General features: G+C 38.4%; 4 protein-coding genes and 1 long non-coding RNA gene across 6 annotated transcripts; 1 reads left to right on the forward strand and 4 right to left on the reverse strand.

Annotated features, from left to right (window-relative positions):
• Positions 1–11,878: 11,878 nt before the first annotated feature.
• On the reverse strand, positions 11,879–13,184 carry LOC103700616 (uncharacterized). Its single transcript, XM_088719870.2, has one exon. It carries the CDS (start codon positions 13,127–13,129, stop codon positions 12,719–12,721), a length of 411 nt encoding a protein of 136 aa, XP_088575996.2. The 5' UTR covers positions 13,130–13,184; the 3' UTR covers positions 11,879–12,718.
• A 9,218-nt stretch (positions 13,185–22,402) lies between these two features.
• Positions 22,403–47,613, forward strand: LOC103717567 (pachytene checkpoint-like protein). 2 transcript variants are annotated; one of them, XM_008806009.6, is made up of 14 exons: positions 22,403–22,839; positions 22,930–22,993; positions 25,334–25,440; positions 25,546–25,613; positions 26,284–26,387; positions 26,470–26,574; positions 32,837–32,926; positions 33,024–33,099; positions 35,833–35,902; positions 39,300–39,370; positions 39,503–39,593; positions 45,683–45,810; positions 46,853–46,981; positions 47,085–47,613. In XM_008806009.6, the coding sequence occupies exons 1-14, from the start codon at positions 22,713–22,715 to the stop codon at positions 47,223–47,225; spliced, it is 1,371 nt and encodes a 456-aa protein (XP_008804231.4). In that variant the 5' UTR covers positions 22,403–22,712; the 3' UTR covers positions 47,226–47,613. The 2 variants fall into 2 exon arrangements, 1 of the variants encoding a protein (XP_008804231.4); XR_005514940.3 differs by having other exon boundaries at positions 22,413–22,839; positions 45,676–45,810.
• LOC148714072 (uncharacterized) lies at positions 46,641–47,167 on the reverse strand. Its single transcript, XR_015977167.2, has 2 exons — positions 47,047–47,167; positions 46,641–46,964 (listed from the first exon to the last, which is right to left on the reverse strand). It is a non-coding gene; the product is annotated as an uncharacterized LOC148714072 (long non-coding RNA).
• A 1,042-nt stretch (positions 47,614–48,655) lies between the features above and the next one.
• LOC103717573 (putative E3 ubiquitin-protein ligase XERICO) lies at positions 48,656–49,051 on the reverse strand. Its single transcript, XM_008806013.4, has one exon. It carries the CDS (start codon positions 49,049–49,051, stop codon positions 48,656–48,658), a length of 396 nt encoding a protein of 131 aa, XP_008804235.4.
• An 8,745-nt stretch (positions 49,052–57,796) lies between these two features.
• On the reverse strand, positions 57,797–60,051 carry LOC103717565 (pentatricopeptide repeat-containing protein At3g48250, chloroplastic). Its single transcript, XM_008806008.6, has one exon. The coding sequence runs from the start codon at positions 59,920–59,922 to the stop codon at positions 58,027–58,029; it is 1,896 nt and encodes a 631-aa protein (XP_008804230.5). The 5' UTR covers positions 59,923–60,051; the 3' UTR covers positions 57,797–58,026.
• Between the last annotated feature and the right edge of the window lie 12,038 nt (positions 60,052–72,089).

Genomic DNA, 72,089 nt, shown 5'->3' on the forward strand with positions numbered 1-72,089 from the left:
TAAATTGCTTTCATGTTGCTAAAATACTTAATATATTGGGCAAAAGATCTTAAATGAACAAGCTTTCATACTTATTATTGAAGAGAGGTTAGATTTCCATTCGTGCTTTCCTTGAATATCATTTGTGGTACTTCTTGAATTAACTTAAGAAAGATTCCACTTACACTTGAGTTGAAAACTATCCTTGGAATCACATTCGATGTGCTCTCATCATAATTTGCTCTGAAATTATCCTAATTGGCTCTGATCTATGCTCATTAATCTTTTTCTAACATTAATGCCTTGAGTTATATGATTCATATTCTTGCAATAATTTGACATGCAAATCAGAGTACAATAAGAAAAAGAAATATTTGAGTATTCTTATCTTTGTGCTTAATGTTTCACTATCTTTTTGATGTTGTCAAAAAGGGGGAGAAATATCTAAGTATATGCTCATAATGCTTTATGTGTTGATTATGTTAAGTTGATTAAATCTAAAGCATTATCATGAAGTATATTTTAAAAATACATATTTTCTACTTCATACAACTTAGCTATGCATTACTTCTAGAACACAATATATTTTATATTGCATATACTCCAAGTTTTGTCATCATCAAAAAGGGGGAGATTGATGACCCAAAAATTGATTTAAAGATTAATTTTGATGATCACAAAATCTTGAAGTATAATTACTAATGCGTGTGTTGCAAGAAGAAAGATAATTTGTTTTGCAAGGAACATATCAAGTTGGAAAAATACAAGAAGGCTTCGAAAGCTCTCAAGAAAAGTTGGAAGAAAGCTACACTTCATTGGCCCAAGTTTCAAGTTCAAAGGATTCAAGTTGAAGGAGCAAATTCAAAAAAAGATTCAAAAGAATAGTCCTCGAGTCGACTCCGGGAAGTTTAGAGTCGACTCTGGCACTCTAGAGTCTCAAGAAACAGTGCTCGAGTCGACTCCAATACTCTACGAGTCGACTCCGACTGAGAACAAACAAAAAGACAGAGAGTTGATTTTCAGCGCTACAGTGATCTCGAGTCGACTCCAACTTCAGCGCTACAGTGCGAAGTCGACTCCCAGCTACAGTACCGGCAGACTACTATTCACAGGTCGACTCCTGTTTCAGCCGAGTCGATTCGAGCACGCTGGGAGGCATAACGGCTAGTTTTTTCTTGATTCCAACGGCTCTATTTTTGTCTCTAACGGCTAGATTTTTGTTTCCACTCCTTCTAAAGCTATAAAATCAAGAGGAGAGCTAGGAAAGAAGGTATGGAAGTGGGAGAGAACATTTAGGGAAGAGATTTCAAAGAGATTACAAGGAAAATCTCCCATAAGCACAAAAGGGCCATTTAAAGTAAAATAGAGAGAAGAAGAGCATCCAAGTGAATCCCAAAGCTTTCTCTCCATCCGTGTGCTGCCTCGGTGATCCTCTACTTCGTGCCCAATCAGAAGAGGGTCAAGTAAAGAAGAAGCCGAGTTTCTTCATCTTCAAAATTCGTTTGAGAGCTTCTCTTTACTCCATTTGTTTATATTTGCTATATTTGCTTAGTTAAGAAGCTTGTATTTGCTTTAAATTCTTTATCTAATATCTTAACTTGATTCAATAAAGGGATTGAATCAAGGGGTTAAGGTTTGTTGGTGAGCCGAAGGAAAAACCAACGGTGTTAAGGTTTGTTGGTGAGCCAAAGGGAAAACTAACGTTGTAAGGTTGTGGTTGGTGAGCCTTTGGGGGAAAACCAACTGGGTTGGATTGTGAGCCCGTGAAAACAATCGGTAGGTTCTAGTCGGTGAGCCTGTGAAAACCGACCGAGTTCGTTGTGATCTCGCAAAACAACAAGTTGGGTTGTGAGCTTGTAAAACAACCGGCTGTAATATGAGGAATTATAGTGAAATTCCCAAGAGGTCTTGGGGAGTGGATGTAGGTGTTGGGATGCACCGAACCACTATACTTTTGTTGTGTTTGTGATGCTCTTTGTTGTCTGACTTCCTCACTCACTTACTTACTTAGATACTATGCTTCCTTAACTCTTCTCCGTGCATCCTTTAGTTGCAAGCATATTCAATTTACTTAATCAAGTCTCATTCAATTGAATTGCATACTTGGGCAAACTTAGACTAATCTTTTATTGAGTCCGCTGCTTAATAGTTGATTAGATTAGAATCATACTCTTGCTAAGTTTAAATTCTACTAAGCATCCATACAACTTAGCTTAATTAACTCTAAAAGATTAGAAGTAGTTGAAAAGTTTTTAAAAGACCCAATTCACCCCCCCCCCCCCTCTTGGGTTGTCACCTTGGGCAACAGAAAGCAATGTGTGCACTGATCGAATCGATCACCGTCCTCGTGATGATCCATTGATCAGGAGCATTCAGAAATTAATCACCAATTATGCATGGCTCAAATTCTTAACTATTAAGAATATGCATCATCATCTTATTAATTTTTGGATGATTCATAGACACATAAACAATATGAATAAAAAGATGCCTTTTATTTATTCAATAATAAATAGTCAAGTACAAAATTATGTCCCTAGAATTAACAATGTGTCAGCCAGATTGGCTTCTAGGGCATACATCTAACAAAAATGTCATTTACCGATGCATTATCCAAAGTCATGCAATACAATTTCTTTTTAATCCACCAATCAATCAACAAACCATAAATTGTTTCGCATAAAGATCGATATGTCATTATGTGGAGGAGGCATGAAACATAAGTTGAGAACTTTCTTTTGTAACACCCATTCTTCATCAATAAAGTGGGTAGTTAAACACAAATATCCATTGGTAGTAATAGAGGTCCACAAATCCGAAGTCAAGCTTATCCTAGAAGGAATTGAATGTAGCCACAACACTAATTTTTCCTTTTCTTTTTTATACAATTTCAACAAATCAGCGTTTATTGTATTCCTTTTGACATCCTCACAAACATAAGCAAAAAAAGATCTAATGCCTTTATAATCAACAAATTGAAATAATAGATCATGCTTAATAATTTAAAATATTAGCAATTCCCAAAATTTTTCGAGATCGCATTTAGTAGAACACATTGATATAGATCCTTCAAATTGTGATAAGATCATATGTCCTATGTCACAGTTCTTTCTACAACTCTCTAAATGACATTTTAGATTTTTGGTCCCAACCGTACCACCAAATGGATATTCCACACCATACTTTATGCACTTGCATCTTTGGGTTGCTTCATTTACATGAAAAAATTTATAAACAGGTGAAGTTAGCTTTATTTTACGTCTGCCATGTATCGAGTCACCTACCACAATTGTATTAGAACCCAAAGGAGTTGATTTATTTTCCCAATCATCATCACTCTCTAATCTGTATTCACGGCAAACTGTTTATCTATCTATATCATATAATTTAAAACTATATTAGAAGGAAAATCTAGAAAGAAAGTGATTGGCTTTGAGAAGGAAAAGTATATAATTCACTCTTCTATTAGAATCACAAAATGTTAGATATAAATCAAAATAAATCATGCTAAAGAAATTAAAGAGACATTTAAGAAACCAATTTACATAACCACCAAACATTTAAAAAGAAAAAAAGAGAAGAGGAAGAGGAGGTTCAGATTCATCATTTATTTTGCAGCTAAATCAAAATGGCTATAATCGGTTGCTTGCAGAAGCAAGCCATCCAAGATTGATTGCCCTTAGAAATAACTGATTCTTACTTCAGGAATCAGCAAAATCTCATCCAAGAATCACCCCAGCCTCTTTATACAAACCTAAAAGAAATTTCATTTATACAAACTATCCTACATAATCGTCCCAGATCTAGTAGAAAATAATAGAAAATATAATAGACAATTCCAAAATAATTTTACAACAATAATTTATACAAATATCATAATTTTATAATAGTAAAATGAAGCAGTCGCAGACTTGTAGTTACATATAAGGGTCTAAAATATAAGTGCAACCAGATCAAGAAATAAGCAGTGATAAAAACTCTTAATGCTTGGATTGAGCCTTATTAATATATAAACCTATTGCCTCCAAATGTAGTAATCTTAAGATAAGGGTCAAGTTTTGTGCAGAATCTTATACTCATGCCAAGAGAATCTTAAGATAAGCATGACGATTAGTTGGTCATCGCAATTGAGGAGTAAGGAGTGAGGACTATAATTTCTTACTTTCTTTGTAGTTTTCTTCCCTTTCCTTCCCTTCCTCTTGGCTCTTGCTCTTGGCCGATTGAGTGCCTTGTGTGATTGTGCCCCCTTACGCCTTTCCTCATCGATCGAGTGGCGAGTCAGCGACCTCTCTTGCCTCTCAGTCTCTGGCTCTCTGTTGAGTCCTGATTTGACTAACTCTCCTCCCACATCGCGTTTAGCCATTTAGAATAAACACCCTAAATGGATTAGGGTTTCTCACCCCTATTCCGCCAACAAGCAACCCCTTTCCTCTTGCAATCTTGCTTCTAGAGGATTGAATCCATTCTTTCTCTAGAATCTAGATCTAATCTTTCATCGCAAACTCTAACTCTCTCAAAACCTTCATCATCTTCCTCAAACCTCAACTCCTTTTTTATTTTCTCTTTTGTCGCTCATTTATAGTTTGCTTAATCTATTGCAGTGTTGTCCCTTTGTGAAATTGGAGATCAAGATTGAAGATACCTTCAATCTTCAACGTGAGGAGCTATTCTACAATACTAGGTCTGCTTTTTTATTTATATATTTTTTTTAATTTTGTTATTAAAATATTCTTCTATTAGATCTGTGTTGGACTGTTGGTTACTTGGCTGTGTAGATGAATAATTTTAATAGGTTGTCTTTGTTAGATACTTAGATATGTGTTGATTTTTAGCATTTAATTTCGTACATTTGGTCCTTTGTTAGACACTTAAGATATGTGGTATGTGTATCTCTATTTTTATCTCTATGAAAATTCAACTATTGCTTAACTGTTTCCTCCTTAAAAAATGATGTGGTCCTTAAGTAGTCTTGTAGATTATTTTGGTATGTATATCTCTATTTTTATGTCTAAAAATTCAAGCCATGCTCAATTGTTTCCTCCTTGAACGCTGAAATGGTGGTCCTATTTTTCATCTGAAAGTAATGAGACATCATTATTTCCTGGTGAAGACATGGACAATGCTTTTATAGATTGAGACATCATTAACAAATAATAGGATAGAAAAGTACAAGAGATTGATACTCTGCTCCACCAGTAGGGCAAGAGGGGACATGCTAAGGCCACATTTGTCATGCTGATACCAAAGCGCCAGGATGCGTCCGAGCCAAGTCACGTTAGACCGATCAGTTTGTGCACTACCTTATACAAAGTTGTGGCAAGAATCCTGATGGATCGCATGAAGCCCTTTCTCTCTGGCATTATCTGTCAAGAGCAAGGTGCTTTTGTGGGAGGCAGGAGTATTTCCGATAACGTTATGGTGGCCCAAGAGATGATGTGGGATCTTCGACGGGCCTCGAAGCGACGGAGCCTGATGGCTATCAAACTGGATATGGAGCGAGCGTACGATAGAATCAGGTGGAGTTTTCTTAGGCTAGCCTTGGCGAGTCTGGGTTTCCATGACACCTGGATTTTGGGTTATGGGGTGTGTCCGGGGTCCAAGGTTTTCTATCTTGGTCAACGGCTCACTGTCCCCTTTCTTTAGATCTACTATAGGACTTCGGCAGGGATGCCCGTTATCCCCGTACCTGTTCATCATCTGTTCTGATGTCCTGTCTTGGTCATTGCGGGCTGCGTGCACCGCCAGAGAGCTGGAGGCTTACGTCCCAGCTCCAAGGGCCCAGCCGATATCACATTTACTCTTTGCCGATGACTGCCTCCTCCTGACGCATGCCTGCATAGCGGATGCTCAGGCTATCCGGCAGGTTTTGGCCACCTAGTGCCATGCATCTGGTCAGAGAGTGAATGCCCAGAAATCCACCATCTCCTTCAGCCCGAGTACGCCACCTGAGATTCGACGGGGGGTTCGGAGGATTCTGGAGATGCCCGAGCAGGATAGGACATGGACCTATCTGGGTGTTCCGATCACAGGTAGGAGACTGCGTGTATCTGAGTGCACCGGGATGGTGCAACGGGTCCAGAGTAGGCTAGAGGGTTGGAGGGCAGCGTCCCTATCTATGATGGGTAGAGTAACATTGATTAGATCTGTACTGGGCTCCATGCCCATTTATCTCATGGCAAACACGGTGGTACCAAGATCAGTCCTTCTGAAGATCGAGCGACTTCTTCGGGGCTTCCTATGGGGCTCGCTTGGCGGGGGCCGTGGGGTGCACCTGGTGGCATGGGAGAGTGTCTGCCTCCCTCTTAAGGAAGGTGGTTTAGGGGTGTTGTCTCTCCTGGAGAGACGAGAGCTGCTCCTCGCCCGGCATGCCTCCCGCTTCATCATGGAGCCGCAGGGGTTTTGGAGCCGGATCATGATTGCACGCTATGGGAGGGCAGGCCCGGAGGGCTGGGCCTGAGGAGGGCGGAGTTGTTCCTTTCTATGGCGTGAGATAGCGAGGTATGTGCCCATGGTGTCGGATCATACCCGATGGTTGATAGGCGACGGGCGCAGTATCGATGTGACCGGTGACCCATGGGTTGATGGCCTTCCCCTGCGCCTTTGGCCAACAACAGTTAGTGTCGATGCTGAGGAGGGTCTGCATGTCTGTGATCTCATGTCCCCCGGGGAGGCCGGCTGGGATGAGATTCGATTGGCCCGCTTCTTCGGGGAGCATCTGGCGGAGAGGGTCCGTTCTCTCTCCCTACCTCGGAGTGGTGGACCAGATGTACGAGTGTGGAGCTCCTCGACCAGTCCTAGAGTCCGGATGGGTGATCTTTCCCGCATTCTTAGGCAGGAGTATGAGCCTAGTCTTGATTGCGCCTGGATTTGGCGATTGGGCCTCCTCCCGAGGGTCGCGTTGTTCCTCTGGAAGGTGGTTTGGGACCGGCTCCCTACGAGAGCTGTACTTGGTGGACGGGGAGTGAGGATCCCATTGGAGTGTGGGGTGTGCGGTGCGGTCGAGACGGTAGATCATGTCCTGTTTCGGTGCACATGGGCGAGGGATACTTGGCGCCTGGCAGGAGTCCCACAGTTGGTTTGGAGCTGTAGGGACCAGTTCTTACAGTCCATGCGTCAGGGCTCGGAGTCCCCGACGCTTAGTCAGGTGGTCGTTCGAGCGAGCTATACCGCCTACCAGATCTGGTTGGCCAGGAATGCTCGTACATTCGGCGAACGACATATGTCGCCAAGATTTGTGGTCGAGAGTGCCCGCTGTCAGGCGGCAGAGCTGTGTCACATCACCCCCGTTGGAAGGACCTTGACAGCTCGGGACATCTGGAGCTCCCACTTTGCTTCGGCAGCTTCCCGCACGGTATTTTTCACCTGGGAGCCCCCACCCCCGAGTTTCCTCAATGTCAACTTTGATGGGTCAGTCTTGGATGGTGGCACTAGGGGAGGCGTGGGTTTCATTATTCAGGACCCGTCTGCTAGGGTTGTGGCTGCTGGGGGTAGTCAGCTATTTGACACCTCGGTACCGAGTGCGGAGCTGAGAGCTGCCTGAGAGGGCTTTTGTCACGCCCGGTGTGTGTTACAGGCCAGGTCTATCATCCTGGAGGGTGATTCTGCTACCGTTATCAGTTGGATCCAGGGGGGACCTAGGGGTGACGGTAGCGACCATCCCTTGCTATAGGACATTTGGGCTATGGTGAGGGATGGAGGGGCCTTTCAGGCCAAGCATATTTATCGTGAAGCCAATGGTGCGGCGGAATGGATGGATGCGTATGTAGCTAGTCATTCCGGAGGCACTTTGTGGACTGTAGATGAGGAGCTGCCTTTGGCACTCCGAGGTATCCTATTTTTTGACTTTATTGGGTGTATCCGTACCCGTCAGGTATGATCCACCCGTATTAGCGGAAAAAAAAAAAGAGGGGACATGCCACAAAAGTGAGCTAGTGACCATGTGGCGTGAGGCGAGAATAAATTTTAATGGTAAACCGGTAAATAGGTTATCCGACCCGACCTGATTTGGATATTAAATGGATTCAACAGGTTAAATGGGTCAGGCCTCTAAAATCTGAATATAAACTGAATATTAAATAAATTAAATGAGTTAACCTATTTACGACTCGAATCTGTTTAGCCTAAATCTAAATCTTCCTATGGCGGGTTGAATATGGGTTGGGTCATATTTTGCCCGCCCTAATCAAAACTCCTCACTTCAAGTTGGGGATTAGCCTACGGTTGCCTAAGCTTGGTTCCAAGCATCATCGGCCACCACCGCAATCAAACGTCACTAGAGAGTACGTAAAGATCCCCTCGTCTTTTAATTAGTTTTGCTTCCTATCTTCATCAACCTTAGGATCAAAGATTTCGTTCGCCTATTGCCGAATTTTCATCGAGGAAAGTAATGCCTTATTTCTCTATTTTCTTTAGACTTCCAGCCTGATTCTGGTCATTCCCGTCATTGGCATTCAGCATTGAGGCCCTCAGCCTCTCCCTAGCACCAGTCTTCAACCTTCAATGAAGCCCCAGCTGCCGGCGACTGGACTACGACTGAAAAATCAGCCAGGCCTAGACATCTCTTCCTTTATTTTATTTTCTTGTTCTGTTTCCATCGTCGGCCATTTCCCGCTCGACCATCTGTTGTAGGACCTCCGGCGGCATCCCCGTGGCAGGCACCACTGCCAGCCGTAGCGCCCGCCAGCTGTAAGGCCCTCCTTTATTTTAGAGAAGGAACGGGCATGAGTCCCCTGTTCCACCAAGAAGCCAACAAGAGGATGGAAGAAGGAAAAGAAAAAAGAAAAAGAGAGAGAGAGAGAGAGAGAGGGAGAGAGAGAGAGAATGTAGTTTCTCTCCTCTCATTCTCTTTTTCTCTCTTCCCCACTCTCTCTTGTTCTCTCTTATTTCTCTCTACAAAGGTTCTCTCTCTATTCTCAATTGGATAGTTTTGTGTATTTTTCAATTTAGAACATAAAATTGACTTATTGAAAAAGAGTTTTTAATTTAAAATGGTTTTGCAGCCTGACTATGTATCAATACCCCACCAATGAGGGTTATGCGCTGGTACATCGGCACCCCGTAAGTGAGAGTTAAACATTGGTACATCGATACCTTGCTGGTAGGGGTTATACGTTGGCATATCGATATCCTGCCAGTACAAAATATATGTTGACACTTAGATTATTATTGAGCTCATATTCTGGCCTAGTCATAGGGTATAAATGTGGCAATAGTTCATAACTATCGAAATGAACTTATTGCTTTAAAAAAAATAATTTATGAAGGAAATTCAAATTTTAAAATGACCGGATCCACATGCATATTGTTTCTAATAGTATTGTATATTTAGATTTGGTTTTAATTTGATGTACTTTGCATGTTTATCTTTAGGATATAATTATTCATCTTATTGCTCGATTTATCTGGCTAAAATATTTATTAATTGATTTATCTAGCTAAAATATTCATTTTTTATCGGGTTGTCTAGCTCATTATTCTATGTTCTACTATTTTTATTGATTCAGAGACCTAGCTTGACCCCGGGTTGCATTATGGAAGAGCGACTAGAGATAGAAATTTTGGCCTCTTTAGTTTATATTAAGGTTTAATTAAAGTTGATGCGAGATTTTAAAATATTATTCGTTTTGTGAAACATTTAATTACGATTTAGTTATTTAAGTTAAAATTTGAATATTAATTATTTAAATTTATTCCACTGCTTGTTTATAATATTATGTTGAAATGCCTTATATGCTTATGAAAAGAGTTTCCTATAAGTATGCGGCAAATCGATGTGACCCATAGCTCACGATCTTGGGTTGAGGGCGTGGCATCCTATATATACAAAAGGATTATATGTGCTATGATAAAATAAACATGTCTTTTGTATTAGAAATCTTCTAACTACAGCAAGGGTGTGACTGTGCTACTTAGATTTAGTGGAGATTATCTTGTGATTCCCGTTCCTAATCCCATCCTAGGGGTGCAAATGGGTCGGGTCGGACCGGGTCCTGAGTGACCCCGATCCAACCCGATTTCTCGTTTGAGTCCTAATTTTGGACCCAGACTCGACTCGATAGAAAATTGGATCGGGTGAGGTTAGATCCACGGCAGACCTAATGGGTCATTCGGGTCAGGTCGGGTCCCTTGCCTCAGTCCTTTTTCTTGCCACCCTCTCCAAAGCCCGATCCGGCCACCGCCACCACTGGGGCTGGAATCGTCGGGGTTGACAATATTGTACTTGTCGACGGCCATGGAGTGGAGCTTGATTGGAGGTTGAAGCGGAGGGATCGGGTGAGCGAGGCAAAAAGAGAGGCCACCGTTAGGGCCAGCGCCAAGTGAAGACCCCATCTCGTCCTAATTCACAGAAGTACAAAAAGAAAAAGATTGGACGCTCTCCTTTCTTTTCTTTTCTACTTCTCCACTCTTGTGGTTGGATGGGATCGGGATGCGGTGGGTATGGAGTCGAGGAGATCGGAGAGGAGATGCAAAAATCATTTGAAGATTGCAACGCTGCTGGCTCCTGCGACGTGAAACCATGCATGATGGGCTAGGTCAGCTAGCTAGCCGCTAGCTATCTTTGAGAGGCCTGGGTTTATGTCTCTCTCTACCCATAGCCATAAATGCTTTGGCTGATCTACCTCACAAAGTGAAATGGGCATTTAATGTAATATTACGTGGCCGGTTGATCTACCTCACAAATCAAATGGGCATTTAATATGACATTACGTATGGAAAACCAGCACAGAGTCGCAAGGAGATTTTTGGCCAATTTATTTATTATTTATAGTAATACTTTAATATTTTATATATGGATTGCTTGAGTCGGGTCTGAATTCGGTAAACCTAGATCTGATCTGAAAATAGAACTGGTCTAATTTTAGGATTCGACCCGGCCCTGCGAGTCCTCCAATTTGGATCCAGATTGGGTCTAAATGGGTCGGATCGGGTCACTAGTCAATCCGACCCATTTGCACCCTTATCTCATCCTCATCACGTTTCTTTTTTTTTCCCCTTTTTCTGGTTTGGTAAGACCCCATCTCATATTGATCGGTCAAACTTGGTTCGATTACCAAACTTTTACCAACTTGATAAGCTGACACCTTTAGAGACTTTGGTCCATATTCCAATAATGGCAGCAAGTTCAATAAAGCATCTAGAATTCCAACCAAAAAATATCCATATTCAACAAAAATAAGTTACGCAACGTATATGACATGTGTTATATCTATCCTGTCTCATCGTATTCATATTTTTAAATATAACTAGTTAATGATCGTGAGATTCCTCTTTCGGGTGCATTTGTGCATCTGCTTTTCTTTTGGTGAAATTTTGTACAGCTATTTTTAGTAGTATAATAAAATTAACAAATTCGAGCCTACTTGTTAGGTTGCTCACATATTACCAAATAATGGACCTTGTGCCTTCTTGTGTCATTCCTATGCATGAACTATTCTGTCTCTATTCTTCTAACAATATCAATTTCATATGAACATTTTTGTCCCTAGCTTTATACTTAAATGGACCTTTAAGTCTTTAACCCATGCCCCTCCACCTAGAGGCCAAGTTAAGGGCATTTCAGTCCTTCTGCAAGCTTGGTTAACTCTAACCATGGTTCAATCAACAAGCAGAAAGATTTATACGGACATAGAAATTTATAGAAATTTTTATATAAGTATAAAAAGATAAAAATTAATATTTAAATATGGAAGCTTCAAATTGATGCCGCATTTAAACGAATCTTTCAGTCCAAGCATGCCTATAGAAAGATTAACAGGGCTGCAAATTGGGTGGTCTCGTATGTAGCTAACTATTTCAGAAAAGCTTCCTCAAGAGGTGAAAAAAAGTTGTCTAGGACGTTCCGAGATTTATTATTTTTTATTTTTTTTAAAATATATTTATATTAAAAATATACGAATCTGTTGCAGAAAAATAAAAATAAAAAATAAAGGAATCTCAGAAAGCAAAGTAGGCTTTCCGCAGTCTTGGAAAGATAAATATGCCTTCAAAGTTTCATCACCGAAAAGCTTATTCTAAAGAGCATCAAACCTATACCATGCCTCATTCAGTGGAGATAATTTCTAGAAGAAAACTGGTGCCCGACACCAAGTAAAGGAGAATAAGATGCGACCTTATCATTTAGGAACAATCTCTTGCTCGTCCTATAAAAGGAGTTGGAAACAAATGAACTCACAAAATCATATCATTCTAGCAATAGCCATTGGAGATCAGGTTAGAGCTCAAACAAAAATGGCTTCCAGATCCCATAAAACGAGCCACCGCCGCGTCAAGTTCTACAACGATAGCCAGGCCTCCGTCGATGCCGACCGCACTTATGTTTCGAAGATGGAGACACCGATGAGGCCTTACGAAGGGCCTCGCTTCCCTGGCCTTCAGTCCCTGTTCAAGCACAAGACAGCACAAACCTTCAATGAGGAGATTGAGAGGCCTGACGAGTATCGCCAAGAAGAGAACATCGACGAAGAGGCTAGTGAATTCATCAAGCGCAAACACCGTATCATGGAGCTTCAGAAGTTCAACTCTTCGAAGGTGTCATAAACGATGCAAGAACCACGACTACCATCAATACCTATATATGTATACAGCTATGTTCGTGGATACTACGTTTACTCGCTTGCTTTAGCTCAATGAAGGTGTCATAAATAATTAGCTATCTGTATTGAATAAATGAAACTGGAGAATATATATTTGTAGTTTGACTACTGAATAAATGAAAGTGGAGAATATATTTACAGTTTGGCTACATTTGCTGTCTTGGTTCAACATCTCTACTAAATCTTTTGGAGGAGATTCTTTGGAGCAAATTCCTTAAGCTGTATTTGCTCTCCCTTGCTCTCTTGCCGGCACGACTGGATTCCGGGGGGCTCGGCAAGGGCTGGTCCAAGGCGAGGTTGGCGTCCAGCTTCTTGGAGAGGGTGACGATCTCGTAGGAATCCCAGAGAGACTGGGAGAAGTCCCAGTTGGATTGGGATGCCTCGGAAGCCATGGTGATGGCCTCCAGCTTGAAGCGGGAGGGCTTGCGTTTGAAGTGGTTCTTCTGGGCGTCCGACTCCTTGGTGGGTCTGGGGTTGCCGCTCTGGGCGTGCCAGGCTTGGGCCACGGCTTTGAGGAGTTCGAGGTCTTGGTCATCAACATGCTCTGGTTTTCTCATGGCCTCCGGTTTGGTGGATGGAAGAGATTTTTGCGTGAAAGGAGGAGAGAGGGAGGCTTTTTTTTCACCAAAAAAAAAAAAAAAAAAAAAAAAAAGGGAACCTCACGTTTCTTGGGTTTGGGGGATAAGGCCTTTTGCATGCGTAAAAAGGAAAAAAAAAATAAAAAGGTTGGTTCCTCTATGGTTTGGTCCGGTCCAAAATGTGAACCACTATTACATGGTGAGAAAGATGATATGGCTCGTTGTGTATTTAATGTTGCTAATTGGATTGGGCATCGGAATTTTAACAGGGAGGATGAAAAATAGAAATGTGGAAATGAAGAAATACCATGAGAATGGACAATATTAGGTTGCACCCACCAATAATGTGTGCGGGGCTGGTAATTGATCATGTCCCTATTTGATTAGACTTAGCCAAATCCAATTCTTTAGACTCATGGAAATATGACTTGCCAAAAAAATCAGATTGGATTTGGAATTATAAATAATATATTTTGCTATACCAAACTGACCTGACTTGACTCATGGATTAATCCGGTTTGTAAAATAGGTCAAATACTAGACGATCTAACCTAGTTAGGCACGGTCCGATTAATCCAAAATGTCCAAAAAATTGAAATCTTAACCTCTTCATCGCCCACTAAAGGTGAATACTTTCGCTATCAAGGTTTACTATTTATAGGTGGAAGATTCAATTACGATTGAATTGCATCTAATTCTAAATGACGTTCGTGGTGCCATTCCATATATAGGATCACCCCCAAGTTTGTCTACTCGTTATAATCTCATTACACATTTTTCTTATTGACACAACAAATAGTGGACTTTTCTTTAATTGGACTGAAAAAACCTACACCCAACTCAAATGCATTGAGTTGGAGGTCATGCTTGAATTTAGATCCCATCCGGCCCCAATGACTTGATAGGGTCTCAAATATTTTTTATGGACTTAATCTAGTTTAACCAGATTAGTCAATAGATCGGGTCGGAAGCTAAATTCATGACCCAAAAGAGAATCAGGTTAAGCATGAATCCTGATGGTATTGGTCTAAATGCAATCTAATTGTAAGCATGGTCGCGAGGCATACTCAGAAGTGTCCAATGGCCCCATGTCAATAAGTGCCTCGATCTACAAGTGATACCTAGAGGGGCATGATTCACAAAGTCAATTGTGCAACCATAGGTATGCGATGTGTTGCTGGAAATTGGACCCGGGGGCGGCCGCGAACCGAGGAGGAGGAGGAGTTCTGGTGGGAGAATCGGCGGACGGCGGTTCGTCGTCTGGCGGCGTCCTCCGGGGGGGTCTGTGAGCGAGAACGGTGGGCGGTGGATCGTCGGCGTGCGGCTCCTTCCGAGGGAACCTGCAAGAAGCCGGTGGCCGGGCTTTCCGGCGCCGGCCCTCCGATGCCTAAGTCAGAGGGGGGCCAATGTGTTCTTGGAGGAAATAGTATGAATCAGAGTTTTTTATCTGCCTACCAGCCAGCCCCCCCTCTAAAATGGAGTGGTTCTCCTTTTATAGAGAGGTGCTGGATTACCTGTGAGATGATGGAACGAGGTCGTCGTACAGTTTGAGCATGCTGCACGATCAGGCGAATTAATGCTGTAGTGGGAGACCACGTCGGAGTTAGAGAATTGTCCCGGCTGATTGAACACTGCCGTGCTGATTTGCCGTGGAGAACTGGAGATCCGTAGGCAGTAGGCGACGTGCGCATTAATTGTGGAGTAAGTTGGAGGTCTGGAGAGGCCACGCGTGATGATTGTTGGCGGTCGTAGCAGGGTATGGTCCCTGGTTGATATGCCATGGCGTGGCCGACAAGCAAAGCATGGTGCGGTAAGGCTGCTGCAGGGCATGGCCGCAGCATGTGGACGAGGTCGGCCTTTTGAGGTCAGCTCGGCCTTCTATGATTAGCCTTCTGTGCTCGGCAGCCTTCTGGATGAGCTCGACAGCTTCTGTGCTCGGCCTTCTGGACCTTAGCCTTCTGAGCTCGGCAGCCTGGATGAGCTCGGCAGCTTCTGTGCTCGGCAGCCTTCTGGATGAGCTCGGCAACTTCTGTGCTCGGCCTTCTGGACCTTAGCCTTCTGAGCTCGGCAGCCTGGATGAGCTCGGCCTGGATGAGCTCGGCAGCTTCTGTGCTCGACCTTCTGGCCTTAGTCTTCTGAGCTCGGCCTGGATGAGCTCGGCAGCTTCTGTGCTCGGTCTTCTGGCCTTAGTCTTCTGAGCTCGGCAGCCTGGATGAGCTCGGCAGCCTGGATGAGCTCGGCAGCCTTCTGTGCTCGGTGGCCTGGATGAGCTCGGCCTGGATGAGCTCGGCAGCTTCTGTGCTCCGCCTTCTGGCCTTAGTCTTCTGAGCTCGGCAGCCTTCTGGGCTCGGCTCGGCCTATGAGCTCGGCCTGGATGGGCTCGACAGCTTCTGTGCTCGGCCTTCTGGCCTTAGCCTTCGGAGCTCGGCGGCCTGGATGAGCTCGACAGCCTTCTGTGCTCGGCGGCCTGGATGAGCTCGGCAGCTTCTGTGCTCGGCCTTCTGAGCTCGGCGGCCTGGATGAGCTTGGCAGCCTTCTGTGCTCGGCGGCCTGGATGAGCTCGGCAGCTTCTGTGCTCGGCCTTCTGGCCTTAGTCTTCTGAGCTCGGCAGCCTGGATGAGCTCAGCCTGGATGAGCTCGGCAGCTTCTGTGCTCGGCCTTCTGGCCTTAGTCTTCTGAGCTCGGCGGCCTTCTGGATGAGCTCGGCAGCCTTCTGTCGTAATCTGTCAGTCCCTTCTAGAGGGCAGTCTAGTGGGCTTCTCCTGTTGTGGAAGTCCCACATTGATCTTTGTATCCTTAGGACTCATCCCCGTTTGTGCTCGGCGGCCTGGATGAGCTCGGCCTGGATGAGCTCGGCAGCTTCTGTGCTCGGCCTTCTGGCCTTAGTCTTCTGAGCTCGGCAGCCTGGATGAGCTCGGCAGCCTTCTGGATGAGCTCGGCAGCCTTCTGTGCTCGGCGGCCTGGATGAGCTCGGCCTGGATGAGCTCGGCAGCTTCTGTGCTCGGCCTTCTGGCCTTAGTCTTCTGAGCTCGGCAGCCTGGATGAGCTCGGCAGCCTTCTGAGCTCGGCTCGGCCTATGAGCTCGGCCTAGATGGGCTCGACAGATTCTGTGCTCGGCCTTCTGGCCTTAGCGTTCTAAGCTCGACGACCTGGATGAACTCGGCAGCCTTCTGTGCTCGGCGGCCTGGATGAGCTCGGCCTGGATGAGCTCGGCAGCTTCGGTGCTCGGCCTTCTGGCCTTAGTCTTCTGAGCTCGGCAGTCTGGATGAGCTTGGCCTGGATGAGCTCGGCCTTAGCCTTCTGAGCTCGGCGGCCTGGATGAGCTCGGCAGCCTTCTGTGCTCGGCGGCCTGGATGAGCTCGGCAGCTTCGGTGCTCGGCCTTCTGGCCTTAGTCTTCTGAGCTCGACAGCCTGGATGAGCTCGGCAGCTTCTGTGCTCGGCCTTCTGGCCTTAGCCTTCTGAGCTTGGCAGCCTTCTGTGCTCGGCGGCCTGGATGAGCTCGGCCTGGATGAGCTCGGCAGCTTCTGTGCTCGGCCTTCTGGCCTTAGTCTTCTGAGCTCGACTCGGCCTATGAGCTCGGCTCAGCCTTATGAGCTCGGCAGCCTTTGTGCTCGGATCTGGGTGCCTTAATTGTATTTGTGGGGTGGTCTATTTTTCCCCCCAACACGATGTGTTGTGCAATTCAGCTGTTTATGATTTCAGAGAGTTAAAAATCTGAAGTCTGAACTATATGTGAAGAGAATATTGTTAAATTGGGAGCTAGATTGGGATCATAAAGACGACATAATTGTATCGAGTCCCACTTTAGTTCAACAGAAGTACATGCTCTTAAACTTGACCCGAGAGGACAAAAAAATCATACCATATGAGCTTGCTATAGAGAGCATTACAGTGATGTAATGTTTGTGTGATCTGTATGGAAAATTTTTTGTCCTGCTAGCACCGATTTTTTGCACCTCTTAATTAGTCCAGGCTAAGGTAACTCACAAATTTTAGAAAAAAGATAAACCCAAGGGAGATTTGAAATTGTAGAATGGGGTAGATGGGAAAGGATGTCCTAAGGGAAGTACGAGTATCTTTGCTTTTTAAGAAGTCACTCTTCAAAAAAGAAAAGCAATCAATTTCAAAAATTATATTCATTTGTGTTTTTAAACAAAAGATTTTTTTGGTATAATTGTTTCTTAGTGATTATATGTTGTAAAATTATCTTTTATGGATGAGCTTATTATATTTAAAGATAAGGAGCAATCTCAAAGTGAGAAGCTAGGGTATAACTTCTATTTTTTGAAAAGTTCTTTGTATAAAAGAAGCCAAAAGTGTATAACCTCTATGGGTTTAAATTAACATGCAAACATGGTGGGATAGATGAGAGGAGATGGGAGAGAGATGTAATAAGCATATGATAGTATTCATTTATTAAAAATTCACTCTACATAGGTTGCGTATAAACCCAATATCTTGGTACTTGATTGAAAGTTGATACTATCATACCCCAAATCTAGAGCATGACATGGCCATGCTACTGAGGGGTACAACCCACAATAACACGAAGCCAAACATTACATCTTAGCTTCTAAATCTATCACAAACAAAATAGAATAAATAGGAGTCCAATTTCATTATCCATTAAATGAAACTAATACTGGTTCAGAGCGTCTAAATTCAAACATAAATACTAAACCTATAATTCTTAATATTCAGAAAATCATTAACTACAAATTCATAGTCTATTTAAAATACTAAATTTTTTCTACAAAATTGTTAAGCTTGCGCTTGCTAGTGCAAACTCGATGCATGGACCATTCTTCGTTCCTATTGATCCTATTCGTCTGAAGAGAAAAAAATAAAAAATAGAAATATATGAGCGACACAGCTCAGTAAGTAAATCTTACTCTATCTTACCAAATCAAGCATAAGTTTTTTCATACCAATGCATCATTTAAAAAAATAACAAATATTAGAAAATAAAGTATTTTATGGTATAGTATATTAAAACAAGTCATAAAGATAATTATGCATGCATAAATCATCCATCTTTTATAAACATGTTTAAGTTTATATTGCAAGTAAATTCGTAAATCATTCTTCATATCATTTAACCCTTTTATGGATTAAAATATCGCTCATAGATATTCATGCCATAGTCACTTTATACTTATGACAGGGTCATAATCAACTGTATGTCACAATTTGCCAACTATTATACCCACTGGCGAGGCCGTATATAACATCTAAGAGCCTTTCAAATACTTATATCTTTTTTCTTAAAACATATACATAAATAGATGAAAAATACTAATGCTATGTTCACATTCGTATTTCATAATAAAGTTATTTTATTTAAACATTCATAAAACTATCTTTTATAATAAAGCATGATTTTTAGAACACAAATGTTGATCTCTAATTTAAGAGAAATATGATATTTCCACAAGCAAATCGTAAGCAGAAAAAATGTGATAATTTGAAAAATAATAAAGAGTGCGAGATCTACTTACTTTTTTTTGTCTTAGAATATCAGACTTCGCTAGACTTCACTAGGCAACTCTGCTAAGCCTATCTAAAATATTAACAACAAAATTAATTTCTAATTGATGACTTTAATAAAATAATATGAAAAGATTTGACCAAACGTATGGTGGTTTCGCGTGGGCTAGGTCTAGACGATCGATGAATCGAAATTAATCAGGGCCAAGATTAATCAACATGGTTCATCAATGAAGGTTTCAGGAATATTCAACAAGGCCAGGGTGATCAGTCCAATAGGCAGCCTAGGCACCAAGGCATCTCAAGGCCTTTTTTTAGGGGTCAACTCGGATCCGTAGGTCTCCTGGAGAGAAAAAGTAGAGAGAAGAGAAAGAGAGAAAGCAGAGAATAGGAAAAAAAAATTTCCATCTTTCTTCTTTCTTCCCCCTCGCCGGTAATAGGTGGCAGTAGCATGGCCCAGCTGCCCACTTGACGGCGGCCTCAAACGGTCACAACCTCGGCGAAACCTAATGGCCGGCGACTGAAAAAGGAAGAAAATGATCAAAAATAGGAGCAGAACAGAGGCATTCTTGGATCGGTGGATTCGTGTCCTAGCCCACTCACTGCCAACTATGGCTCCAACCCACTTACCAAAGGACGACGCACGGGAAAGGCTAGGAGTTGCGGTGGTAAGGGATGACGGTGGACATGACCGGATAAAGGGAGAGAAGAAAAAATCAAAGGCGGAATAGGGAAGGAGTTTCATGGTGATTTTCGATCGATTCCTTGGTGAAATCCGACCAGCAATGGATCAATAGAGAAAGAAAAGGTTGGAGAAGGAGGACTCAGGGTTCTTATTGGGTCCGAAGATCATTGCAGCCTCGATTTCCTACAAACACGAAGACAAGCAACCATGAGTTCAAGGAGAACAAAGAGAGAGGAGAGAGCTCAATGATTGTCGGTGGAGGACCCAAAGAGGTTGAGAGGTGTTTATATAGAGAAGCCTAGAGGTCCGATGGTCCTAGGTCTCCAACTCCTAGTCGAAGTCACCGTAGAGGAACAAGACTTTCAGAGGGAGCGATGGACTGGGCCGATCAAGTGGATCGTGTCTGGATCAGGCCTTCATAGATACCCTTTCAATACCTTTTATCCAGCTTCACAAGGTAATCTTTTTGAAGACATACTACTACTCATTTTATACCGGATTGCAATTTGAAACCTGTTGTTGATTGCTCTAGAGATCGCAACCATCAGATGTGGTTAAACACCCTATATTTATTCTAGTAAGGTCACAGTTAAAAAGGGAACAAGAGATCACTTGCAGGGGGGAGAGAGCATTTTAATCTACATCATACTAAGAACGCAACCATGGCTCCTTATGTAGAGGCTGATCCAATAATAGCTCTAACCCTATGTTTGCTTGGGTTCATCAAAGAGAGGATGGATAGGGTTGGAAGGATGGATGGCCCCTATCCAATATTTAGTTCAAAAAATCTAAGGAAGAGTGAGTAAAAAGGAATGATTGCCTATCCATCTTAGCCCACCAATTTGCGTCCTCCCAATTTGGAAGGAAGATAGGAGGATAGAAGAAAGAATGGGAGGGGCATGTGAAAGGTGGGTTTCTATATTGACAAAATTACCTCTCATTAATTTTTTGACAAAACCTTAAACACCTCTTCACTCTTTTACCAGATAATAGACCTATGCCCCAACTCTTTCAAATGGTGGTTTAGTAAATTTATCATACAAATATCATCCATCCTTTTTTTCATTCCTCCCATACTAGATAGAGGAGGAAATCATTTTCATTCATCTTTCCATATTTGACCCAACACATGAAAGAATGTATAGGTCTTCCATCCATCCTCTCCCCTATCCATGCTTTGTACTAAACAAAGGGTAATTGCTAGTTGCTACTAATAATGCCCTCTTTGATAGCTAGCATGCCCGTAAAGTCTAAGTTAAAATGATTAAAATAAGAAGAACATGCTGCCCAGTAACATGGCATGGTTTGCAAGGAATCACACATGACTAACTAAGCCAAGCATGCGTACATGTATGTGCGCGAGCAACACAAAGGGTCGTATATCCAACTAAAGCCAATTTATTGGATAACTATTAAATGCAATTCTACTTGCATTAATTTTTTCCAGTGTGGGGCTAAAATTTTTGAACTAGTAAAGATATTCAAATATTTAGCTATTATCTAACAAATTCAAGTTTGAATCAAGATTGATTGAAAATTAAAATATATTCTAGTTTCATTTAGGATTATGAAGATGATCAAAGAAGTTCATGTGTGGCTTGGTTCAACATTTAACTCAAAATAATTTAGATTTAGATAAATGAATCTTGATTTCAAATTGAAATTCTATAAAGAAGATGAGGGAGCATGGAGAAGTTGGGTGAGAAATTTTCCAAAATTTCTTAAAATTTATTTGGAAAAAAATGCAATTTATTTCATAAACCAAAAGATATATAGATTTAACTTTATTATGTGAGTTTTTTGTTTTTTATCAACTAGTTAAATTGAATTTAATTAAAGGGATTCCAACATCCACATGTCATAATTAAAGTCAATATATATATTTTAATAATCAACACTGTATTTTTAATAACCAACTCTCTTCTTGTTGAACTGGATTTGTTGGCACCAACTAATTTCCAACTATGGGCCTTAATCTATGAGTAAGGGTGGCAATCTATAACCTAAGCCATCAATCCAACCTGCAAGTGACCCACTTTAAGTAGGTTCGGGTTTAGTACAAATAGTATAGATCATAAATGGGTTTATGTGCTTGGACTTGTTTTTATAAATGTGTGTGGCTTATGTTTAGCTTTTTGACCCATTTAAGCTATTTTGGCCCATTTAATAATTGGGTTGGATCATCACCCTACCTGTTTAACCTATTCAAGACCTGTTTTAACCGGTTTAAAACCTACTTAACCCCGTTTAGTCTATCCCTCTTAACTTGTTTAACCCATTTAAACCCATTTAAATTATTAAAAGCTTGCTTATCCTCTTTAACAAGTTTAACCCCGATTCGACCTAAAGTTACCTATTTACTAAAAAGGTTAAGTTCGAATTTGGATTGACATGTTTTAATAAATAAGTTATATTCGGGTTGCGAAATTTTTGAACCGACTCTATTCGTTTTTTGTATTTGAGCCGATCTGACCTGATTACTACTTCTATTTGTAGCAAACAAGCCAATGAGTCAATAGTTTTGAGCTTAGCTTACAAGCAGTTGGTTTTGGTGGGAGCTGCAGATAGGGGTAGCAATCATGTTGGGTCGAGTCAAATATGGATCAGGTTAAAAAATTGTTAATCGAATCCAACCTGTTTATTAAATAGGTCAAAAATTCAAATATAAACCAAACCTATTTATTAAATAGGTAATCTAATCCAACCCGCATAACCTATTTACTAAACAAGTCAAATTCGATTAAAAGGGTTAAACAAGTTAAAAGAGTGTTCAATGGATAACTAGATTTAAATAGGTTAAATAGGTTAAGCGAGTCAGATTAAACAAAATAAAAATGGGTTAAGCAAGATTAAAATAGGATAAATGGATGGGGTAATAATCTGACCCAATTATTAAATAGATCAAAGTAGATTAGATAGATCAAAATTCTAAATCTGAATCTAATTATAATCTGAATTCATTTTTATCAAAACCTAGCATGCTTAAAGCAATGGTTATAAATTGCCAATCTTCACTGCAGACCATGCGAACTGCCTTCTGTATAAAGAAATATACCCTAATGCACTACATCACTGTACATATAGCCAATCATAGTCCCTCATTCATCATGCATCAACCGCTCGTCCTGGTACACTGCCGCACGACAAGCGGCGGTGATTTTCGGGCGCACGGCCGATAATTTCCCCTTTTGTATCGTCAAGTCTCTTTTTTAATTCCCGCTCAGTTCAAATGGTCTTAGCGTTCGGTTGGATCGAGGGAATCGAAATTTCGAGCACCGCCCAATCTAGGGTTTCCATCATCTTGGCTCCCACCTTCTCTCCTTCCCTTCACCCAATCCTCTCGCCCAGCTTCCTTCGAATCGCCCGATAGCGCTTAGGAGTGGAGGGGAATGATCTCACCGATGGAAGTTTCTCTCCATAATCCCTCCGACATTGGAGAGGTCTCCAGGCCGGAGGGCGTCTCCGACTCCAACTCCACTCCGATCCCGGCGGCAGACGATAAAGTTCTGGTTTCAGGTGAAAAGAGCTCGAACTTTCCTCTTCCTTTTGCTTCTATCCCCTCTCCCGTTCTCTGACTTCTGATCTCTTGGGTCTTCATTCTTGTAGTTGAGGTCTGCTTGAATCCCTCCAGCACGGCTCGCATTGAAGACGTTCGGGCCGCTGTAGAAAGGTCTCTCTCTCTCTCTCACACGCACGGATAGACACGCTTCGCACATTTATTTTTTTTTGTTTTATATTTGTAAACTGTTGGGGGAGTGTTTTTGAGAAAACTAGGAGTTCTGGATGTGTAAAAAATGTAATTTTTGGGTAATTATAAGAAGAAGAAATGACTGTAGTGCCTGATCTAGTTCTTTTAACCCACATTCCAATTCCAGCCACTTGGAGCTGTGATAGGAATGATGTGGTGGTGAATGAGATCTCTAGTGAGTTAGGGCAAAAAAAAGGTATGCCATTTATCATTAAAAGATCAGCACTAAAACAGAAAGAAAACACCCTCGCCCTCATATTTGGAGACATCAAAAAAGTATCTTGAGTGTATCAGGAAAATAATCAGGATTTTTTTCTAAATTTTGAAAAAATAGGCTATTTTATCCAAGCATTAGATATATATCTGAGAAGTATCTCATGAATATTGGTATCTAACACGTGTCTGATATGGACATAGCATGTAACTTTAAGTATCTGTGCATCTAGAGACAAGTATTCACATATGCAAAGAAGCAAGCTAGTGCATAAAGATAGACATAGAAGAGGCACATGAATAGAGCATGGAAGCAGTATAGTGCATGCAAGGAAAAGGCACAGCCATATAAAGATAAGCAACAATGCATGGGAGGGTGATAAAGACAAATCTTTCACTATGGTGCATAGAGGCATCATCTTGAGTTTGCAGGTGAGTTGTGCACAGGGAAGAAATATAAGGCAAGCTTGTAGGTGATATGCATAGGGGACAAAGAACACCTGCTGCAAGATTATACTCATGTGCATGATTTGCAGAGGCATATTGACATAAACTATGGTTTCATGAGTTGCAGAGGCGTAACCTCTATGTGTCTATCTAAATTTTATTGGATGGTATGTATTTATATATATGTTACTGGTTAACTTTTTTGATGCTGATTCATTCATGCATGTATTTGTAACAATTGTTGCTTTTGTAGGCATCCTATATATGTTCACATAATTCCAAAGGAAATATTAAACATATGTATATTACAAATGTCCAATCATATTGGCTTTCATCTGAAGAAAATATGGATATTAGATATTACTTATATCTGTCTTTATCTGTTTTCTTTTAACCTAAACATATAGTTTGATATTGGTTTGGTGTTTGTCATTGTTTTGTAACTTGTGGATAGATTGAATTAGATTGTGGATCAAATGGAGGCCTATGAGATTCTACTTGTTTACTTCAAAAAAATTTAAACCATAAGAGTAGTGAGTATACGTCGGGGAAAAGAGAAATTGTAAAGAAGAGGAAAAAACACTCACATAAAGACATTTGAATCCCAGATTCCACAATCATAATCCTAAATATAGCATGAGTAAACTAAACATTGTTCCAAGTTACTAGAGATATTTATGCAGGTCACTCCATATACATATGTGCCCTCGCATTGTGTGCATAGATTCAAAACTTTTTGATGTAAAATATTTTAGAGTAAAAAAGAATCAGATTTTGACATATGGTTTAAATAATGTGATTATTTACCTTTTCTTTTAATACCATGAACTCTCAACTTTAATTTTTCTTTTCTATCTAGAAGTAAAAATTCTTAATAGCATTTTTTATTTTTAAATGTTATCAAGGCTAATTAGTGATAAATAAATAATTCTAAATGCCAACAAATCAAATAATGTTTACAATGGACCTTCCACCTGGTTTAACAAATAACATGACCAAATTGGATCTTATGATCTAAGAGACTGTATGACTCATGATAAGAATCTGGGTCCTATGATTCTCTCGATCCAAGGATGAGATCCAGGTTGTTCGGGACCATTTATGTGAATGATTAGATTGTTAATTATAAGATATTAACGGCAATTTATTTTGGGTGTCATTCCAAGGATTTTTTTTGGGGTTCGGGCCAGCCCAATTTTTGGCTCAAACAGGTAATTCGGGCTGGGCTCGGGCTGGAGTTTTCCGAATATTTTCGGGCCTAAGCCCAGCTCGAAGCTTGGAAAAAATTTTGGGCTAGACATGGGTAGAGGTGCGGCCCGGCCCAACCCTGCATGTTTCTAGCCCTAACAACAAGTCCCATTCAACTTCTGTGTTATGTTCAGTTCAATTAGCTTTAGATAACTTTCCACAGTAGTTCAACCAATATGAATGTTCATTTTTTGATTTTCCACTGTAATCTGCTCTTTCTACATTTCATCTGATAGCTATATCGCTTTTCCTTTCCTATTTCTTTAATCTCTTACATATATATCCAGTATCTATATGCATATAATTTTATTTACTTTGCTTTGGTGTTTTTTTTGTTTTATTAAATTTGTATAGGATGCTTGAGAAGAGGAGTTTAAGCTATGTCGACGGTCCTGTTCCAGTGCCTGTTGATGATACTTTTCTTCTCGAAAATGTAAAAAAAATCTTAATCTGTGACACAGGTTTAGTAACTTACTGGAACTGACCCACCTTTCTTGGAGATTTCTGACTTACTTTCCCGAATTTAAGTTTTCCTGGTCTTGATGGTAACTAATGTTCTCCTGCAGATGAGTGGGTGGACAACCATAAAGTCCTTTTGTTCTGGCAAGTCAGGCCTGTTGTGCATGTGTTTCAGGTATATATAGCTTATGGTGTAACATTGACATTATTGAGCTACTTTTATCTCTTGGTTTTTTGTTACAGATCATGGGCTAAAAATAACATCTTAATGTTTCATCTTTGCATGCAATTGGATTTTACCTGCCTCATCTATGTCATATCGACTTTCAGATACAGGATATCCTTTTGTCAATCATTACTGTAATGATGAATTTGTTATTATCTGGTCTTTTGACTCAGCATTTTAGTGGTCAATGAAATACTTGCATATGATTGTTTCAATTTCAGTCGTCTAACAAGTGTTATCCGAGAACATTGCAATTCTGTAAAATCAAATATATTGTTGTTATTGGATTTTTTTGGTCAAATAAAAGAGGTATTATACTCAATTTTTGTTTATTCAGCATTGCAGTAAAATTGGCGCAAAAATTACATTCAAGTGTTCAGTCTTTCTCTTGGACATCCATGTTTCTATCATTTAAATGAAATCATATAGCTTGTGCTTGACTTGCACTTCCAATATTTGTTGAACATTACAGGTGCTTCTCTAGAGCTTCTATGGTCATTCAGTTGACCTGTAGACGAGAATTTTTTTGCCTTCTGATGTTAATTTTTTCTATACTTCAATTTGTGGAAGAATGAATTTTCACAATGTTTGTAGATTTATAATTTCTCATGTATGACAGCTTAGTGAAGAGGGTCCAGGTGAGGAACTGAGTGGAGATGATATGCTTTCAATCTTCAATGAGTGGGTTCTACCTGCTAAAGAATTTGATGGATTGTGGGAAAGGTTCGTATTAATAATCAGTTTCTTCTTGATTACTGAAAACTGGCATTAGGTATTGTTTAGTATTTAATAATTACTTCTGCAGCTTAATTTATGAAACTGGTCTCAAGCAGCGGTTGCTGCGGTATGCTGCTAGTGCTCTGTTGTTTACAGAGAGGGGAGTAGATCCTTGTCTTGTTTCATGGAACCGGTAAGGAACTTTCTATATGAAACATATATCTACCTTATAGGTGCATTTTTTTCTTGTTAAAGCTTTGGTTAGGTTCTTTATCATGTATTACTTTTCTGTTGGCACAAGATTGTTGTGGAAATTTAAAGTTTGTAACACTAGCAAGCTTTGAAGGTCAATGTCATCAAGATGTAACCTTTTGATGCACCAAGACATCCCTACACTTCTGTAGAGAGAAATACCGTACTAAGCTTTCAATTTCCTTTTCTTGTTAGACCTTATGTTATCAACTACTTCATTCTAGTGTAGTAAGTGGTTGATTGCTTGTTCAAAGTTAAAATATTAGTATTAGTTAGCTTTGGACTCTAATGTCTTGGAACTTAGAGTTTTACTATATTTATTAACTAAAAGTTTCATTTTGCTTCCTAATAACATTCAATTGGTGTTGGGGTGGGTGGTTTAATCCCAGTAGTGGGTATGGTTTTATATTATCTTCATTGGTAATAAATACCTATAAATGCATTTTGAAATTGGGCTTTCTCTCTTAACAAAACTTCATAGTCTGTTACTTGTGAGGTCAATTCTAGTAGGTCTCCTTCAATTTCTCCCCCCTAAGCTCCACATTCAGGCCAGTTTGGACTGATTTCACAAATTCATTCTTGGGGTGGTTAGGTTGCACCTATTCCTAGCCCTTTTGAAGCAAGTAATGAATTGCTCGATTGACTCACATGGCTTTTACCATAGCTTCAACAAATCAGCCAGACAGCCACTATGACCTAAAGGTCCATTCTAAAAACTTGGGTATGGAATTTTTGTTCTAGAATGCCAAGTATTTATTGAATTAGGTGAAGAATGATATACCACGAGAAGGCCATTTTGGTCAATGAGTGGGGGAGCAACCTAAGTTTGAAAAAAGTCATTACTGGCCATTTCACCACATTGAATGATAAAGGAGCTGATGTTCTTGATAAAGGTTTGATTTTCTTCTCAAGAGAGAGGGGTGAAGTCTGGGATTTTATACCTTGTCAGGAAATTGTGCACATGTTTGATCTAGTTAGGGTAAGACCTGTTACATCTACTGTAGTTTGCCCTCCCTATTTTGTCTCCATGGTATTTCTGAATCATTTCATTTTTTAATTTTTGTTCAACTACCCTTTTCATTAATTTCATTGACTCATTAGCTTAGTTCCCCAATAATTAAATAGGTAGGTATTCTTACCTTTATTCTTATAGGTAGGTATTCCAAGACTTTCAATTTAATCCATTGACATTTTCTTAGTTTTTATAATTTCATTACATAGGTTAGTAAGCCAAGTTAACCCAATATCTCCCATAATTTTTTTCAAAGCTTAATGGGTATTTCATTTGGCCGTAATGCCATATCTTTTGAATTCTTTTAAAACTATCTTTTGAATTCCTTTCAAAACTATCTCTGCTTCGCTTTTATGGATTGTACGAATAGAACCATGATTTCTCCCTGACTGTACTTTGTTTGTGAAGGCTTATTTAGTAGAATCCTCATTTTAACAATTTTTCAAAATATGCCTCCATCTTTCTTTATTTTCCTCATCTTTTACTGGTGTCCTACTATCAGTATTCTTAGTTTTCCTTTCTTTTACTTTAACTATTTGATAAAATTTCATTTTTCATCTTCTTTTGAAATAACCTATCATATAAATTATTAAATGCTTCATATTTAGCCTTACTGTCCTTTTTGCATCTTTCTTAGCTTCCTTAAATTTTATGAAATCTTTGATGTTTTTTAATTTTTTGCTATTGTTTAAAGCAAATTGGTTTTTTTTTAATTTCTCCCTATATCTCATTATTCGACACCAAACTTTTCTGTGTATAGCTTTTCTCAATACTGCTGGCCATTTGGTCCCATAGTTTGTTCGATTCAGTTCTTAAATTTTAATTTGTCGCCATTAATAATTTATCCTTAAAAGCTATAACATTTCCCCCTTAAATTTCACCATCTTATCTTTGAACATTTATTAATTTCCTTTCCTTCTTCCACTTAGTATACACCTAAAATTAGTAAGCTATGTTGGGCGAACTTTCTTTTGGTATCGCCTTACGATCCTTACATGCTGATCTTTCTCATCTCTTAATGAAAAAGTAAACTATTTGTGATAAGTTTGCTTTGCTTTATAAAGGTTATTAAGTTCTCTATCTCTCTTTTTAAAATATCTTTTTACAATTGCTAAATCACGAGCTACTATATATTCAAGGATCGAATCTTCCATTAAATTTCTATCTCAAAAACTGAACCCCCATGCATTCTCTCGTCTCTTATATTATTCTTCCCTACATGTCCATTTAGGTCACCACCTATAATTGTCTTTTCTCCTTCAGGAATACTTGCATTAATCCATCCATTTCTCCCTAAAGTTGTTTCTTAATCCTCTCTTCTAAGCCTACTTGTGGTGCACAAGCAGCAATTATAGGTGTAAGTGATAGGGTAGTGTGTTGAGTAACCGGCTGCTTACTTTTTTCGATAATGAAAAATATTAAGAATAAGAATCTCATGACTGGCCGGGAAACACAATCGCCCTCTTTTTATGTTACGGGAATACAGCAGTTAATCGATTGGGAAAAATGCAAGGATCCATATTTAGGATTGAGAATAGCTGAAGTCAACCACCGGACTGTAGCTCCTTACCAAATGCCCTTGGGTTGGGGCTCTTCTTCATCGGAGGATTCTGTGTCACTCCTGAGGTTTAGCCTTGACCGGGGGATGGACCCGCTCCTCCGCTGGCTTCCCTACTCACCCGGTCCATGCACATCGCTCTCTCCAGAAGGTTTCAGGGTGAACATCCATCTCTCTATCCTTTTCCTGTGTTAAGGTCTAGTGGTCATTCCTCGCCCTCGATCAAAAAACCAACGTCGAACAAAGTCGTCTTCAACGCTCTGAGGCCATACAGAACGGACCCACGCCTACACGCAGTAGCTCTATGGCTATATAGGTTATACAATGCTTTCTGTCATTTCTTTATCCACTACTATTCCTTCTCCATTTCTGTTATCATCCTAAAGGTGACCATCGAACTTAAAATTTTAAAACGAATAATTTATTAAGATGATGAATGACTCCCTATCTTACCTAGCAAAATAAATGGTGCAATTTGAATTAACTATATTCTCCATGTGGGTCTTCTTTTATACCTTTTTTGTTTCGTTCTTCCTTTAATCGATTCCTTCAGTATATTTTCTTGTTCTTTGGTAGGCACAGTTACTATTACAAAACCAAAAGGTGTAATAATTGTAGGTTACATGGATCAAATTAATTGAAGACAATAATTACATCATCAAAATGATAGACAATCACATTCATACTTAGTGACTAAGATATTGGAAAGCCTTATCTTTCTCCCTTCCATCCCTTGTCTGCTATTCTTCTTTTCAAATCCAAATAGAACAAAAGTTTAAGGAGATACAAAACCCCCCCAAAAGGAAAACGACAACATCTACCCTTGTGACCAGTGTTTGCTGGCATCCATTGTTTGAAAATAAAACAGACCACTCTTCCTAGCTCGGGCCTTTTTAAACTAGTAGTTGTTGGTTGTTTTGCTGTGTTAGTTGGTTCTAACTGGTACAACTGCTTTTCGACCACATGAGGCAGCTCTTCCCATGAATTGGCCAAATACTGGATCATGGGAAAATTGCAGTTATGGTATATATTAGTTGATATGAATTGACGCGGTTTGACTTTAGCTCTAAAATCCACATCTATCAAGAGATGAAATTTCTTAAGAAGGTGGTTTCTTAAGAGTTTGTTTCATTATGATATATGCAATCCTAAGGGCATGTTTGGTGTTACTTCTTCTTAGGAGGTAATTTTCAAAAGTAGGTTCATTTAACTTCTTACTTGAAATGTACTTTTGATATTTTCAATGTTGGGTAATCACATTTATGAAATCACCTTTTATGGATGGGCTTACCATATTTGAAAGATATGGATCATTCTCATAAAGGAAGAAGCGAGAAGTTAGTTTTTCTAGCTTCTCCTAAAGGCTCTTTTTTGACTTCTCACAGAAGAACTTCTCATATAATACTACCAGGCACTTAATTTTTCTAGAAAGTACCTTTCTTACTTTAAGAAGTTGCGAAAGGACTTTTTGAATTAACGCTAAATGTGCACTAAGTTTTTGTCTCCTTGTCTGTAAGATTCTTATCTCCTACTTTGGTCCATACCATCCAAGGTTCTAAAACTTGTTTTTGGTTTTGGTTTGGGCTTGTGATGGAAAAAGAAGGGGGAATGTGAAAGAGAAGAAGGAAAAGATATACCTGGCACAACTGGTGGGTGCTGCTGTCACCTCCATTTTCACCATTGTTAGTGGCTCCACCGTTGCCTAATCCTTCTCCAATAGCCACTTGGTCGGTGGATGCAGTAGGGAAACAAAAAGACATAAAATATACAACCTAACAAGGAAAAATGTGCAACACAGAATTGAGAAAGGTGTGGAAAACTAAGTGGCTGTGGCTTGGGCCTAGGCAATCCGGCCAATAAATGCACCTAGGCGCCGCCTAGGCACCAAGGCAGGCACTTTTAACAGCATTGAGCACTTTATGAGAACTAATATGAACAATTAAAAACAAGACATTTCAAAGAATGAAAGAAATAATATATTAATACAAAATGAATATAATAATTCAATATTATTTATGAGTCTTCTGAAAAATAAAGAAGAATTGAATTTACTCGACACTAAAAAGCTTCAAAATTTCTAAATTTAATGGATTTTCAAACAATGAAAGTTCAAGAACTAAATGATATATATATTTGTTCAAAATAAAAAAAAAATCTATATGTATATTCAACTCGACATATATGCAATATTAAATTTGGTCTAAAATTGTTGAAACTACCCAATTAAAGAACCCATATAACACAAAATACTCTAAAATACTATCTAACAACTTGTCTTGGCTTGTTTATTGTCCTTCTATTTCTTTCTCTTTTTTTTTTTGAATTTTCTTGATTTTTTGACTGCAAGCGGAACTTCCGAAATTGTTGAAACTAAAACTCCATAGACTTGATTGATAACGAAACTAAAATCAATTTTCCAAACCTCGTCATGGATATAAAGGTATAGGTATTGTACATAACCTGCTGTTGGACTCCTAAATTTATTTCACTTTGGATTTTCAACATAACCTTTTAGCAATATTATTTTAAGAAATGATCAAATATGACTGAGATAGTTGGTCATGTAAGAGAAGGGACTGATGCAATTAGAAGGGGAGAGCTTGGTGAAGATTATAAATAGTGTTAAATGTAATATAGTGTCAGGTTATTGATTCAAATCCTGATCCACCTATATGACTCCTTATGTTACCATGGTGTCTCATAGAAAATGATACAATGTTATTAATAAGATGAAAGCTAGTCTAAAAGCTACAATAGAAACATGGGTAAAGTTAGGGTTTCCAATCAACATAACTAAACATGGTTAAGGAATTCAATTAAGTGGACATAGAGATGTAAATGAGGCCTAAATCAAGATTTTATGGTTAAGAAATACCTTGATGTGGACATTTTTGTTATCTTCCATCAATGAATGAAAGAAATGTTGAGATAATTACACGTAAGCTTTCTGTATAAGTTTCCCATGGTGCAAGCAGTGTCTGGATAACACCTAAAATGTGATATTTAATTACATGTCCTCTTGTAGGAATTTTGGTATTATTCTGTTGCTAATGTGTAAGCTTATTGTGTAGTGTTAGTTTGGCTGACGGATCAACTAAAATTGATATTTGAAGCAAAATTATTTAATGTCAGCTAAACATACTAAAATATTTAGTGTGTGCAGCATACAGACTAAATGATATTTGAAAGAAATATTTAATTTCAGCTAAACATTATATTGTTTTCTATAAACATGTCTATCACTACTAGAGTTGAACTTGGATGAGAAATATTAAATAAAGCCTTTGATATTCTAATGCTATTTGCAAATCTTTGCTTGCTAAGTTTTAGGCAGTGTCTCGGTATGTATATAAAGCTAGCTCTTACTGGCATGGACATGATAAATGATAATTCGTTCGTGTTTTTTTTCATAGTATTATAGTAAGAATCTTTATTATTATATAGTTTGTAGGCTTACATTGAACTACTGCAATTTTTTTTCATATAGCCAAATATTGTTTTTGTTTTCTTCTCCTTCAATGTTTAAGTGACACAAATAAATTATCTAAAATCTAATTTACATGAACCAATTGAAGAAAAGAAAGTGTAGACTAGTAAGAATTTTTCTTAGGTTACACTCAATGTGTTTTACAGGATTATCCTTTTGCATGGACCTCCAGGAACTGGAAAGACATCTTTGTGTAAAGCGTTGGCTCAAAAACTTTCTATACGCTTGAAGTCAAGGTTAGCAATGGATCAAAATTTCTTGGTATTAGTATTAACTATAACATTCATGATGACATTATTTATGGGTGTTGGCATCTCTAATGGATTTCACTAGGTATTCGCAATGCCAATTGGTGGAAGTTAACGCTCATTCCCTATTTAGCAAATGGTTTTCTGAAAGTGGCAAATTGGTATGCTATTTTAATTCATAGTTGTGTGTCTTCTGATATTCCAATAATGATATATTCTTTTTCTAGATGAACAGTTTACATTTCTCTATTGTGATTTAACTTTCTCTTTTTCTGGTGGAACTGATGTTACTTTCTTGATTGTTATACCATGTTATTTATCAAGAAGTTAGCATGTCATGAGAGGTTAAAGCACCTTTTTTGTGATAATATGGGATTTAAGGCCATGTGAAACTTGACCTTTCAAATTAAAGTAATATTTATTTTGAAAAAAATGGCTAACTGTGCCTCACCCTCTATGTTATCTTCTCTTTTCTGATCTTGTGGCTGCACCCACACCCGACGTGTGTGAGCTGGCGTTGTACCAAAAAAAAAATGGCTAACCCTGACAATGCATGCGCATGCATGATTCAAGTGTCAATAGGAAATCATGATTTATTTTGTCATATGTCATTATTTTATTTTTATTAACTTGATCTTATATGTTTATACCATATTATTTTATCTTCCTTTTAGCTGGTCGATTTGTTTATTTTTTTTTATGTAGTTGTGTCTCGAGTACATCTTCTATCCATCCATCATGTTGTGTCACTCTTTCGATTTCGATATATAATCTGTAGTACCAGTCACCTTTCTGGGGAAAACCTTACAACTGTAGATTAGGATAGCAGTTGGTTATTTTTGGGTCCTCAACCATGTTCTCCTCTTATATTAACAAGTAGAAGCTTGAAAACACAACTCAAATCTATCAGTGGTGTGGTGCAACCAACCTCAAATATGCTAACTAGTTAAACCGTATGGCCCGAAGTATAAGTGGGATAAGCTTTGTGGAATAAAGCTGTTGAAACTGTTGATCTTGTGCCTATTTACGTGGAAAACATCCTATAAAATATTTTTTTGAGCATGCCTTATTCTTAGGGATGGAATACAATGGTTAGCTTCTTGGCAATGCTGGATGGGCTCCGATAATTCTCAAACTTTGATGGAGTTTGTTGAGGACCTATAATTGTCATTGGGATTAGATATGAGCATTTGTCGAGCTACATCAAAGCCTGAATTCATGACAAAAATACCTAACCCAATGGAAATAACATAAAACATTACAGCTGCACATGCACGCAACTAAACACACACACACGAATACATGCACGCTTGAACATATACGAATATATGTGACACAATATGTCAATATTTTTGCATATACTCTTACTAATTGGGCTATATTACATATTTACACTCCTAAAATTGTTATTTGCACAGATACCCCTCAAATCATCTTGTTTTGCATGGATGCGACTCCCATTATATTTTTGTCTAATGGTGTTAATAAATGACCATTTTGAAAATCATTTGACTCTATTATCTTTTTATATAATTACCCTAGAAAATTGAGCATTCAGTTTGTAATGAAAAGAGCGATATTTTTACATAAGTTTTCAAGGATATTAATGTAAAAGGGTAATAAAGTTATTTTACACTTAAAACAATTGCTTGTTAGCACTGTTAGCCCAAATAAACCAAAGAAGTGTCCATGCAAAAATAGGATGATTTGAGAGCTATATATGCAAATAGTTATTTTTAGAGGAAAAATATGCAATGAACTATATTTGTAAGGGTTATATAGGGCTGAAACATAAAAATGGAGTGCCCTGTTTATGCTAAACAAGCTTTCACTTCATTTGTTATTGGCATCACTTGAATTCCAATTTTTTCTTTTATTTTTAAAGAGTTATTTCTTTTAATATCACAACATCTGTATTCGTGCTAATTTTTTATTTTCTTTTAGAAATCTAGACCAGCTACTGATTTGAAGGATCAGGCATGATGTCAGCCATTCAGCCTAATCCTAATTGAGGTTCCTGCTCAGATCTTTAATAATTTCTTCAGGAAGTCCTAGTTGGATGCTATGTTCAACTTGTCACCTCCGACTTTCAAAAAGGAAAAAAATGGTTTTCCTTTCCCTACACATCCCTGTATGGTGTTTAAACTCCCATTTGAATTAATAAATTGTATGTTTTCTTTAGCAATGTTAGTAAATCCAGTAACATTTGATCTAATTCAGTATGCAAATCTAATACTAGGCAAATATGAAGATAGCTAATGTATCCACTTGATCTTCAGATGCTAATCCAGGTATATTTATAAATTCACTGGATTTGTAAGTCTGAGACAGCAAGTTTCCGACAAGCATTTCCCTCTTCCGTATACTATGTTACCCTTTTCCTTTTAACAAAGTAAAACTACTATCTTAACTGATCAAACTTTGAGGTTTAGACACTTGTAAGGATCACTTACCACCATATTTGAGCTTGGTGGCATTTTGTGTACTTTGGTTAATAGCCTGGAGATGATTATAATATGCTAAAATTTCATTTACAAGGTGAGCAAGTCATTGCATTTTAGGTGCGCTGTCAAAACTGATGCCATAGTTTTTAAGTACCTTGCTTTTTTCATTTGACATTATTTTTATTTTAATTAAAAAACTATTGCTGGTTTCTCACTTTTCGTGGAATGTCTGAAAGTATTTTCTTACAACATGTGCAAATCACATTTATTACCAGTATTTATTTTGCTCGGGTCCTTTGGAGGCTTTCACACCAAACGCTTAAGTGGAGTTAAATGGTTGATAACAGTGGCAAGTGTTCAACAAATAACATACAAACCTTTCTTCACATGACTTGTCAATTTCAAATTTGACATCCTTTGCATTCAGTTAGTTTAACATCTCTAGTTCAGGTTGCGAAACTTTTCCAGAAAATCCAGGAGATGGTGGAGGAAGAAAATAACCTTGTATTTGTTTTGATTGGTGAGATTTATTTTCTGTTCTGTTTTGTTCCTTTTGATTCTCCTTGCACATGTTTCTAATTTCTGATCGATCAGATTCAACATTATGCTTTGTCGTTGAGTCAATTTGCATCGATTTATTCTTACATTTAGATGTATCTGATGATGGTGACTCCTTAAATTGTCCAAACTTTATGTTGATATGTCAATTTAATTTTTTTCACTGTGACTTTCTCAAACTTAAAAAAACTTGGTCGAACAAATTAATGAAGAACATTTATACTAAAATATTCTTTCTTTATGAAGATCGATGCCACTATATTAATGTCAAATTGAAAAAGCTAATCCTCAAACTTCTAGTCTGTCAAGACATCTTAATATATTGATCATGATAAATTCAATATCTTACTTTTGTTAATTTTTAGGTTGTTACAAAGTCATTGTTTATGGTACCTTTTTACCTACTTCTAGAAAAAGCAAAATATTTTTACTATCCATGAGTTCAGAAGAACACTGTAGGTGTTATTGGATTCCATTCGTAAATTTTTGGATCATGCTGAGTTGGCTCCAATAGCCAACCCACTAGTGTAACACATTTCGATCTTTTGAGAAATGTACAAGCAAACAGTTGTCCAACATTTAAAGTGTAAATTCATTCAAAGATTCAAAATGGCTTACTGTCTTGTTTTCACTTTGGTTTTCCTTATTCCTTAGTTGAACCAATATTTTGAGTGATATTCGTGTGCTCCTGGATGTAGCAAGAATAGTCCTGAATGAGAAACACTCAGAGAAGAGCTCACAAAGTTCTACTTCTCTACAGGTGATACACCAAATATGGTTTCATGGGTATAGTTTCAGGTTTTTGAATAACCAGATTTTACATGCAAATTCTTGACACTGTCCAAAACTGTCCTGGATGCAAATCCTGAGGTGTTATCTGGATGTGCGATTTCTGAAAGCAATATGAGGTCTACATAAATACCTGTTTTTCATGACATGATAGAGCGAGAATCAGTCCCATCTATATCATGCTTCAACACATGCTATAGACAACAACTGCTAAAATACTCAAGCAAACGACTCCATGAACTACTCAACACTGAAATTTTAAGAAACATCCTTTAAATGTTGAGCGCTAGTTTGCTGATTGTTGAAATCTGTTTAAACATTTCAGTAATTGTTCATTTCATTTTCCCATGAACTAAATGATCTAAAACTAAATTTGGAACTTAGCGCAGCATTAGAACAGCATTCAGATGATTCATTGTTGAACAATGATTGGTTGACATATAATATTTGACATGTTATTTAGTGCGATATTTGGCGTATGTTCTTATGCTTAGCAGCAACTCTTAGCAGGCTCATGGGAGAGGAAGGGCCTTCCTCCTTCTTCCAACTGCATACAAAATTATGTAGACCTCTCTTTCCCTCACACTCTTTCCCTTCACTGTTTAAACACATTTACTAATATATGTACTCTTTTATTTTCAACAATTCTAACCTATATCCTCCTTTTGTTCTCCTTTTCCTTTGTCCTCCTGTTGCAGCAACTGTTACAGCTAAAGCTACTGCTGCTACTGCTAGTGCTAATGCTACTACTAGTGGTAGCAACTGCTATTGCTGATGGTCTTATCACTACTAAATTCTAGTCTAGCTCATACGTTACTTACCTTCTGTTGGACTGTTGGACAATATATTCTTACTCTTTCAATCAATCATTGTATAATCATTAATTTACTATTTCTAGTTACACTTGTACAGTTAGTGGTCCATTTGAGTTATATTTTTTTAATTATTTAGCAATCTTTTTAAATAGATTAATAAGTTTAATATCTAGAGAATTGGAAAGAAATTAACAATCAATTTACTACGTTGGCTTAAAAATGTTAAGGGAAAGGACTGTTAGGTCTTCTTTGTGTGTTTTGTTGCTTTGTAACCTACTCTTTTCTCCATTTTGTGGTGGAGAGTTTTCTGCATTTCTGTTGTGCTGAGAGGCTAATTATGCATCTTGTGTCCCCTTAACCTGGTATTTAACAATATCATTGGTAATATGCCCCATCCCTCCTAAGAAAAAGAATTGTTGGGAAACAAATTACATATATATACAGGTTCTCTCTCACCCTAGGGCTGATGAGTGTGAAATTAATTAGTTCCTTTTTGAGGTAAAAAATATCATGAGATTAGGCAAACAAATGAACACATCGACACACATACACACTCAGAGAGAGAGATTAGGACCAAGCTCTAGGTTTTAAGGGTTGACCATCGAATAGATCTTTCTTCCCTCTTTGATATCATGATGGTAATGGGATTTAAGATTACTGGTATACATAGCGAGAGACATTTCTGAAAAGTACAACTTGTATGGAGAAGGTTCCTTGGAGGTATGTGTAAGAATGAAAAAGTAGGAGAGAAAAAGAATAGATTGATAGCAGGGAAAAGAAAACAAGAGATTTATTTATTTATTTATGGCATGAGTGTGGATAAACTGTACTTTTTGTGTGGCTCTGTTGATTTTGACACTAATGAACTACATGCACGGTGCACCTTGTAAGTGGCTGGTGAAGTTACAAAATTATAAGTTTGTGGTAATAAGAAATATAGAGACAATGACATCTAGTGTTTTAAACGGCAACTAAGATGTGTAGGCAATCAAGAGGCATATAGTGTATATATGGCAAGGAAGGTGGAACTATCCTGAACTACTCAGTTCGGGGCATACAGAATCATGGTTTACTATACCGGTCTGTACCGGTCCAGCCTGAGACCGGTACCGGATTAGCGTGGAATCCGGTACCGGTAGTTTATTGTTGAAGAATCGGTACGAGATCGGTTCGGACCGTTACGGGACCGGTTTGGACCGGTATGGGACCGGTACGGGACGCCACCGGTATGCCGATCGGTACCGGTACGGCGGACCTTGTACAGAACTGTACTAGTGGCAGATCGGGACGGTTCTGGCAATAAAATCAGAAAACCGGTGAGCAGCAAGAGAGGAAGAAGGAAAGAGAGGAGAAAGAGAGAGAGGAAGGGAGGGAGAGGGCATTAGTGAGTGGCGGCTGCCGGAACACGGACGAGGGAGAGGGAAAAGAGGGCTTTTGAAGTTCTCTCTCTCCTCTGTGCTTCAAAATGGGGGCAGAGCCCCTATTTCGAAAGTAATCAAAGGCTTCAGCCCCATTTTCTTTTTTTTTTTTTTTGATTGTTTTAAGTGAAGTCAGCAATGGCTGCTGATGTGACTTATTATTTTTTTGAAATTTTTTAAAATGAAGTTGGCAGCATAAAATTTCCCTGCAGTTATATATATTTCAATAAATTGCATGCATTCTATTTTCATCTTGTTCTTATAAAACTCTACAAAGTAATATTTCCCTACTCGTGTAGTCTTATTCTTTTTATTTTTTAAATTTATGAACTTGTAGATGAAGTTGAAAGCCTTGCTGCTGCTAGACAGGCTGCCCTATCTGGCTCTGAACCTTCAGACTCCATTCGAGTAGCACCTCCAGACTAAGCATCTGCCATTTTCATACTATAAAATTAATTCTTAATCTATAAGGCAACAATTTTTTTTTTAACATAATAATAGGGTGTGAACTTTCATGATGTCCCAATATGCCACTTGCAGGTTGTCAATGCTTTGCTTACTCAGATGGACAGATTGAAATCATCGCCAAATGTAATCATTTTGACAACATCAAACATAACTGCAGCAATCGGTATGCACTCATAAATTTTAGTTTTTTGTTGGTTTGGTAATATTTATGTATTCTGCTACAATAGAATTTTTATAATTGGATGCTTATGATTGTAGTGACTAGGTTTTTTCTAGTTGTTTAATTATTTCAACTGTTATTTCCACATTTGTATGCTTCTTTTTGTAAGTATTAACCCTATGTTATAGGTATTAGTAAGGTTTGTCATACCGGTCGGTATTGTATCATAACGGGTGTACCATACCATACCGATATCGAACTAGTATGCTGTCTTGTATCGTACTGACATTCAATATGTCTCATCTTGTACCGTACCGCATACTGACACTGTAATAGGATGGTATAGGTACGGAGTCTGGTACCGAGACGGTGAATCTTGGGGACCAGTATGCTTGTCATTTTCCAAAACCACTGCAGTTTTTCACTCTGTAGACATAAAAGGATTTTATCCGGCAGCCATACATAAGTATTCACATGCATGATATTTAACCTTCTTGTGAAGATACAAGTGGAAATAAAGCAAGTTTAATTTAATATTTGATGTTATTGGGGAAAAAGCAGTACTGTAGAGAAATTAAGAAGCCCTTAGAATTTAGATGTTCAGCATCAAATCTCTAGATTTTTGGGCACAGAGTTTTCCTCTTTTGTTGTTTTCCTGGTTTCTCTAGGGTTCAGGAAGTACAAGTACATATTTATGCTTAAATGGCCATAGTATATATTAGCTGCAATGCCTTCTAAAATGTTGATAGAATCTAGTGCAATTAGGGGTGGCAATGCTTTGCCTAATTAACCCGTTTAACTTGATTCAACTTATTGGATGTTAGCTTGGATTACCTGTTTAATAAAATGGTCAGATTCACTTATAGATTTTTGACCCATGTAATAAACAGGTTAGGTTTGGATTAACAATTTTTTGACCTAACCCATATATGGTCCGACCCGACCTGATTGCCATCCCTAAGTGCAATCCTTTCCCTTCAGATTTACCATCCTTTTGCATTAGAACTAATGCCTTCTTTTTCTTGACCTCATCTTTGGATTGACATGTTGTCATAGGCATTCTTATATGAATTCCCCTTTACTAATGCAATATCTATTTTAAGAAGCATGTATATGTATATCTCATATTAAATAAGGATCTCTGTTAAATTCATGCCCATATCTTTCCCGAATTCATAATATGTTTTTTTATTATTTGTGGACTTTATACATCAAAATTTCAGGTATTGCATATTGTGACTATTCGAGGATTAGCTGTCATTAAGGGGCTGTTCAGATACAATAGGTTTCTGCAGATTACTGGTCCACAATGGAAGTTCTCTGAAAAGAGATGATAAAGAGTGGGACTCTAAGGGATCCATGTAATGTTTGATCCCTGCGTCCCAAATTTTATTCAGATAAAATAAAACATCTCTCAAATGGTTTAAAAGTCAGGATTAGTGCTTCAGTGCACAGTTTGATAATAGTCAGGACCAGGAAGTTGGGAGCAGAGGCTAGCCAATATTTCTATTCTCAGCCAAGTGCTTTTCCTTCTTGAATCTCTTGGAAAGAGGAAGAGGACTGGGTTGAGCTCTTAGCTCCTCCATTTATTAAGAGGATCCAATTTTGGAGTTGAGGTTAAAGAGTCCAGATGAGTAGGAACTGCCATGCAAAGGTGCCTTGGTTGGAACCTATTTAACAAGGAATTCACTACGTTAGGACTGTTTTAATTATAGCTAGTGTTCATCAGGGCTTCGGTCGCTAGCTCCCTTGTCATTTGGATTGCCACATCCCTCCCACTTCTCTCTTTCTTTCTTAAACTTAAACTTCTCCTCTGGCATCCAAACAGGCTCTAAATGTTTAGTGTTATATGCCATGCCAGCACTTGTCATGCACTGGAATGGGAAGATATGATCTTGTCAATATATACACAGAAGATCTTTGAAGATACATTGGGAAAAAACTTGTTTCTGACTTCATCTTCTAGATAACTTCGTACTGATAATTTTCCATGATTTGAAACTTTAAGACAAATTTAGTGCTTTGTGATGGGTGATATGAGGACAAACATCTTCAGATATTAGGGGTGTCAACAGGCAAGGTGGGCTATTGGGGATTGACTCAGGTCAACAAATTAGTCTAATAAGTTCCAGACTTGATTAAGACCTAATTTGAGCCTTAATTTCCAAATTGAAGCACAATATAATGAGTCCGAATAGTCTTGAATACAATGCAATCGATGTAATTTAAAAATTAAGATTGCTCCAAACTGATTGGCCCAACTTGCCCTGACCTCCGGGTTTTGTGCATATTAAACTATATAAATTATATTGGTAAATTACATTTGTGCATGTCAAACATGCAAAGTTTTGAAGACAATATGCTATGCTCCATTTGTTCTTTACATATTTACATTTCGGTAAATAATAATCATGATTTGATATGTAAAAAGAGTGTGTAATATCATATGATATCTATGTTTATGCCTGATCAGTCCAGTGACTAGAGCTGAGCTAGGCCTTACAAACAATTTGGCCTGTTTTTTCCTGCCACGACTAATTGAGTTTTATTTACTAGCTGAAGTCTACCCAACTAATACACATTCATACTGGAGTCAAACATTCTACCATTAAAAACCCCAGATAAACATCCAAGTTAACAAATGACATTTGATGACGGTCAAGTTTATATTATGCTCTTAGGTTGTACTTGGCAGCTGTAATGGCTTAGAATCCAATCTTCAACTACTCTGCAGCAAGGTATCCAAGGTATTTAACACTTGCTGTAGATGCCCACATCAGTCACTGGTTGGTACATTTCATTAATGGCCCGCATGGATTTAAGCAGAAACTGAGAGGCGTAAAACCACTTTTAAGCTCAGAATTGACTGATTCCAAGCAGTACAAAGGTTGATCTAGGTTCCATTTGGGGCACTTGAGCTGGTTTGCCCATGAATTTGGTCATGAGGTGGTGCTGGTAAGAGTTCTGGTATGCACTGGCCAATATGCTGGTATTTGAATCCTTGCTGATATCAGACAACATTTCTGAGAGATTTAAAGGGCACAGAATGAAGATCTAGTATAGAATGATGGAATCCCTGTAGGTAATTATTGTATGCTATAAATTTACTCATGGCTTTACAAAGGGCCTTCATTGCAATATAAAAACATAATAGGATGGAATTGAAATTGATGAATGGATCATCAACATGGTTGTCAACTGCCAAGACGACTTAAGGTGATGGACCACGACTATAACTGGTCCAAGGAAATTAACATTGTATAGAAATTGCCTGGTCGTTCTTTGAATTATATGCTTCGTGTTACACAATCCGTATCCTCAAATTAACATCATGAGGGACCTCAAATCTTGTTCAGCATATGAGGTGTCTAGATTGCTAAATTTCTTTGGTTTTCTAACTTTGCATTTCTAGTTTGGGATTATACCTTTTTGGAATAATTATCTAGCACTTCAACTTATATTGTATTATTGTCTTTTAATGCAATAGAATTGTTTTTTTATCTCCAAGCTAATGTAAAGTGAGATGCATCAGTTTGGACCCTAAAGGAAAACCATATGCTACTGAGGCCTCATTTGAGGAAGTTTTTTGGAGGGCCAAAAAGTACTTTTTGGCTTTCCAAAAGTAATTTCAGATGTAATAGGAGTGTTTGGTAAAAATTTCGGAAAGCTGTTTTAGTTTTTTCAGAAAGCTAAAAACAACTTTTTGGAAGAAATTCCATTTTGGAGCTTTCTGAAAAAGCACTTTTACGCCCCGTCGAGAAGCTATTTTTTTGATCAAAATATCCATGATAAAATATCCAATCCACCGAGCCCGAAATCTCCCAGCCACCTCGTTCCAATGACCCCTTTCCTCCAATCCCATTCGCCCTAAACAAGAGAAAGACATCGAAGGAGCCGAAGTCGGCGACAGTGGAGGAGGAGGACCGGAGAATCTCGTGAAGAAGCTCAGAGCCCTCATCCGCCGCAGGCGCCGCGACGCCGCAAGCTGGCCACAAGCTCTTCCTTTTCTTCGCCTGAGAGCTCTGTCGCCCCTCCCATGGTTGCCGTAGGCTTTTCTCCTCCCAAACTCTCCCTTTCTTCTCCATGGGAGAAGATAGGGACGCCGCAAGCCGCAGCTACCCCGGGCGCCGCAGGCGCCATTGGTTGTGCCGTTAGCCTCAGCTGGCTCTCTCGGAAGCTCGATTGCCCCTTCCATGACCACGCGGGAGAGTGGGGAAAGGAAGGAAGAAGGGAGAGGGGAGGAGAAGAAAGAAAGAAGTAGAAGAAGGGAGAAGCTTCGGAAAGGAAGAAGAAAGAAGAGAAGGAAAAGAAAAGAAAAGAAAAAGAAGAGAAGAAAAAGAAAAGAAAAGAAAAAAAAGAAAAAAAAGAAAAGAAAAGAAAATAAAAGTAAAAATAAATAAAAATATTAGTAATTCTTTAACTAATTTTATCACCTAGCTAGAAAATTTGTTAGAGAGATAAAATGGTCATCAGAAGGGTAAAAAATTAATTTACACTAATAATTATAATATTTTATACCTTTATTATTATATTATGCTATGAATATAATATTATATTACATTATATCATAATATATTAATATATTATGTTAAAAAATTTAATATTATGTTATATTATGAAAAATTAATTTACGCTAATAATTATAATATTTTATACCTTTATTATTGTACTATACTATAAAGATAATATTATATTACATTATATCATAATACATTGATGTGTTATAATAAATAATTTAATATTATATTACATTACAGTAATATTATACTATATCATATAAATTATGTATTAAGATATTTAATTATGCTCTGTTGTATAATACTATGCAATGTTCTTTTCATTCTATCATACCAAAAGTACTTTTTCAGTTTTTTTACCGAACACATGTTAAAGTGGCACAATACTTATGAAATGTTACCAAACAATAAACAATTTTTTTATAAAAGCTCTACTTCCAACAACTCTACTTTTAAAAGCTCTACTGCCAACAACTCTCCCAAACATGGCCTAAGTGATCAGGTGATGCAATGTGCTGTCTACGTGCTCATCTGCCTGGTAATTGTGTAGGAATCTAGGCAATCTTCTAGGCAGGGGCTGTGTTTTAGACTATCCAGAGTCTTGGAAGTTTCTCATATGCCAAGTTGTCATGTGAAAATAATGTCTCACGAATGAGGCTGACCTAGAATTTGGAATGAATGACTAATTACAATTCTAGTCGAGAAATTTGATAGTGATTACCTTTGCTTTATATTAAAAGAGAATCATGTTTTTATTATGGGTCATTTGGAAAATTTTGCTACCTGTATGAGAAAAATATGGAAAAGAATTGTTTGTTAGTGATTATGTTAAGCTTGGGTCTAAACTTCACTAAGCATTTTTGGTAAAACCCATTATCTTCTGTAAAATAGCTGGGCGTATGGTCTGAAGTACTATAATTACTTAACACAGAAGTTCATTAATGTGTTAAATAAACTCAAAGATAACATGATGCTTCAAATTTTGAAAATCTGAAGGGGCTTGTTAATTAACATTACTAGGAGCTCACTCGTTAATGATTATTAGTTATGATGCCCGATATTTCATCATGTGTCAATGGACATTTGACAAAACCAAATTGATCAAGAATAAGTTTACCCTTGTACTATGTAAACTCTTAATAGTGGCTTTAACAAGCTATTTGGATAAGTCAACACAAAAATCAGTTAAAATCAAGGTCAATTAAGTTGGTGGATAAGAATCAGTTAAAACCAATACTGTACTGGCAAAGCCTTATCCTCATGATTGAAGTTTTCACCATGGAGTAAATCATTACAGGTCAAGCGAACAACTGTAGTTGATTATATCAGTTATTTTCTTTAAATACTATCCTTCAACTTGAATCTAACTTTCTCAATCCATTATCATATAATTATTGTAAAGTAAACGAAAATCAGACATTTCTTTACTGGTTAACTTTCCTTTCTACTTGTTTAGTGAATTGATTTTACTGAGCTGTATGCGTTTTCTCTGTTTCACTGTTGTGGACTATCTGTTATTTTCTTCTAATAATGATTTGTCAAGCGCAAAAGTGCTCACTTCTGTTTAGGTTCCAGATATTGCATTTGTTGACCGAGCAGACATCAAGGCATATGTTGGCCCGCCTACTCTTCAAGCCAGATACGAGATACTGAGATCCTGCTTACAAGAACTTATACGTACTGGAATACTTTTGTATCCTCAGGTGCATCTTCACTGGATCACGAAACTCAATGCTCATGGAACATGATCTTTTCTGCACCATCAATTTACTGAATTCCCTGCAAATTTGGTGAGACATTTGCAATAGGTAGTAGGATTGTTGAAGTACCTGGCTAACTCGGGTTGAGGCTTTTGCGAGCCTGTGTTTGAAATTACCGGATTTACACCAGAGTCCAGGTAGGAAGTATCTTGAGCACATTCCTAGGCTCTGCGAAGGTCAGAGTTGGTCCGGTCAGATTTTCTCTGCAACACAAGCCTAAACCTGGTCCAAACTTGTCACAGGCTCCAACATCATCCCCAAAAGCTTTTTTTTTCCTGTGCCCAAGCCTGGAATATTTCAAGCTAGGTCTTTATGCGAAGCAGACCAACTTGTTCCACTGACACCTTATTGGTGGCTTCAAGAGGCTTTGTAGGGAATAGCTGCGGTTCTAAATTCTAATCAGTGTAGATAATGCAGTCAGCGTGGCACAATATGTGACCACATATGGGACTCATTAATGCAATACCTGTATGTGTCTGGGTCATGCAACATGTCAACAAGTGTCTGCATAGGCCGAGACGGCATGTATATGTGGCCTTGGCCATATACCAGCCATCCTCATACTGCAACAATTCCTTAGAATCTTGTTTATTGTAATGGTCACAAATTATTTTGAAGCAGTGTTGCACATGTATGACCAACCTTATTGTTTTAAGAGACCATTATTTAGCCAAAAAATTGAAAACTCATTATGTCATTTGGCCCCAATTTACATTAAAAAATCGATGTGCCTCTAACCATGACAGCTATTATGTGGTTCAACCTGTAACCAATGCTTAAATGGGTATACATGTAACTACAGGAACAAATGTACATGTACAGAATGTGAAATCCCTTCATAGTTCCTTTATAGAAACTGACTCTCTCTCTCTCTCTCTCTCACACACACACACACACACACACACACACACAACTCACACACATGCACACAAGTGTGCAACTCAAACACATCCACAATCTAAATACTCATTTCTTGCTTCTCCAGGGTCATGATCATTTCTCATTTCCAAACTATTCAACCGTAAAAGAGAAACTCTACACCTCTAACATAGGGGAACTTGAGGAGCCATTTCATCTCTCCAGACTTTTGCTTGAAGCTGCAGAAGAATGCCAGGTTAGTGACTGACATTGTTGTAGCATGGATTTGGCAATAAAACTTAAGATAATATAGATGCTGACCTACTCCAACCTTCATGATTTTGTAAATTCTTTTTCAGGGATTAAGTTGTAGATCTTTGAGAAAGCTTCCTTTCTTAGCACATGCAGCTCTTACGAACCCCAACAGTTGTGAGCTAATCAAGTTTCTGTACACATTAAGAGAGACCGCCCGAAGAGAGCTCTCTGAGTTGCACGCTTAAACCTTCAAAATTGAGTGTACTTGTAAAGTGTGTTGCACTTAGCCTCAGTTCCATCTGCCGTCTCAATTTTTGTTGGCAGTTTTATGATAATCTACATCCCCTTGGCTATAACAGGAATTACAGGTAACACTACCTTATTGCTTCATCAAGTATTTGATCAAAGGTCATAGCAATTAAAGTACAAAGCAAAATCTTCCAATGTTCTTGGTGCTGATTTAGAGCAGAGATTCTAAATGGTTGAATTAATGGGGAGATAAATTGTATACAGAGTTAAACCAATGTTAAACCAATGTTCTTGGTGCTGATTTAGAGCAGAGATTCTATGCTTGAATTAATAGGGAGATAAATTGTATACAGAGTTAAATCAATGTTAAAGATTTCATGTTCATGTTTTTTGTATAATTCTAAGCTAAACCTTAGGTGACATGCATTGAAATTGGTCACCGAACCTTTCGGATGGTACCGTCTTTTGCCCTCTAAACAAGAGGTGGGAGGTTTGGTTCCGGGTAACCATGATTTTCCCCTTCGACCCCTGATTAATTTCTTGATTCTACCAGCAGTGGCTCGATCTACTCAAGGACCTGAGTTTTGGATCAGATGCAAGAGAATGAGGTGTGGGATTAGAACCATTCTAAAAATAAAAATAAAAATAAATCTTTTGTTGCAGTGTTCATACCGTGGATATATGCTTGTTTGTGTATCTTCTTTCATGATTAATGCAATTGGGTGACAAAGATCTATTGGTATATGTGTGCTATTTCTGATCAACCTTAAAAGAACCCCCCATATGCAACAATGACCCTAATATCTCAAAATCATAAGATATAACATCCATTTAAGTTTGTACCTGTGCAAAGAAGGTTAATTGTCTCTTGCTCAGCCTTTGCAAGAAAACGCACCTGATCATGCATCCTTCATAAGTTGAGCCAAAGTTTGCCAATTTTTGGGTTTGTCATGATCGAAGAAGTGTGAGCTCTGGTTCGAGCAATGGTATGGAGCAACTTGGTGGTGTGAAATTTCCAACACGTAACACAATCTATCTACATGGTAGCCTTTAATATCAAAGAAAGCACCTGATCATCCACATATATATATATATATATATATCTATATATACAACACTTAAATGAGGAATTTAATTATTTGGAGTGCATCTCCGATTTACATGAATAACAATTGTAATGAGAGGAGAGGAAATTCATTCTTGCGTCATGCTGAGCATCGCAAATACATACATAACGCGACATCCATTCCATTTTCTCAACTACATACGAACCCAACACAAAGGGGAAAAACAAACCACAGTTCAGTGAGAGCTAAAAACAAAAACAAAAATAAAAGCCCTCTTCAATCCCTCCCTCTCTTTAACCCAAAGGCAATGTGGAAACAAAGAAGAAAGGGAACAAATACATTGAAATTGAGAGACAACCTTAAAGCATAGATCTACAGAGTGGGCAGGTGGAGTGGAAGTGACCCAACCATCTATCCAAACAGAGTCTGTGGAAGAGGTGCCTGCAAGCCAACACCTCGCTCACTTCTTCCTCCCCTTCAAACCCATGGAGACACACACAGCAATCCCCAATTCCACCATCCTTCTGCCTCAAAAACTTAAACCGGGTCACATAAACCCCAACCCCTGCCCTGCTCACCATCCTTGGCTCCACTGTCTCCTCCTCTTGCCCATCATCACCATCCTCAAAGCCCATCACCTTATATATCGCCCATCTCACCCCACCCATGAGCACTACTATTGGAAGCAAAGCATTAGCCAATAGAGCAAAAGGGAGGCCAGCATCTCCCGGGCTTGGCATGCTATAAAGCCCCATCTTTTAATCTCCTCTTTCTCTCCCTCCTCCTCCTCCTCCTCCTCTCTCTCTCTCTCTCTCTCTCTCTCTCAATATCCAAGAAGTGGTACAATCCAACAAAAACGCTGGAGACTGACACAAGGCTATGTGGGACTATTAATAATGAGCATGGAAGGGAGGCAAGTTTGGGATATCTTTGCCACAGATGTGGAAGGAGGCTGGGGATGGAAGAAGGGTTGTTTTCACTTGGCGTCCACGCGTACGTCTCTGGTTCACTTTAGTGAGAAGAAAGGAAAAAATAAAGAATAAGAGCCACAGCAATCAGGAGGAGTTTTGTTAAGAGTTCAATCAGTTTGCTGGGATTTTAAGGGCATGTGGCAGACAACTTTAGGCTGGGGATATTTTTATCCGTAAAAATTATAGAATAAATTGGTTTTTTTTTTGAAAAAAAAGCATGCCAATTTCTTGCTTATATATATTTTTTGAGCAACTATTTATTTGAAAAAGAAATAGTGATGCTAATTAAACTTGTTTTTCTCTGGTAGAGCTATGCTAAAAGAGCCATCATAAGTAATTCCTTGCTTAAGTCCTTATTTAACTAAAACACCTCACAAAGACCAAGGGAGCAGCATAAACAATGAGGATAGTGATATCTTTTATTATCCTAACATGCAGGGATACTGAAAACCCATTTGAGAAGCTTTTTTTTTTTTTTTTTGAATGGATATGTTTTTCCTATTTTGTTGCTATCTTATCTTTGTGTTTAGAAAAATTGGATTTATTTATGAAAACCGTTAACTAATATAGTTGGCAAAGTTATTGAAGATTGGAAACCAGTAACCCTGATCCAAGTCCCACCTTCACCTTCAACGTATTTTAGGAATTCTTGCTTGTGTAGGTCGTAGCCAATTGGAAATAGGACTCCCTTATAATCATTTTCTTCTAACATGCAAAAAGACTCTCAAAGTAGTTTTGGGATTCTTGTGGAAGTTGTAGTCAATTAGAAATAAGAATTCCTTTAGACAAAGCTATTACCTATTTTAAAAAAATCTCCAAACCAAACACAGCCTCAGTCCACTTGAATTGATGCCGAAGATATTATAAACACCCTTAAAATATTCTTGGGATTCTTGCAGAAGTCGTAGACAATTAGGAATGGGGATTCCTTATGATAGCTATCATTATTACCAATTTTTTTTCCACATTTTCCAAACCAAACGAAGCCTTAGTCTCCTTGAATTAATGTCGGAGATTAGAAGGTGGGGATGGGAATGGCAGCTGACGTAGCGAGCCTGGAGGTGGACTTCAATATTGTCAAGGAAGCTTCTCGGAGAGCGCGTGGCAGGGATTTATGGCCAAATCTTGGCATCGATTTGGCTGGATGATGGCAAAATGTAGGATTTAAGTTGACATCAACGCGTTATCTTACATCAACCAGGATGCCACTAACGGAAGTCCTAATCAACTAATATACCAATAATTGATTAAACAAAGCCTAAATTATTCAAATGATTTCAACCTTTGACTACTAGTAGTTCACTTCTTTCCTCGAGCCAATAAAATAAATTCGAAGCCGCAACATGGTCATAATCCATAGGTTCATGTAAATGATGACAGTTACATACGCCTATCAGAAGAATGGATGATGTGTCTGTCTTCCAAACATCCTTCCAAAAAGAGTTTTTTGCGTGTATACTTTTCTAAAGTTGCTATTTACTGATATATCTTTATAAAACACTTATTTTGCATGTATGTATATATATATATATATATATGTATATATGTATATATATATATATATATATATATATATATATATATATATATATATATATATATATATATATATATATATATATATATATACTCATATCATCTAGCACCGTCAAAAAATAAATAGTTTAAAGTTAAAATAACTGAAATATCCTTATGGGTACATATGCAAAAAAAAAAAGAAGAAGAAAATGACGAGGGTTTACATGTAAATAGCAAATTTATGAGATTATTCATGCAATTTTGCATATTTAGGAGGGCATACTTTCAAAAAAAAATTGATTAAGAAATGATCAAAACTTGGTTAAGACTTGTCAAGTCTTTTAGGATTCGGCTGAATCGGCGAGTCATGAAAATATATTTTTTTGACTTGCCGATTTAAACTAGTCATGAAAGTCTTGGAAAGTCTCAACCAAGTTTTTATCATTTTTTAATAATATTTTTTAGTATATACCCTTTTAAATATATGAAATTATATAAATTTCCTCTCCAAATTGCCATATGCATATATAGCTTAATAAAGTTTTTTTTTTTTTTTTTTGCATGTCTATCCATAAGGGTATTTCGATTATTTTAATTTTAAACAATTTATTTTTTAATGGCATTAGATGGTATGGTTACAATGAAAAAAGAAAGAAAAAGAAGGGTATATATGCAAAATAAATATTTTATAAGGGTATATATTTAAATAGTAATTTTACAAGAGTATTTATACAATTTTATATATAGAGGAGGGTATACATTCAAAAAAACCCTCCCAAAAACGACCATTGTATCAGGAAAGTGAATTGAATTATAGGCCTTGTTTATTTTCTTTGAGAGGGATTTAGATGGGATAACATCTTTTTGTTTAAAATATTATTATATTATAAAATACTATAAAAATATTATATTATTGTAATATCATAAAATAATAAGTCACACTTTATGTTAGATCAATAAAAAGATTTAATGTTTCAAAATCAATTATGGATTATTTAAGTTAAAAATTTAAATAATTGAAGATGCTCTTCACTACAAAAGTGCTTCCGAAACCAAAATTAATATATTTTGGTGGTCTCTAGTCATAAAGCATGTGAAAAAGATTAACTTTAATAATATACTATTTTACTATAATTTGATCATCAAGACCTAATGAAATTCAATTTATCCATGTTTTTATATGTATAGATCATGATCAGTGAAGTACATCTTCAATTTGTACTCTAGCATGCATTTTGGCGCACTAGTACATTTAATATCATTTATTTTATATCTATTTGATGCACAAAACCAAAAAATTATATAAATTTTGGTCTCTAAATAATTTTTGTATTCATAATCATTTTCAGTAAAATGTATCTTGAGTTTAGATGACTCATCATTGGCTTTCAATAACCCATTGTTGATTTTGGAACTGTTAAATATGTTTATCCAAGATTTAATATAAAGTGCGACTCCATAAAAATTGGTCAACATACTTCATTGAAATTACGAATGATAATTATTTTTAGATGAAATGAAAATTCAATGGGATTAAACCACTAGAGATAGCTAATACCTGCCAACTTAAAGCATAGAATCAAGCACATTATCTCTACTTTGACCAAATTATCCGGGATAGCTATCCGGACCCAAAATAAAATCTAATTGACATTTATCCCAAGCTTGTGCAAGGATAAGCCCACTTTACATGGTCTCAAATCTGACCTATAGTAGTGCTCATATAGTAGAAAAAAAAAAATCAAATATTACCAAACAAATTCTCCTCTCATCATCTCTCTATTTTCAATTTTCAATAACCATGAAACGAACCATTTTCCCTATGGAAGGAGCTGCTTGTATCACTCAACCAGACTACCAAGAGATCTCCAGGTCAAGATCCTCCAACACCCTGCTCTCTAAAATCCTCCTTCCGGTTCAGCAATCTCCAAGTAATGGTTGGCTCTAACCTCTTGACTTGAGGTTGGGAATACAGTATGTTGGCCTATCAGATAATTGCTAGTCCTGACAAATGTTGTGGTATTGTGGAGGTTAGTTGAGAACTACTGCCTGATGTCAAGTATCAGATTAAAGCATGTCTTGGTGTTGAATAATGTTAGAGGGCCTAGCAGTATTTAGGGGTACCTATTATATGAAAATAACCTAGAGTTTCTGAATGCAGCCTATTGATACAAAGCATTCAGGATAGATTAGAGGTGCAGCAATGGAACATATTACCGATGATGGGCAGGATTATATTGATCAGGTCGATGTTGTGTGCGATGCTAGCATACCTCAAAGCTAATACTTTCTTCTCGAGAGAAGTAATTAGTAGGGTTGAACAGGTGATCTGGAATTTCCTTTGAAGTTTCTCAAGTATGTCTTGAAGGATTTGCCTTCTTTCTTCGGATGTATTATGCACCGATGATGAAACATGCAAGGAAGGTTCTATTAGAGCCTCAGAACCTTGGGAGCCCTTTGATGAGCGCTAAACATAGAGAGTGGTCTGGCCAACATGAGAAACCAACACCGAAATTGTTTCTTTATTTGGAAAGCGCTAGTTCATATGTGTCCATGCTTGCCTTTAGATTTCGATGGATGATCGGTGACGAGGGGACTATTAATGGAAGCAATAACCTCTAGATCTCTACAGTTCCTAGCATGTTGTCTATACATAATTGACGATGAGGATTTGGATAACAAGGTAGTCCATGATCTAATGGTTGCCGACGAAAGAATGTGGGATAGGAGAATCACTGAGTAGTACTTTGGAGGTGAGCTTAGCTCCGAAGTGCTCTCTTTGGCGACTCCTTTGCGGCACCTAGTTGACAAACGGATGGGTTGGCACCCGTGGACAAAGAGTTAAAGAGTTAGTGAGCCATCACTCTACTCTCTATGTTTAGTTGGAGCCAGGCTTTTAGTTGTCTCTCTCTCTCTCTCTCCATCTATTCATGGAACTCGGAGGCTTTCTTCCAGCTGCTATGTTGCCTCTTATATATGGTTGGCCAGAAATAAGAGACTCTTTGAGAATGCCAATGAGATCCCTCCATTCATTTTCTTAAGATCCTTACATCATGTCTTAGACTTCATGCAAGCTGGAACATCAGAAGGGTTATTGGGTGTTAGGGAAGCTGGGGTTCCACAGCAACATACCCTATGTTCCATGTGGTTCACTTCACTTGAGAATCTCTGCCCACTAATTTTCTTACATCAACTTTAATGGTAGTATGAAGAGCAGGGACTAGAATTGTGGAGTAGGCTTTGTCATTCAGGGTTTTAGGTCAGCTTTTGTGGCAGCATGCAATTCTTAAAATCAACTTTAATCATAGCGTGAAGAGCAAAGACTAGAACTGTGGAGTAGGCTGTCATTCAGAATTTTAGGTCAGCATGTCTCAGCTTTTGCAAATCTCCCGTATCATAAAAATGGAAGTTTAAAGTTAGTAGAATTTTGTAACTTCAGGGATTTTCCCCCAGTATCATCTTATAAACCTTTTATTTTAACCACTCATTGCAATAGCTAAATCTTAAAACAAATTAAGAAATAAAATTCTGAAAATCTCAAAATTTTGAATTAGGGGCACGACGATGGATTTGAAATTCACAAAATCTAAAAGCTTTTCATTTTTTACCTCCGGGCATATGGGTAAACTGTTGATTATATGATATTTGCTATCGGGATACCATAACTTTTGCTTATAATTGAAGAAAAAAAATTAATGCAACTGAAACATATTTGTAAAAACAATAATATGTACATAGCACTTAAACAAAAAAAACCCGACCGCCACAATAATGTGAATATAATGAAAATAAACTTCTTTAAACACAATACAAAACAAAAGAAAAAGACAAACGAACAACCAAACTCACACAAACCTGCCGTGCTGTATGTATTACAAAACCCCTTAATACTAGTTAAAGCCAATCTATATACAACAAGCAATATTCAGGCAGTTCTCATATTTGATCCAAACTGGCATATAATTTTTCAAACCAAAATAAACTTTTCATATTACACATCATATACACTACAATCTAAAATTAGAGATCATGGATTCTAAATAGAATGCAAAATAAAACATGATAATGTTTTCATTACTGACCAAGTTGCAGTATCTGTTTCAAGTTACGAAAAACAACAAAAAAGCCAATTTATCCTGTTCAAATATCAACTCAAAAACACAATTCCCTTAGAAACAATCTAGCTAATCATGGGCACATCTAAAGACACTCATGCAATGTCCATCACATCTTTGGCTTTGTAGAGCTCTGGTGGTACAGTGAGTTAGATGGTTTGCTAGGGCCACTAGGCAACCTAACCAATGGATGGATTTGTATATAAAAAATCCTACTGCAGGTCCTTAAACAACTCTATAACACATCAATTAGTTTGCAGGGGAATGTCAAGAGAGGGATTGTACCACGCATCAAACAGCCCTAAAAATTCTCTATTGACCAGTCAACGTTGCTTATTCATCTTTGTCCTCATAAACATCATCTAATAATCTAAAACCGGTTCTTTAGATCCAAAAGTTGAATATCCTTTTCCTTGACATCCTCATAGCAGTAATCTTGGAAAATTATAATTCACATTTTCCTTCTATTCAAGCTTCATTATATGCACCATTACCAAGAAAAAGATTCTAGTACGAAAATCAAGATAGCTGGAACAAAGATCACTGCACAACTGCCAAAAAAAAAAAAAATCTCCACATCATTTCTTACTATTTTCTACACATAATCGATCAGTAGACAACAAAGAAAGAGCTGGTACAAGTTGCTGCTTACTGTGTAAAGACACAAATTAAATCATGGAGAATGATTCCAAGAAGTGAAAAGAACATCATGCAAAGGTTGTTATTGCCTACGCACTGTAAAGCATATAACAGGCAATTTTTATCACCACCAACTTTCAATTAGCACCTCTTTAGATTTTCACAGGAAATTGATAAGAGAATGCAGAAAAAAGACTTTCGTCAAACTGACAAACCCAGAGTGCTAACACAAAAGAAGAGGCTCTAATGGAAGGCATAGTGATAAATCATCTTCTATCACAGAGAGGCTTAAAAAAACAATCATGCTTATTAACTGATGAAGAAGCTAATCCAGATTACGAGTGATGGTTGACAAATGACAGAAGAAGGCCATCCAAAGTTCCAAACTGCATTCATTTTTTAGCAATACCAATCATATGAAGCACAATTCATTATGCTTATTAACAGGAGCGTCTCACGTTGCCGTTAGGGCATAGGATGGTGCCACCATCGAGCAGTCTGCAACAGGCAGTATGCTCCAAAAATGGCAGCACCACCACAGCTGCAAGATACAGAACGGGCATTGCAGAACTTTCCAACCAAAAAGCTGGAAAAAAGCATGGCCCAGATGTCGGGCACCTACAAAAGGCACCATGCTCCATGGCTAACAGGTCCCATGAAACAGTCAGAAACTCTCAGAATATCCTCTCCTCCCCCCACCCCCCCCCCCACTCCCCCAAAAAAAAAAAAAAAAAAAAAAAAAAGAAAAGAAACACAAACACCTATGATTACACCATGCGATTGCTGTTTCCACGAACCTTGATCAAATATCCACTTTGGTGAAGTATAAACCCTCAAACTGTATCCCACTATGGTCCAGATCAAAAGGTTGTTCTCCTCTCTTTTCTACAACAGATATAGCATTCATGTCCCCTACAACGAAAGTAGAGAATCCTATACCTAAAACTTGAGTCATTTCCCTCTATGTGGCAACTTGATCATCCAGCCCTATGCTTGCATACACACCACAAAACACCCGAGCCAGAGAGGATAAATTTATTAGGATTACGGGCCTTATACCACACTACACCAGAATACTGCCTTTAATACGCACTAGTAACTTCACCTGCCTAACATTTCATATATAGGTTGGTATATCCAGCCCTGCTCTTTGAGACCCTTCCTCCTTTCTTCTATCATTTCTCTTCTTGTCCTTTACTCCCTATGTACATTCTTTTTCCCTCTTTTTCACTTTCACTTTGTTTTTCCTTTGTTTTGCAGGAAAAAAAAGCTAGATGCACTCGATAAGCAATTAAGGCAACTCATCACTTCATAGCCACCCTCACCAAAGATTTCAACTTTCAACATTTCTCTCACCTCTATTTTCTCATCTTCTCGAAAGTGTGAAGCAAATTAAGGATTTTAAAGAGGAACTTTATTCCATTTCTGCTATCAATTATTTTACCTTACTCTCTATTTAGATAACTGATGGAGAAGAGAAAAAAAAAAAGAAGAAAAAAAGAGAAAAGGATAGTCATCCCTTGTTTAAGGGTGAAAATAAAGGAAAGACTTACCTAGTCAGTGGATAGAAGGGAAACTATTCACAACTAATTTACCATTATATACAATAGTACGTAGTATTCGCTAACGTTTTTTTGATGGTTCTAAATGAAATTTAATATATGTATTTTCAAGCCCAAAAATATTGATTGAATATGCTTAATTATTACAAGTCTATGTTTAATCACTAATTGCATCTGTATCCATTAAACAATCATACAATCATATAGGATCAGTATGAAATAAAATAATATTAAAACACCTTAAAATCAAAATTTAAAGATCCATAAACCTTAAATTAATTTTAAAAATAAAAATAAAAATAAAAATAAGAAATAAAAAAGACCAAAACCAGTGAGCCGGTACCAAATTGGTATGCTTCTACATAATGAATGCCGGTATGATTTGGTATAGTACCTGACTTGTGTGGTCCCCGATACTATGATTGGGAACATTGCGCTGAAGGATATGCCTAAACACAACTATCCTTAGAGCATAAAAGATTATCCGAAATCAACCACAATCTATGATCGTTGTCGTCTCCAGATCCTCTCTAAACTCGACACTTTAATAGGACTCTAGGTCATACATCACCTTGGTTGCAACTTGCAAGGTTCATTTTCCAAGCTAAAGGGGGATCATATTTTGCTTTCATATATGATGTAAACAGAATGATCACATAAAGCACGACCAAAACCATCAAGCCTTATCCCAAATATTCAGGGCAAGCAGAATGATCATTATGGGAAAACTATATCCAAATTTTACCAAATAATAAGATTAAACGGCTACAAGTTCATCCGCAATTCACCAATAAAACAATATATTATGCTAGGTAAACACGGGTTGTAACACTAGTCTGAACATATGATTTTGCATGACAATGAAATTCATCAATGCCTAAAATTGGCATTTGCAAGGCCTTCATGATTTCTTGTAACGGTAAATTCAAGCAGCCTTCCCAGCTTTAATAGAACCAAAGAGCTTAGAGATTTCACCATGCTTACGGATATGGTGAGGGCATTTAAAAAGTAAATCTTGAGCCTCAGAATACCTGCCTTCCTGGAAGAAGGACTTGAAGATGTGTAAATAGGCCGTAGATGATGGGTAGTCGTTCAAAGTCAATGCTTTCAGAAAATCTCTAGCATCTTCAATTGTCCCATATTTGGCTATATGGGGAGGAAAAGGATCTGCAAAAGGAGGAAACTTATGGCTCTTCATTGTACTGAGAAGCTTCAATGCCTCTTCAAGCATTCTTACACTCAGTAGTTCTTGGATCAAATACTTATAAGTCGCTTGCCAAGGCCTTATATGGGCACTCTCCACCATTTCAACAACCAAAATGTAGGCGCCATCCACCCTTCTCTTACTACAAAAACCTTTCACCAAGACATCCAGAACATCAGCATCTGCTTCACAATTTTTCTCAATCATCTTTGTCAATAACTCTAAGGCCTTATCCACCTCACCGGCCGAACAATGCCCTTGAATCAAAATTGTCCAGGTCTTGAGGTCAGGAATGCAGCCACCCGCTTCCATCTCATCCAAAACCTTGCCAGCCTCATCCAATCTCTTAGCCTTACAGAGACCATAGACCAACTGGCTATAAGCTATGTTATCCGGTTCATAACCTGCAAGCTTCATCTTTTTCAAGATCTCGTTAGCTTCATCGAACATCCCAATGCTGGTCAGTGACCTATGAATCCCATCATAGACGACCTTCGACAGTGAATACCCAGCAGCCTCATACTTCCTCACAACTCTAAAAACCAACTCGAGATCCGGCGTTCCACTCAGCGCAATCTGCCTCAGAAGCATGCCGCAGTCCTGAATTGCTGGCTTGTAGGGGCCATCCATCATGAATTCATAAAGCTCCACTGCTTCCCTCATCATCTTCGTCTTCTGGAACCGCCTTGAGAGCTTTATATACGTGTCGATATCCATCTCGTGCCCCTCTCCCTTCATCTCCTGAACCAAGCTCCAGAATTCTCCAATAGAATCACGCTGCCCGAGTACCCGAGCCATAGCATTGTATGCCGCCGACCCATGCTTATACCTTGGCCTCTGCCCCACCCACCGGAAAAAAGCCCGTGCCTTTGAAGGGCAATCTCGCAATTCTTGAAGGACCTTCGCAACCACGACCTCCGACAATGATAGATCGAGGTCCTGCAACTTCTTCTCCGCCACCTCATTCCATTCCTCGGCACCGAGAATGATTTTGACGGCGGAATCGATGGCGGTATCGGAGGCGGCCTTCGCCATGGTTTGGGCATAGAATTGGCTTAACGCCGACGACTCGGCCGCCATCTTGTGCTGCTTGAAGTTGGCGAGGAGGGTAACGTAGGTGCTGCGGTCGATGGTGTGGCCGGCGTGGTCCATGGTCTTGAGGAACGCCCAGAAATCCTTGACGGAGTCCTTGTGGCCGAGGATGCGGAGCATGAGATTGTAGGTGGGGTGGGCGGGCTTGAAGCCATACTGGGAGGTGACGCAGTTGAAGAAGGACAAGGCCTTTTGGGGCTTTTTGTCGAGCTTCTTGAGGACATAAAGGATGGATTCTTCTGTTGGCGGAGAAGTGGGGAGTGGGAGATCAGAGTCGGAGGAGACGGCGGTGGAGAAGGGGCGGGCTTTAGGGGTGGAACGAAGGAGGGAGTGGAGGAGGGGACGGAGGCGGGCGGAGGAGGGTATCATCGTTTTTGCGGGGAATGAGTCAGTGTTCGAGCCGGGGCAAGAGTAGAAGGAGAAGGGAGGTTTTCGCCAGGGTTTAGAAATGCGGGATTTGGGCGGTGCCGTTAGAAACTTAGAATGACATCCATGAACATTGGCTAATCTAATAATAAAAGACATTGGTCCAAGGGCTACCTTCAACAATCGGCTCCTTAATCATGCTCGTGTGAGCATCATGAAACAAGTTGATTTGGCCCTCCATGCAGAAAAAATATTTATATAATCCAAAGATGTGATATCCCACCATCCTAACTAATTATTCTATGAAAAATAATATTATAACTATGCAGAATCCCACTAATTTTTTTTTTCCCAATGAATAACGGATGTGAGACTAAATACTTGTTCATATGGATCCCCACCATAATCGGCTCGTGATCAGCCCTAATGAGTCAGTGTTGCAGTGTCCTCTACTCTACATAGGCCATAAGCTGAGTCTACTCTGATATCTTTTGTAATAACCCAATATCTCATCCAAAAAAGGCTAAAAAAAAATATTTTTTTAAATTGCTTAGTCCTATATAAATATTCAAGATTTCTCCGATGAATAATCGATGTGGAATTAAACACACCCCTACATAGATCTTCACATATTCATGTATAAAATACTATTTTGAAATTGAAAATAGCCTAATTAAATCTATATCTACCAATTTTTGGTCTTATTATTGTAAAATTGTGAATGATGAACTAGTAAAATAATTTATTTTGTAGCATCATCTACTCACTACTATAATAATGAAGTTCTCTTTGTTCGATACTAAGACTTAAGTTCATTTAATCAAGTAACTTCTAAACTAACTGTCTTATCAAAACATATTTTTTTAAAGAAAATTCAATCGAATGCCAAACTAAAAACTCAAAAAATGGGATCTTCTTTTCATATTCATAGCATCAAAATAGTATGTCTCTAATGGTGATGAGTAAAAGAGTTCAGCAACTCACTTGTCATATTAGATTTGAAAAACCAAAATCATGCATATGAATGAAATATTAACAACATCAGTTTCAAATTAATGTTGACAATGGCAACAAAGTGTGTAGTGCCAAACAAGCCTACGGTGAGATGCTAGGAAATATAAAGCATATAAAATACGTTTGAAATTTATTAATTTTTTAATCCTATTGAAACTCCTATCAAATGTTTGAAAACGAAAAAACACTTTCAAATAGATAGCAGATTCCTTGGCAATAGAAGAGAAGTCAAGGGAACTCGAATGATGGGCAATGGGGCAAGATCAAGAAAGGGATCATGAATTGAAGGAGATAGAAGATAATCCATGGTAAAAGAGAGCAACATATTCATGGGAGGAAAGAGAGAAGCATATTGACTTTCTTTTTTATTTTCTTTCTTTCTAAGAAACAATTATCCTGCTCCTATGAAAAGAGATAGGGTAAGGATGGCGGCAGGGGAGGTGGTGTTGGATTCGTCATTAGGGGCTCGAAGTCTCGGGTTGTGGCTGCTGGTGGCTGTCAGATCTTCGACATCTCAGTTTCTAGAGCAGAATTGCAGGTGGCTTGGACAGGCCTGAGCCATGCTCGGTGCGTGCTACAAGCCAACTCAGTTATCGTGGAGGGAGACTCAGCTACCATGATTGGCTGGATCCATGGTGGCCCGAGCGGCAGTGGAGGGGGACACCCCCTGTTTCGAGATATTTGGGCTATGATGAGTGACGGAATAGCCTTTCAGACTAAGCATGTATTTAGAAAGGCCAACAAGACCGTGGATTGGGTGGCTTCTTATCTGGCCTGTCATTCTGGGGGTACCCTGTGGGCCAGAGAGGGAGAGTTACCAAGAGCACTCTGAGACTTGTTGTTTTCTAATTTTATTGTATGTATCCGTACTCGAACTGTATGAAGCGCCCGTTTTCAACCAAAAAAAAAAAAAAAGATAGGGTAAGAGAGAATTGAGAGTATGCAAGGGATGGTGGAGCTATCAAGGTACCCCTCTAATGGGATAATGGTTTGATTTCTCTCATTACTTGTCTCTTCTGTGACTCTTAATGATTCGAATTAGTGAAAAAAATCTAGAAACCATTGGATCTATCCTAAGGTGCTGTAGATGAGGGATGTAACATAATTTTTATTACTTAGTTTGCAATGGAGAGGGTTTGAACTAAGGGTTCTAGTCTGGATTGGATTTGGCTGTAACCACATTAAGGCCTAAACTATATTTGCTAGATCCAAACCCAAACCTAAATGCAAATAAAATTCTATACCCATAACCAATATTGGACCGAAAGAAGGTCAGGTATTGTTGGATTTTGATAGAAATCAAGCATTTAACAAGTTATTTTGTTTAATTTTTGGACTATATTTTCAAAATATTTTATACTAATAAAGGATATCTATTCAATTATTACTATACATTTCCTCCAATTATAACTTCCAAGTACACCAACAATCCGTCCATCTCCTTCTAAAAGGAGATTTTAATAAATAACCAAATATATCGTTCTATCTAAGCATTTACGCAATCAAATGACATGAAGATTGAAAATGATTCTACAATATTAAGCTTAGTTTAAGTATTAAATCACAATGTATATAATATAAAGAAAATAGTACAGATGACATGGATAGGAATTTGGTATAAAAGATGGGTTATTATTTAATAGAATCCCACAATTTCATCCAAACTTTCCCCACTTACCATGTTTACTTGGTTAACTTGGGCAGCTACTGTCGTGGACTGATTTATGAAATTCGCCTAGATTGACTTATGTTTTCTTTGATTTTGTACATTTGCTGAATTTATACATATGATATATATATATATATATATATATATATATATATATATATATATATATATATATATATATATATATATATATATATATATATATATATATATATATATATATATATATATATATATATATATATATATACCTATTCACTATACTCAATAAAATTAGGCATTCTAATCAACTTTTCTCCATAGTATCAGAGCAATTGAAGTTCTTAGGTCTCATCCATATTAAACATATTTACTCTTTGTTCTACCATACGGCTGCATCCATATCAAATAATAAAATCTCTACCTCTTCTCCATACTATCTGCACCTATCTGATAATCCAGGTAAAGTTTTAGTGTCTTGTTTTCTTGATGGTGATAATTATTCGACATGAAAAGAACCATTAGAAATGCACTCTTTTGTCAAAAATAAATATTGCTTTGTTGACGGAGCTTTGTGAAAACCATGAGCCCCTCTCTTAGATATCCAAGCTTGAGAAAAATGTAAAGTTTTAGTGTCTTGTTTTCTTGATGGTGATAATTATTCGACATGAAAAGAACCATTAGAAATGCACTCTTTTGTCAAAAATAAATATTGCTTTGTTGACGGAGCTTTGTGAAAACCATGAGCCCCTCTCTTAGATATCCAAGCTTGAGAAAAATGTAATTCCATGGTTATTTCATGGATTTTCAACTCTTTGTCAAGAGATCTCCACAATAGTGTTGCCTATCTTGACATAGATCAAGAAATGTGGAAGGATCTTGAAGAACAGTTCTTTCAATGAAATGAGACCATTTATCAACTATGCCATGATAATGCCTCGTATGAACAAAGGAAACAATGTGTCATGGAATACTTCACCACTCTTAAATGTTTTTAGGATGAGCTTGGAACCTACATGATAATCCAAACCTACAAGTGTGGAGCATCAAAGGAGCTTCACACCATGATCGAGCGTAAAAAAGTTCATCAATTTTTGTTAGGAAAGACCCCTTCACTAGATGAAAACTTTCCTATCTTTGTGTGAGTAGAATGAGAATACCACAATAATTAATCAATGTAAGAACCACCAAAAAAACAAACTACAAGAAAGAGATAAGAATTTTTAGGTGGAAAACCCTCCAATATGAGGGGAAAAAACCACCGGACCTAAGTCCACCACAAACCTCCACTATCAACAATAATGGGCTTACAAAGTATCTTCTCTAGGCTAAGCTAGAGGATCACATACATCAAGGATCTCTTCCTTGGATCACAAACAAAGAGTTTATATGAAAAAGAGTTTAGGCTCCAATAATAAAATGAGAACAATCTCACCGAGTGTAGGTTTGCACAAGGTTCTTCTTCCTCTTGAAATGCCTTGAATAAGATCTTCACCTCCTCCTTGAGATGGATTCCACAAGCACTTCTCCCAAGACGGCTACCTTCTTTTTTTTTTTCTTCTCATCCACCCTCTAATAGAATAATAAACCCTAACCCCTCTTTTCCCTCTTTTTGTTTCCCCTTTTTTTTTTCTTTATTTAAATTGCTGGGTCCCACCTCACATAAGGTGGGACTTGGCCAACAATTCTCCCCCTCCCATCTTATGTGAGAGGCTCCACCAAGCTTGCCTTAAGCATACAAATATCATGCTTCTTCTTAAGCAAAATTTTAGTCATCATATCCGACCCATTCTCATCGGTATGGATTTTCTCTAGATGCAAAAGCTTTTCTTCCAACACATCCCGAATCCAATGATACCTCACATCAATGTGCTTCGACCTTGAATGAAAGCTGGGATTCTTGCTAAGATGAATGGCACTCTGATTATCACAAAAAAGAGTATACTTGTCTTGTTTCAAGCCCAATTCTTGGAGGAATCTTTTCATCCACAACATTTCCTTACATGCCTCTGTCACCGCAATATATTCGGCCTCTGTAGTGGACAAAGCAACACATTTCTGCAATTTGGACTGCCATGAAACAGCTCCCCCTGCAAAAGTCATCATGTATCCCGATGTAGACTTTCGAGTATCAATATCACCAGCCATATCTGCATCTGTGAATCCTTCTAGCATAGTTTTTCCATTTCCAAAGCATAAGCAAGCTTTGGAAGTACCTCTAAGGTATCTAAATATCCATTTAACTGCAGCCCAATGTTCTTTGCCAGGATTCGAGAGAAATCTGCTCACAACACCAACTGTATATGCTATGTCTGGTCTTGTACACACCATGGCATACATCAAACTTCCTACTGCTGAAGCATAGGGTACCTTTTGCATCTCCTCTTTCTCCCTTTCATTTGTAGGACATTGCTTGTTTGTGAGTTTGAAATGATTTGCAAGTGGAGAGGAAATCGGTTTAGCCTTTTCCATATTAAACCGCTCGAGCATCCTTTCAATATACTTTTCTTGTGATAGCCAAAGCTTCTTGATCTTTCTATCACGAGAAATTCTCATGCCAAGCATTTGCTTTACGGGCCCCATATCTTTCATGGCAAACGACTTGCTTAAGTCTTTCTTCAACCTATCAATTTTGTTAGTATCACGGCCAATAATCAACATATCATCTACATAAAGCAATAGAATGATAAAATCACCATCACTAAACCTTTGCACATAGACGCAATGATCGGATTTTGTCCTCTTGTAGTCGTGGCCCATCATGAAAGAATCGAACTTTTTATACCATTGCCTTGGTGCTTGTTTAAGCCCATATAAGCTTTTCTTCAACTTGCAAACAAGATGTTCTTTGCCCTTAGTTTTAAACCCCTCAGGTTGCTCCATATAAATTTCTTCCTCAAGGTCTCCATGCAAGAAGGCTGTCTTCACATCAAGTTGTTCAATCTCAAGGTCCATACTAGCTGCCAAACCCAATATAATCCGAAGAGATGACATTTTCACAACCGGAGCAAAAATTTCATCAAAATCTATACCTTTCTTCTGACCAAAGCCCTTCACAACTAATCTTGCTTTGTACTTAGGTTTTAAGCCGCTCTCATCCTCCTTTAATCTGTATACCCATTTGTTCTTGAGTAGTCTCTTACCCTTAGGAAGCTTTACCAAATCAAAAGTATGATTTTCATATAAGGATTTTATTTCTTCTTGCATAGCTTGAAACCATTTATCCTTGTCCTTATGATTCTGCACTTCTTGGATGCATTCTGGCTCCCCCTCATCTGTAAGAAAAATATACTCTGAAGCAGGATATCTAGATGATGCTCTGTGCTGTCTAGTAGACCTTCTGACCTCTGGTTCTGTCATTTCAGACTGACTTGATAGTTCACCATATTCTGAAGCTTCACTGTGACCATTATCACCTGTAGAACCCTCACTAGCACCTGTATCACTATGCTCACTGTCATCCTGCACATCTCCCCTATCATCATCATGGACCATAGGTGGAGGAACTGGATCAAGATTAATTGGAGAACTGTTCAAATACTTCGGCTTCTCTTGCTTTCCAAAGTCTTCAATAAACTGATCTTCAAAGAAGACAACATCTCTACTCCTGATCACTTTTTTGTCTTTTGGATCCCACAACCTGTATCCAAATTCTTCATGGCCATAACCTAAGAAAATACATTCTTTAGACTTTCCATCAAGCTTAGACCTTTCATCTTTTGGAATGTGAACAAATGTCTTGCATCCAAACACCTTCAAATGACTGTAGGATACATCTTTTCCTGTCCAAACTCTTTCTGGCACATCACCATCCAAAGGAGCCGATGGAGAAAGGTTGATCAAATCCACTGCAGTCCTCATAGCTTCACCCCAAAATGGTTTTGGCAACTTTGCATGAGAGAGCATACATCTGATTCTCTCTACAATTGTTCTATTCATTCTCTCTGCAACTCCATTTTCTTGCGGTGTTTTAGGAACTGTCTTTTGGAGCTTAATGCCATAGTCTTTGCAATATTTTTCAAATGGCCCTCTGTACTCACCTCCATTATCTGCCCTGATGCACTTTAGCTTCTTGCCTGTCTCTCTTTCAACCATGACATGAAAGTGTTTAAATATATCCAAGACTTGATCCTTGGATTTCAAAGCAAAAGCCCATACCTTTCTAGAATGATCATCAATAAAGGTAACAAAATAAAGTGCACCACCAAGAGTTCTACTATCCATCATGCATACATCACTATGTATCAAATCTAGAATGTTAATTTTTCTAGATATAGGTGTTCTATGAAATGCAACTCTATGTTGTTTTCCGGCTAAACAATCAACACAAGTTTTCAAAGACACACCTTTGGTATTTGGTAGCAACTCCTTCTTGGCTAGAATTTGAAGTCCTTTCTCACTCATGTGCCCAAGCCTTTTGTGCCAAAGCTTTGTAGAGAAATCATCATCAATTGTATTCACCTCTCCTTTCTTTAGCTTTGCTTGCATCATGTAGAGAGTATTATTTTTCTTTCCTCTTGCTATCAACAAAGAGCCTTTTGTGAGCTTCCATTTTCCTTCACCAAAATGATTGCTATAACCTTCATCATCAAGCTTGCCGGTGGAGATTAAATTGAGGCAGATATCCGGAACATGTCTAACATCTTTGAGTAGCAACTTGCACCCTGTATTGGTCTCTAAACATACACTCCCCATGCCAACAATTTTGGATAAACCATCATTTCCCATCCTAACACAACCAAAATCACCAGAAGTATAGGATGTGAAGAAACCACCATGTGGAGTGATATGAAAAGAAGCACCAGAATCAATCACCCAGTTACTATCTTCATATGCAAGGTTGACACAACCATCACTAACAACAATGACATCTGCATCAGCTGCAACTGCTGTAACATCCTTTTCCTCTGTCTTTGCTTCACCTTTTTCTGTGTTCTGCTCTCTTTTCAATGCTCTGCACTCTCTTTTCATGTGTCCTAGTTTGCCACAATGATAGCATTTTATGCCTTTCCTTGACTTTGACCTGCCCCTGGATTTATCTCTATTGTAAGGATACTTGCTTTTGCTTCTACCTCTTCTTTCTGTCACAAGAGCCTCAGCTTCAGGAGATATTCCCTGTTCTTTTCTTCTAACCTCTTCATTTAGCATGCTATCCTTTACCATATCCAAAGTGACCTTGCCGTCAGGTGCAGAATTGCTTAGAGACACCACAAGAGTCTCCCAACTGTCTGGCAAAGAACTAAGAAGTAACAAAGCCTGCAACTCCTCATCTAGGACAAGCTTCATAGTAGTCAACTGATTCACCAAGCCTTGGAAGTCATTCAAGTGTTCTGTCACACTTTTCCCATCTTTATACTTCAAGTTGACAAGCCTCCTAATCAAAGAGGCTTTATTCTGTGCAGTCTTTCTCTCATACATGGCCTCTAATTTCTTCCACAAAGAGAAGGCATTGGTTTCTTGAGCAACATGATGAAACACAATCTGATCAACCCATTGTCTAATTTGTGCAACTGTCTTTCTATTCATTATCTCCCATTCCTTGTCAGTCTTCTCTTTTGGCCTAGCCTCATCTCCATGGATAGGTTCATACAAATCCTTATAATAAAGGATATCCTCCATCCTAGGTTTCCAAATGGCATAGTTGGAAGATGTCAATTTAATCATGCCTCCCATAGAATCCTCCATTCGAGTCACACAAGAATTTTATCAAACACCTTGTAGGCACAAAACCTTGCTCTGATACCACTTGTTAGGAAAGACCCCTTCACTAGATGAAAACTTTCCTATCTTTGTGTGAGTAGAATGAGAATACCACAATAATTAATCAATGTAAGAACCACCAAAAAAACAAACCACAAGAAAGAGACAAGAATTTTTAGGTGGAAAACCCTCCAATATGAGGGGAAAAAACCACCGGACCTAAGTCCACCACAAACCTCCACTATCAACAATAATGGGCTTACAAAGTATCTTCTCTAGGCTAAGCTAGAGGATCACATACATCAAGGATCTCTTCCTTGGATCACAAACAAAGAGTTTATATGAAAAAGAGTTTAGGCTCCAATAATAAAATGGAACAATCTCACCGAGTGTAGGTTTGCACAAGGTTCTTCTTCCTCTTGAAATGCCTTGAATAAGATCTTCACCTCCTCCTTGAGATGGATTCCACAAGCACTTCTCCCAAGACGGCTACCTTCTTTTTTTTTTTCTTCTCATCCACCCTCTAATAGAATAATAAACCCTAACCCCTCTTTTCCCTCTTTTTGTTTCCCCCTTTTTTTTTTCTTTATTTAAATTGCTGGGTCCCACCTCACATAAGGTGGGACTTGGCCAACAATTTTTGATGGGATTGAATGATAATTTTGCCACATTTTGTACACAAATATTAGCAATGGATTCTTTTCCTAATGTTAACAAAGCCTATTCTTTGGCATGTCAAGGAGAAAAACAACAAGCATTGGCTTATTCTAACGTACCTCGTGTTGAAATAGTAGCATTCACCACCAAAGAAGGCTGATCCAACAGTGAGAAGAATATAAGCAAAGACAAAAAGAAACTTTCTTGTACTTATTGTGGGCTGTCCGATTACACTGGAGAAACTAGCTACAAGTTTGTTGGCCATCCTCAAAATTGGGCACCACAAAATCGTATTCAATCAAAGCATGGCAGAACATTAAACCCCAAGAAAATGAGCCTGTTACTCAAGTGTCTTGCCCTTATGCTGTTGTTTTCGCTAATAACATTCCCTACATTGCTAGTGAGGATGCTGAAGCCTCTCATACGCCCAAGTAAACTGCTAGCTAATACAAACAACTTGTTAGAATAAGTGGTTCATATTAAGTGGTATTCTTATTTGAGTGGTATACTGGTATTCTAACGGAGCGGAGCGAAGCGACCGTGTATATTTATCTTTGGAATAATTATATAATATTTTATTTTACCAGGGATGCTGATAGGGATTGAGACTCTAGAGTTAGGGTTTTTTTATATATATATTGTAACCTTTGCTATTTGGTGATAGTGAAAGTTACGGCCGTTTCGCTCCCGTGGACGTAGCCTCTCTTAATTCTGTGTATTGTTCTGTTCGCCGTTTGGATCCTGTATTTTGCCCAATAATTGATATCAGAGCTGCAAAGTTGCAAAAAATTTTGTTTGGGCTGCCGTGGGTGCGGTTCTTCGTGGGGGCGCTTCTCTTTGGGGAGCGTGAGTTCTGCCTTGAAGGCAGCGACGAAACCAAGGAAACGAGAAGAGGTTTCTTCCCTGGGGGCGGGGTTTTTTGGGTTTCTGTCTTCTCTTCCCAGAGTCGGAAACGTGAAGAAGCTTTTTTCTTCTTCACGGTGGGTTCCCAAGCGGAATAATCTCTCCCGTGGGTTCTTAGGTGGCATCCTTCCCAAGCCGTAAACAAAAAAAAAAAAAAGATCGTGGGTGTTTTCCTTCACGCGAGGAGGGGGTCTTCTGCAAGGTTGGTTTCACAGGAGGGGTTGTTCCAAGCCGTAGGAGGTGATTCACGTGAAGGAAGGAAAAGGGGAGAGTTTCTTCTCTCTCCCAAGTGTTTCACGTGGTGTAGGACGCCTTCCCCAAGGCGTCTTCTTCCCCAAGCACTCTTCTTCCCGTCGCGTGGGCTTCTGGTTGTTTTTGCGGTGGCTCCTGAGAAAGAAGGCTTTTCTTCTCCAACGAAACAAGATCCTTTCCCTTTTCCCGTGTGAGGGTGCCGTGCTCTTGGTGGATCCTGAGAACAGGAGGAGAGGAGAACCCTGATCGGCCGACCGTGGCTGTGCCCCGACCGAGCGAAAAGGAGAACCCAACCCGCCGAGAGCTCCGCCGCAGGTGCCCCACCATTGTCCGTGCGCCGCCGTCTGCTGCGTTTTCACTGCGCCGTGCGACAGATCCGGAAGAGGAGTCTCTCCCGTGCGCGCGTTCTGACCTAGGAGAAGAGGGGGTTTCTGGTATTTTTTATTTTCATCAGATCCTATTTTTCTCTAATTTATTTTGCAAAAAGATATGATTGTAGGGATATCTTCTGCGAAGTTCGATGTGATAAAGTTCGATGGAATTGAAAATTTCGGGCTATGGCAGAGGAGGGTGAAGGATCTGTTAGTATCACAGGGTATGGTAAAGGCCCTATATGGAAAGAAACCAGATGACATGAGTAATGCAGAGTGGAAGGAATTGGAGGCGAAGGTTGTTTCAAATATATGACTTTGTCTGGCTGATGACGTGATGTATCATGTCATGGACGAGGAATCGCTGGCGGCAATTTGGTCAAAATTGGAGAGTCGGTATATGTCCAAATCGTTGACGAACAAGCTCTATCTTAAGCAGAAACTGTATGGCCTTAAGATGGAGGAGGGTGCTGATTTAAGCCAACATATCAACGTGTTCAATCAGATTATCAGTGATCTGCAGCGAGTTGATGTGAAGTTCGAAGACGAAGACAAAGCATTGATGTTATTGCATTCTTTACCCACTTCTCCTACGTACGAAAATTTTGTTACAACTCTGACGTGGGGAAAGGAGACCCTAGAGTTAGAGGACGCCATTGGAGCCTTGTTAGGTTTTCATCAGAGGAAGAAAGCCAGTGCTGAGAGTTCTCAAGGAGAAGGCTTAGTGGTGAAGGGTAACCAGGAGCGTGCAAGAAGCAACACAAGGAATGAATCAAATCGCAGTAAATCTCGGTCTAAATCCAGGAAAAAGAAGAGCATAACATGCTACAAGTGTGGAAAACAGGGTCACATAAAGCGGAATTGTTCGGAAAAAAGGAAGGGTAAAAATGATGACAGATCTGAAGGGTCTAAGTCTGCAAATATAGTGAAAGAAGATACAAAGACAGTGACGGTGACATACTTTCAGTTTCGTCCAGTTCAGATCATCTCGCTGATTCTTGGATTCTGGATTCAGCATATTCCTATCATATGACGCCCAATAAAGATTGGTTTGACACCTACAGGTTAATTAATTCTGGTTCCGTTTTGATGGGTAATGATGCATCTTGCAAAGTCATTGGAATAGGGAATATCAGAATTACTATGTTTGATGGTGTGGTTAGAACGTTGTGTGATGTTAGACATGTTCCAGATTTGAGAAAGAATCTAATTTCATTGGGTACCTTAGACTATAACGGATTTTGTTACAAGTCTCAAGGTGGAGTAATGAAGGTTAGTAGAGGTGCTATGACAGTGATGAAGGGGCAGAAAGTAACAGAGAACATCTACAGGTTGATAGGGACTACTGTTGTAGGTGGAGTTGCTGTTGCAGAGTCTGAGTCTGATAATACAGTCTTGTGGCATATGCGTCTGGGTCATATGAGTGAACGTGGTATGCTGAAACTGCATAAAAGAAATTTTCTGAAGGGTATTAAAACTTGCAAACTGGATTTCTGCAAGTATTGTGTTCTTGGAAAACAGAACAAGATTCAATTCAGGACTGCCACGCACAAGACAGAGGGTATTCTTGACTATATTCATACAGATGTTTGGGGACCAGTCAGAGTAGCATCACGGGGTGGACATACATATTTCGTAACTTTCATTGATGATTTCTCGAGAAAAGTCTGGGTATACTTAATGCAGCACAAGTCAGAAATATTTGTCAAGTTTAAGTTGTGGAAAGCTGAAGTAGAGAATCAGACAGGAAGAAAGATCAAATGCCTCAGGTCAGACAATGG

The sequence above is a fragment of the Phoenix dactylifera genome, chromosome 4, assembly GCF_051530095.1.
Source record: "Phoenix dactylifera cultivar Ajwa chromosome 4, Ajwa_hap1_PhDact_Kaust_v1.1, whole genome shotgun sequence".
NCBI classification, from domain to species: Eukaryota; Viridiplantae; Streptophyta; class Magnoliopsida; order Arecales; family Arecaceae; genus Phoenix; species Phoenix dactylifera.

Bases quoted from the DNA above. Each gene is read 5' to 3' on its own strand.
- LOC103717567 (XM_008806009.6), top strand. From the start codon at position 22,713: ATGATCTCACCGATGGAAGTTTCTCTCCATAATCCCTCCGACATTGGA. The intron at 26,575-32,836 runs GTAAGGAACTTT...TGTGTTTTACAG, and splicing joins TGTCTTGTTTCATGGAACCG to GATTATCCTTTTGCATGGAC. The intron at 45,811-46,852 runs GTGCATCTTCAC...TTGCTTCTCCAG, and splicing joins GAATACTTTTGTATCCTCAG to GGTCATGATCATTTCTCATT.
- LOC103700616 (XM_088719870.2), bottom strand. From the start codon at position 13,129: ATGAGAAAACCAGAGCATGTTGATGACCAAGACCTCGAACTCCTCAAA.
- LOC103717565 (XM_008806008.6), bottom strand. From the start codon at position 59,922: ATGTCTTTTATTATTAGATTAGCCAATGTTCATGGATGTCATTCTAAG.
- LOC103717573 (XM_008806013.4), bottom strand. From the start codon at position 49,051: ATGGGGCTTTATAGCATGCCAAGCCCGGGAGATGCTGGCCTCCCTTTT.